At 37.4% G+C, this 64,465-nt stretch overlaps 1 long non-coding RNA gene across 3 annotated transcripts; it reads right to left on the reverse strand.

Moving 5' to 3' along the window:
- Nucleotides 1–29,573: 29,573 nt before the first annotated feature.
- On the reverse strand, nt 29,574–48,205 carry LOC111721647. Of its 3 annotated transcripts, XR_004230473.1 has the most exons (5): nt 48,050–48,205; nt 47,765–47,856; nt 31,134–31,357; nt 30,101–30,237; nt 29,574–29,779 (listed from the first exon to the last, which is right to left on the reverse strand). It is a non-coding gene; the product is annotated as an uncharacterized LOC111721647 (long non-coding RNA). The 3 variants fall into 3 exon arrangements; XR_002770742.2 differs by lacking the exon at nt 47,765–47,856 and having other exon boundaries at nt 48,050–48,192; XR_004230474.1 differs by lacking the exons at nt 47,765–47,856; nt 48,050–48,205 and adding an exon at nt 41,921–42,481.
- Between the last annotated feature and the right edge of the window lie 16,260 nt (nt 48,206–64,465).

The following is a 64,465-nucleotide window of genomic DNA, read 5'->3' on the forward strand; positions in this document are numbered from 1 at the left end:
AGGAGGGAGGGATGGAGAGAGGGAGAAAGGAAGACAGGCAGGAAGAAAGAGAAAGAAAGAAAGAAAGAAAGAAAGAAAGAAAGAAAGAAAGAAAGAAAGAAAGAAAGAAAGAAAGAAAGAAAGAAAGAAAGAAAGAAAGAAAGAAAGAAAGAAAGAAAGAAAGAAAAAAAGAAGAGAGGGAGGGAGGAGGAAGGAAGGAAGGAAGGAAGGAAGGAAGGAAGGAAGGAAGGAAGGAAGGAAGGAAGGAAGGAAGGAAGGAAAGAAAGAAAAAACAAAGAAAAAAGGAAAGAAGGAAAAAGAAAAAGTCTGGTAAAATACAGGACATAGAACATTATAAATCCAAATCCCATACTCTAACATTTAAAATAAAATTCCCAAACTCAAAATGTTAGCCTGCATTATTCATTTATTCGCAATAAATTTTGGATAGAAAACACCATCTACATTCAGAAAAAAAAATAATAAGGACATTGAATGTAAATCAACACATGCTATGTTCACTGTTTTTTTTTTTTCTAATTTTTTTTTACTCTCATGGTTTTTTCCCTTTTGTTTTGATTTTTCTCTCCCAACATGATTTGCAAATTAAAAAAAAGAAATAAAGGCCACTGGTTGTAAACACAAGCAACAATAGACAGAGATGAACACTATGGTGCCTGAATCCTACAGGATGCTACTTCCCAATTAGCGCACTATAATAGTTGAGTGTATCGTCAATTGAAATGCTCTACCTTGGAATAGAAGGGACAGGATATTGGCTGCCTGACTCTGTACATTAATATAAATTAGTTTATTTAACTATTAGTTATTAGTGAAAACTAAGCATTAGTTTTAAACTATTTATTAATTAACATTGATTAATATTGATTAATTTATCAGATCAGCAAATTGTTATCATGGAAAGTAGAATTGGGCTGAGGCAATGAAGTTCAGTACAGGAACATTTCAATGAAACCTGGGGCCATGGAGGTAATTAAAAGCAACATAGAAATGACAGTCCCGTGGAATTGAGGGAGGGCAGGTCCATATGAAGTGTGGATTGGCATGAGAGCCTCTGTCCAAGCAAGGTCCTGGACAATAGGATTTCTAGCTCAGACACCTAGGTGGTATTTGGGTTTAGGGAAGACAGATTTCATCTTCTTCACAGATTATCTGGGATTTTTCCAATGCCCCTGGATCAATTTGCTTTAAGTTAAATACTAATTTCTAAGAATATTTAAATGACTGAGTCACCTTGAAGTACTTTGCTTTAGTTTCCATGAATAAACATGACCTAATGCTTAGGACAATAGGATTAAAATTCAGTTCTTTGATGCTGCAGCTGAGCTCCACATAATCTTCTTACTGCATTGTGGTTATCCTGCTATGCTGTATATGTCTCTCCATGCATTCTAACTAAGTAATAAATTCCTTTTTTCCATTGTGGTCATCTTCCCATGCTGCACTGCTCCCTCTGGGCATGAATCAAATAACTCATTGCATTGTGATTATTTCCCATTGCTACACAACTTCCCCTGAATGCTACCTAACACACAGCGTATCACTTTGTGGTCATGTTCCCAGTGTGTATTACTCCTCCCATGGACATTGATAAATAGTTTATTTTATGGATAAAAATTTAATTCCATGTTTGGTAAAATTTATGTTTAGTTTTCCTATTTCCTTTCCTCCTTGGCAACCATGTGTATAATTTTAGATAGTGACACAGAAAACCAGCACAGCAGCCATAAGGATAATGGCCTCGAATCATTGGGGCAATGTTTATATTTCTACCTTTCTTTGAACTGCTTCCCTCCTTCTCTAAGCATCTGTTTTAGCCCCTCAGCCATCTTCCCTGCTGTATCCATTTCATCTCTATATTGTAAGTACAATAACTTAATAGATATTGTGTGCAGGTAATCGTTTTGAATCCGCTCAAGGCTGCTATTTTTCTTTTATGGTAGTTGTTATTCCACTTCACAGTAGCTTTTGTTAGGCAGCAATGATGTTCAAAGATTTCCAATTTAGTCATCTTCCTAAGAAAGTAGGTCTTAAAACTGAAGGTTCTAGGGTAATAATAATACTTTACAAATATTATAGCACTCCAAGGTTTCCAACACTCTTTTTTTTATTATTACTATAGCTTTTTATTGACAAAACATATGCATGTGTAATTTTTCAACATTGACCCTTGCAAAACTTTCTGTTCCAAATTTTCACCTCCTTCCCCCACCCCCTCCCCTAGATGACAGGTAGTCTAATATATGTTAAACATGTTAAAGTATATGTTAAGTCCAATATATGTATACATATTTATACACACAAGAAAAATCAGATTTAGAAAGACGGCAAAAATAACCTGGGAAGAAAAACAAAAATGTAAGCAAACAACAACAGAAAGAGTGTAAATGCTATGTTGTGGTTCACACTCATTTCCCAGTGTTCTTTGTCCGTGTGTAGCTGGTTCTGTTCATTACAGATCAATTGGAACTGATTTGGATCCTCTCATTGTTGAAGAGAGCCACTTCCATCAGAACTGATCCTCATATAGTATTGTTGTTCACTTAGCATAAAGTTCATATAAGGCACTCCAAGACTCTCTGTATTCATCCTGCTGGTCATTTCTTACAGAACAGTAATATTCCATAACATTCATATACCACAATTTAGCCAACTATTCTCCAATTGATGGGCATCCATTCAATTCCCAGTTTCTAGCCACTATAAAAAGGCTGCCACAAACATTTTTGCACATCTGGGTCCCTTTCCCTTCTTTAAGACCTCTTTGGGGTATAAGCCTAGTAGTAACACTGCTGGATCAAAGGGTATGCACAGTTTGATAACTTTTTGAGCATAATTCCACATCGCTCTCCAGAATGGTTGGAGTATTCACAATTCCACCAACAATGTATCAGTGTCCCATTTTCCCACATTCCCTCCAACATTCATCATTATTTTTTTCAGGTCATCTTAGCCAAGCTGAGAGGTGTGTAGTGTATCTCAGAGTTGTCTTAATTTGCATTTCTCTGATCAATAATGATTTGGAACATCTTTTCATATGAGTAGAAATGGTTTCCATTTTATCATCTGAAAATTATCTGTTCATATCCTTTGACCATTGATCAACTGGAGAATGGCTTGATTTCTTATAAATTAGAGTCAATTCTCTATATATTTTGGAAATGAGGCCTTTATCACAACCTTTGACTGTAAAAATCTTTTCCCAATTTATTGCTTCCCTTCTAATCTTGTCTGCTTTAGTTTTGTTTGTACAATTTTTTAAATTTGATATAAAAAAATTTTCTATTTTGTGATCATTAATGATCCCTAGTTCTTCTTTGGTCACAAATTCCTTCCTCCTCCACAGGTCTGAGAGGTAAACTATCCTATGTTCTTCTAATTTATTTATAATCTCATTCTTTATACCTAAATCATGAACCCATTTTGACCTTATCCTGGTGTACGGTGTTAAGTGTGGGTCCATGCCTAGTTTCTGCCATACTAATTTCTAATTTTCCCAGCAATTTTTGTCAAATAGTGAATTCTTATCCCAAAAGTTGGGGTCTTTGGGTCTGTCAAACACTAGATTATTAAAGTTATTGACTATTTTGTCCTGTCAGTGCAACCTATTCCATTGATCAACTAATCTACTTCTTAGCCGATACCAAATGGTTTTGATGACCGCTGCTTTATAATGTAGTTTTAGATCAGGTACAGCTAGGCCACCTTCATTTGCTTTTTTTTCATTAGCCCCCTTGAAATTCTTGACCTTTTGTTCTTCCAGATGAATTTTATTGTTATTTTTTCTAGGTCAATAAGTTTCTTGGGAGTCTGCTTGGTATAACACTAAATAGATGAGTTTAGGGAGTATTGTCATCTTTCTTATATTCGCTCGACCTCTCCAAGAGCACTTCCATCCACCTTTCTCAGAAAGACGCCTGAAGAGAGCAATATCCTTAAAAGTCTTTGGGAAGAAAAGAGTCCCAGAATCTCCAAATTGGAGGGGGTCTCAAAGAGCACGCAATTAACTCTCTGGAAGCAGCTGCCCCTCAGAGGAACGTTGGCCCCACGAACTCTCTGCAAAAGAGCCTCGGGCACGGACCTGAGGCAAAGCAGCAGCCGGCCTGGGCCTGGCATGGAAGGGGGAGGGGACTTGAGTCGGAGAGGTGGAGGGAGGAAGAGTCTCCTAACTAGCCCACGCTCTGCAGTTCGATAGCCTTTTCGTTAGAGGTTTTGGGGAAAAGAACTGCCAAGAAGAGCTGTTGTCTTGAGCACTGCGAGTCCCCCGCGCCCCTCCCGGGGCTCAGCTCCCCCTCCGCACCCACTTCCCTAATTTCTCCTTCTCGTCTCCAGACGCAGCGCCTGGCGGAGCCTCGGGGGCCGCCTCCCCACGGTCCCGGGAAGATTCGGAGCCTCGAGCCCTGGTAGCCGGGCGCACGGGCCACCGCAGGCTCCCGAACCGGAGGAGCCGCGAGAACTCCGAGCTCGTGGGATCCGAAGGGGCTCCTACGCCTGCCAAGGGGCATCCCCTCAGGCTTGAAGCCCAGAGCCGAACGCCTTTAAAAAAAAAAAAAAATCCCGCCCCGCTCACGATTGGTGCCCTGCTGCCAAGTCGCGGCTTCTCTCGGAGGACGCTAAGACCTGGACCGGATTCTGGGCTCCGTTTGCCTTGGGTGCCCGACGTGCTCCCTGCAGTTTGCCTTTCCTGCTTTCCCCAGTCCACAGTTTAGTGCAGCCCTAACATCTAACCGTGTCCCCGCTATCCACCAGCACCCGTACTCTCCTCCTCCTCCTTCTGCCCCTCCTCCTCCTCTACACTAGCAGGCTAGCCGATCCTCCCAAGGCTGAGCCCCTTCCCCCTCCCTCCCCTTTCTGGGGACCCCTGAAGTTTACCCCGCTCTTGGAGCTCAAGGTAGCTCAATCTTTTCAGTCTCCAGCAGCCAGAAGGCCCAGAGAAAGCCACAGTTTCTCTTCAAGGGAGCCCATACCCCCTCGCAGGCTCGCCAGAGACTTTGCTCGGGATCGGGAGGTGCAAACACTCCCCGCATCCCTGAGAGAGGGCCGCCATAGCCTGCCGCCGGTGCCGAGAAGTCTGCAGCGCGAATCCCCACAACTTCCAGAGACGGACCAAACTGCCGGAGCGTCCGACAAGGTCAGGGGCCCCCCGGGGAAAGGCCCCGAAGTACAACAAGCAAACACATCTGGAAGGAAAGTGGGGGGGGGAGAGAAAAGGGGTTTGGGGCGTGGGATGCACTAGGAAAGTTTTCTGCCTGGCCCCGAGGGAGCAGGAACTCAACGTGTGCATGCGCGTGCGTGTTTGGGGGGGGGGGCATCTCGTGCCATCTGTGGGACCTGAGAGGCCTTACAGGGAAAAGGGAGGGTTCTTGGTTAGGCAAAAAAAGTACTTTTTCCCCCTGGAAGAAATCTTGTTGGGAGCTGACACAAAGAGCGGCATTTTAGCCCGAGGCAGGGCCTTCTGCTTTGGGGGGACTTAAAAAGTCATCTTATTTGCTTCTCACCACAGTTCTGTAGAAAGCTATTGTGATCTCCACTTTGTTGATAAGAAAACGAAATTGCAGAGCGTTTGAATGACTTCATATACCTGGGAAGCGTCTGAGGCAGAATTGGAATCCAGCGTTTCCACTTCAACCAGACTATTGTATCCACTAGACCATGATGATGGGTTTTTCATTTTAATGAATTGTATGAAAGGAGTTCTAACATTTATGTTTAAAATATGATTGCCCAACATTTCCTTTCCTTGATCTATTTAGATGAAATATTTGGATTACTAAATCATCTCCGTTGTCTGTTGCTCGATGCCAGATTCTGTCAGGAGAATGTATAACCCCCTCAGTTCTAAACTTGCTCTGCAAATATGTTTACTTAAATTAACTGGCGCAGGGGAGCGCTGCCAAGAAACTATGACAGTAAACTTTTTCTTGGTTCTTTCAACCACACAGTCTTACTTTGAAATACTTCCACTCTGCTTTCCTAAAGACACAGATTATACCATATGGAAAGCTGGGAGTTAAAGTGATCCTGCATATTGTGCAGTAAATGGATGAACAAACAGGTAGCAAAGTGATTTAGATTTCTGAATCCATTGTAAAATACTCTAGAGTTATTCAATTTAGGGGTCCTCAAACTACGGCCCGCGGGCCAGATGCGGCAGCTGAGGACGATTATCCCCCTCCCCCAGGGCTAGGAAGTTTCTTTATTTAAAGGCCCACAAAACAAAGTTGTTGTTTTTACTCTAGTCCGGCCCTCCTACAGTCTGAGGGACAGTGAACTGGCCCCCTAGTTAAAAAGTTTGAGGACCCCTGAATTCTTCATGCAATTCAGTTATCGTGCTGTTGTTGTTTTTACTTCTCATGTACAAACAAGAAGAGTCTCTGAACTTATTAGGAGCATGCACCCTCCTTGTAACACTGGCCTCGAGACCTATGCTTTTAAGTACCATATAAAGCATTTCATAATGAAATGTCTTTCAAATAAACATTTATGGAATAGCTTCTATGTGAAAAATATAGTAGTTGGCACTGAGAATGGATACAAAACAAATACATCATTTTTATCTCCGTGGAGTACTTACAATTAAGTGAATAACCTAAAGGGGTTTAAATAAACACTGAGGCTTTTTTTTTTTTTTTTTGCTGAGCCCTTTTCCATGAGGAATATTGTAATGTTAAGTTTTATACATTACATATGAAATTGATAATTAGCTGGTTTACAATTATTTTTGGCATATATATCTAAACTATATATGTAACACACACATATATATATATATATATATATATATATATACTATAATTTGTATTTGTAATTTCATCATGTATACAGAAATATTGTATCTATTAGATAATCTATTAGTCTTCATAATATTTTCCAAGACCAATTCATCTATTTCAAGTACAGTTCAATGGAAATGGTAAAACCTTTGGTTTCAGTTATTCTATCTGGAATACATTTTTACCCTGAATGCACATGTTCTGCAATGTTGCTTCAGTTTGCTCTTTGATGGAACATCAATATGGAAAGCGCTGTACCCATCGGCTTTCTCAATCTCATCATTTTCAAAGACTTAAAATCACTGTTCTTTCAGGCTTTCCAATTGTATTTCCAAGTCTTAGACAAGGCCTTGTTACGTGACGTCAAAAATGTCCAAATGTCATTTCTCTCAACAGAAACCACAACATTCCAGATCTGTTTCTTGAAAGCTTGAGCAAAAAATAATCAAGCACAGTAGATTTTTAAACAATCAATGCATCTTCTAGGAAATCTTCATTCTTTGACCTTTCTGGACATAGTTTCTTACTCTTCCCTTTTTCTTTTCTTAATTTAACCAGGTTCTAATATTCCTTGCTCTTTCCCATCTAGTTTTCTTTGGCCTGAAATAAGGCACACAGGGCAGTACATTCTTAATGGCAAGGGTGGAAAGAATCCTTTGGGACAAGATGCATGAAAGGCAAATCCACTTAGCTGTTTATACCAATGAATCCAATCCAATGAATGGTTCCAATTTTTGTAAGAATCTTATAGTCTTCATACTCTTCTTGGGCACATATCATCTAAGTTCTTTCTAATAACATGTAGGAATTGACTTTTAATTAGTAGCCCCAAAATATCCAGATGGCACCAATTTTCTTTATAAACCATTGTTTCCTTGATATTTTCTTCCACTCAATTTGTCTTTTGGACATAGACTTCAATAGAACTGGTAAAATTCTGTCCTTCTGTTATTCTACCTAGATTACACTTTTACCTCGAATGCACGTGTTCTGCAATGATGTATCATCTTGCTCTTTCTTGAGACGTCAATACAGAAAGCACTGTTCCAATTGGTTTTCTCATTGTCTTCATTTCCAAAGACTCAAAATACCTATTCTTTCAGGCTTTCCCAGAGTATTTCCAAGGCCTTGTTATGTTACATCGAAAAGGGCCAAATTTCATTATTCAGATTGGAATTCACTCCATTCTGGAACTTCTGTTTGAGGCAGATTTGTTCAAAAATAATCAACCAGAGTAGGTTTCCAAAGAAATCAATGCATCTACTAGGAAATCTTCATTCTTTGGCCTTTCTGGACATAGCTTCTTGCTCTTCCCTTTTCATTCCTTTATTTTAGCTAGGTTCCAGTATTCCTTGCTTCTTCCCAACAACTTTTCTTTGGCCTGAAATAAGGCACACAAGGCAATTTATTCTTAATGGTCAGAATGGAAAGAAGCCTTTTTGGACAAGAGCTGACCAAGGCAAATCCGCTTTAGCTGTTTATTACAATGACTAAAATCTAATGAATGGTTCTCACTTCTGCAAAAATCCCATATTCTCTTGTGTACAAATCTGTTGTGATACAGGACCCACCTGCCTGTTGGAGGTCTGACTCAGACCTGTACAATGGATCTCCTCATGTGAGAGGATGATGATGATACAAGGAGAAGCAGTTGTGTTCTCTGACCTCTCTCCTCTTCCCTTTTGCCTCCAACTTATTTCATTCACAATCCACAAGGAATATCTGCATCAATAAAGGCTGCTTTGCAACTCCTTCAAGTGTTAGGATTTGCAGCTGTGGAGGCTCTCAGAGAATAGACCTGCCCCTTCACTTAGGCATGGTTCTTACCAACTTCCCATTTTTTGTTTTATGGAAATGTGATTATTTCCCCCCCACAACATGGTCAGTAAGTTTGTGCATTAGCTGTTATCTGAGTCCACACACTGGGGAATACAAACAGCACTATCACCTCTGGATGGTTATAAGGTGAGATACTATAGCAGGTGTTGAATCCTGTGAGATGTCTTGGAGGCAAATAAAACAGAGAAGAGGACTGTAGTCAGAACAGGCATTTTTCATAAGTCTCTCATCAGTCTCCTGGCTTGGTCCTTTGATGTGTTGGCCCATTTAATTACCCTGACTAAAAAGTCTTACTAGGTCTCTTCATTTCTTTCCCTGCGGGTTACCAAAGGAACTCTGGGAGGATCCTACTCATGAACAGCTCTCAAATGCTGCTGCTTCTTTGTTTCTTGTGTTTCTTATGCCCCACATTGGGCACTATAATGTAGTGTGCTTTCTAGAGCCCCCAAATTGGGGTGCCAAAATATACCAATCGGACTAGCTCTCTGGAGGATCTCAGGACCAGCCTTGGTCTTAGTGGAGGAGTGAAGAAGGCAGGGGACTCACGAGGATGGTCAAAGATGGAGTGTCTCTATTTCCAATCCTCTCAGCCCTTAAATACTTCAGTATGATTATATCATTACAGCACACTAAGCATATGCCAACTAGAGAACCATTATCTCATCAATCACATTGAGCAAGTGCTAACTATAAGCACCCTGCTAGGTAAATGCCTCTTGCTGTAATTATTCCTTGCTTCAAGTAGAACACAGGTGGTCATGCTCTCCTCGACTTCTCATGAAAGGTGAGAATACCAAAGGGAGGTGGGGAGCCAAACTAAATATTGTCAGCAGGTTCCCTCTGGACTGAAGGGTTCAGAGTTCCCCCACTATCTGAGGCCCTCTACACAAATCAACTAACTTATTTTTCTTATGTGTAGAAAGTGACATTAAAGGAGTAACCAGAATATATCCAGATTGTACCAATTTTCCTTGTCAACACTTGGCCTCGTGCTATTTTCCAAGACCCAATTCATCCTTTTCAAGTACACTTCAATAGAACTAGCAAACCTTTGTCCTTCTGTTATTCTACCTGGAATACACTATTACGCTGAGTGTGTACGTTATGCAGTGATGCTGTTTTCTTTCTCATGAAAATCACAACATTGCAGATTTCCTGTTTCTTGCAAGCATAAACAAAAATCATCAAGCAGGGTAGATTTTGAAAAGATTCAATGCATCTAATAGGAAATCTTCAATCTTTGGCCTTTCTGAGCATAGCTTCTTGCTCTTCCCTTTTTCTTTCCATTGCCTCTATAAGCTTTAGTTTTTCCAGGTTCCAATATTTCTTGTTACTTCCCAACTAGTATTCTTTAGCATGATGTAAGCAACACAGTACAATGCATTGTTCATGCCAGGAAGGAAAAAAGCCTTTTGGACCAGAGTCAAGAAAGGCAAATGCACTTTAGCTGTTTATTGCAATGACTAAAATCTAACGAATGGTCCCCACTTCTGCAAGAAAACCATACTCTTCAAAGTCTTATTGTGCATAAATCAACTAATTTCTTTCCATTACATATAGAAAGTGACATTGAATGATTAGCCAGAAAATAGTGAATTTGTACCGGTTTTCCTTGTTAACACTTGTCCTCATGCTATTTTCCAAGATCCAATTCGTCTTTTTCAAGTACACTTCAATAGAACTAGCAAAAAGTTGTCCTTCTATTATTCTACCTGGAATACACTATTAGTCTGAATACATATGTTCTGCAATACTTCATTTTGCTCTTTAATGGAATCTTAGTTCAAAGATCACCATTCCAATTGACTTTCTCAATGTCTTCATTTTCAAAGATTCAAAAAATGACTGTTCTTTCAGGCTTTCCAAGTATATTTCCAAGGCTTACTCAAGGCCTTGTTATCTTAGATCGAAATCACTGCATTCCAGATTTTCTGTTTCTTTCAAACTTGTTCAAAAATAATCAAGCTTGCATCCACTAGGAAATCTTCATTCTTTGGCCTGCCTTGACATAGTTTCTTGCTCTTCTTTTTCTTTCCATTGCCTCAGTAAGGTTTAGTTGAGCCAGGTTCTAATATTCCTTGGTCCTTCCCAGTTAGTTGTCTTTCTCAGGAGATAAACAACTCAGGGCAATGCATTCTTACTGCCAGAAAGGAAAAGAATCCTTTTGAACAAGATGCGCGAAAGGGAAATATTTAGCTATTTATATCAATGACTTCAATCCAATGAATGGTTAACCTGCAAGAATCCCAGTCTTCATTCTCTTATTGTTCATATATCATCTAAGTTCTTTCCATTACATGTAGAAATTGATTTTGAATGAATAGCCCAGAAATATCCAGATTGTACCAATTTCCCTTTTAAACCATTATTTTAAAAATATTTTTAAGGACTCATTTCATCTTTTGGGCATATACTTCAATAGAAGTGGTGAAGTTCTTCTGCCTGCACTGTACTTTTCCCCTGAATGCATATGTTCTGCAGTATTGCTTCAATTTGCTGTTTCATGGAGTGTCAGTATGGAAAGCACCATTCCAATTGGCTTGTCATCATCCTCATATTTTTCTTGTTCTTGTTTTTCTTTGTCTTCTAATTCTTCTACTTCTACGTATTCTTGCCCTCCTTCTCCCCCTCCCTCTCCTCCTCTTTCTTTTTCTCCTTCTACCTCTTCTTCTTCTTCTTTCTCTTTCTCTCCCTGCTTTTCTTTCTCTCGCTGCTTCTGTCTCTCTTATTTGGTTTCTTTGTGTGTAGATCTCTCTCCCTTGTCTCTCTCTCTCCTTCTCTATCTCGTCTTTTTCACTCCTTCTTATCTCATCTTCTATGGCTTTTTCTTCTGCTGCTTTTTTCTTTGTCATCTTTTTCATCTTTTACGTCTTCTTTTTTGTATTTTTCTTCTTTGTCTTTTGCTCCTCCTACCCCCCTTCCTCCTCCTTCTCCTTTTCACTCTCTGTCTTTGATCTCTTGTCAAGATCTCTTTTTCAATGGCTCAGTCTGCTATGGAAACTGGCATGGCTTGTGAGATAGACCAGTTTTCAAAGCTTGGCATCCTAGTTAGCTTGGGTTTTGTGGCATAGCTTTCTAGATAGTCCAGTTTTTAGAGCTTGGTGTGCTAGTTACCTTCTTTTCTATGGCAGAGGTTGCTAAATAAACCAGTTTTGTGGCTTGATGTGCTAGTTAGCTTGGGGGCTTGGTGTCATAATTTGTCTAGTTTTTGAGGCATGACTTTCTAAATATCCCAGTTTATGTGGCTTGGTGTGCTAGTGCGCTCAGCTTCCATGCTGTAGCTTTCTAGATAGCGTGCTAGTTAACTTGGTTTCCATGGCTTGGCATTCAATCTGTGGTATGGCTTTCTAGATATCTTGAATTCAGGCACTTGGTGTGATAGTTAGCTTGGTTCCTATGACGTGGCATCCAAGTTAGGTCAGATTCTGTGGCATAGTTTGCTAGATCACCCAGTTTCCATGATTTGGTGTGCTTGTTAGCCCGGTTTCCCTGGCATGGCTTTCTAGATGGTTTCTGTGGCGTGACTTTCTAGATAGCCTGGGTTCAAGGACTTGGTTTCTATGGCTTGGCATCCAAGTTACCCCGTGGTCTGTGGCATGGCTTTCTAGATAGCCCAGTTTCTGTGGCATGGCATCCAAGCTTCCAAGGTTTGGAGTGCTTGTTATATCACCCAGTTTCCAAGGTTTAGAATGCTTATTAGCCTGCTTTCCCTGGCGTGGCTTTCTAGATAGCCCGGGTTCCAAGGCTTGGTGTGATATTTAGTCCAGTTTCCATGGCATGGCTTGGTAGATAGCCCAGTTTTTGTAGTATAGTGTGGTAGTTAGCTTGTTTCCTGTGGTGTGGCTTCCTAGATAGTTTATTTTTTTGTGGCATGGCTTTCTAGTTAACACAGTTTCCATGACATGCTTTCTGGATAACACAGTTTCCATGACATGCTTTCTGGATAGCCCAGTTTCCATGGCATGGCATCCTAGCTAGCTTGAGTTCCATGGCTTTCTAGATAGCCTGGGTTTTGTGCCTTGGTGTGCTAGTTAGCCTGGGTTCCATGTTTTGGTGTTATTTAGCCCAGTTTCTGTGGTGTGGCTTTGTAGATAGCCTGGCTTCTGGGCTTTGGTGTGCTAGTTACCTTGGTTTCCATGATGTGGCTTTCTAGATAGCCCAGATTCAAGGGCTTGTTGTGATAGTTAACTCAGTTTCTATTGTGTCATTTCTAGATAGCCCAGTTTCCATGGCTTGGTTTGCTAGTTAGCCTGGTTTCTGTGGCAAGTTTTTCTAGATATCCTGTGTTTCGTGCCTTGGTGTGCTAGTTAGCCCAGCTTCCGTGATTTGGTGTGCTATTTAGCCAAGTTTTGTGCCAGGGTTTACTATATATCCTGGGTTGTAGGGCTTGGTTTGTTAGTTGGGTTTTTTTTTTTTGGCTTGGCATACCCCAGTTTCCATGGCTTTCTAGATAGCCCAATTCCAGGGCTTGGCATGCTTGTTCACTTGGTTTCCATGGCATGGCTTTCTCAAGAGCCCAGTTTTGTGGCTTGGTGTGCTAGTTAGCTTGGGTTTTGTGGCATAGCTTTCTCAATAGCCCAGTTTTCATGGCTTGGTATGCTAGTTAGTCCAATTTCCGTGTCATGGCTTTCTAATTAGCCTGGTTTTCATGGCATGGCTTTTTAGATAACCCAGGTTCAGGGGCTTGGTGTTCCAGTTAGATTGGTTTCTGAGGCTTGGAATCCAAATTACCTCATGGTCTTGGCATGGCTGTCTATCTAGACTTGGTTTCTGTGGCATGGCTTTCTGGATAGCCCAGTTTCCATGGTGTGGCTTGCTAGATAGTTTAGGTTCAGGGAATTGCTGTGCCAATCAGTTTGGTTTCCGTGGGTTGGCATACAAGTTACCTTGTGGTCTGTTGTGACTTTCTAGCTAACCTGGCTTCTGGGACTTGGTGTGCTAGCTAGCCTGGTTTCTGTGGTGTGGCTTTCTAGATATCCCAGTTTTTGTAACTTGGTGTGCTAGTCCAGTTTATGTGGCTTAACTTTCTAGATAGACTGGGTTCTTGGCCTTGGTGTGCTAGTTTGCCTGGTTTCTGTTTTGTGCTTTGCTAGATAGCTCTGGTCCCAGGGTTTGATTTGCTAGTTAGGTTGGTTTTCGTGGCTTGGCATCCAAGTTACCCTGTGGTCTGTGGCCACAGAAACTGAGCTATCTAGAAAGATTTGCCACGGAAACCAGGCTAACTAGCACACCAAGCCACAAAACTGGCCTATCTAGAAAGATTTGCCACGGAAACTAGGCTAGCTAGCATACCAAGCCATGGAAACTGAGCTATCAAAAAGTTACAACCCAGAAACCAAGCTAATAGGATGCCAGTTCATGAAAATGGACTATATAGAAAGCTACACCCCAGAACCCAAGCTAACTAGGATGGCAAGCCACAGATATGTGCCTCTTGTTTTTGTATCCCATTTTTCTTCCTTTTAGCCTCTGATTACGTTAGAATTCTTCTCTGCCTTTTCATTATCATTTTTCTTGGTTTATGCCTTACAAGTCTGTGCTTTCAGAGAAAGCTGTGCTCACCATATTGCCTTAAAATCAGAGGTGATTTCTTCTAGCTTTTCCAATCTCCTAAGGAAAAGACCAACTTGAAATGGTGGTATATAGAACAGCAACATGTAGAATATGGTTTGAAACAGAAGTGGGATCAAACTCATGAACAAATGTGGGCCAATAGACAGTATATCGGGATCCCTGCTAGCCACATATTAACTTAGAAAACCACATATTAACATTCTCTTTGTTTTATAATATTTTTTTCACTTTGTTAAATATTTCCTGACATTTTAATTCAGTTGGGCTATACAGAAATGTTGCCCAAGGGTCTACATTTAACACATTTAGAACCCTGGACTAACCATTCTCATTCTCCAGATTTAGCCCTTTTACCTCAGCTGCTTCTTTATACTTTGCCTCTTTTCCCATTGGCGAGTTCTTCTTGTACCCTTCATTTTGTATAAGGGTCCTAATCCAGCCATCTCTCGTTTTCCAGACTTTGGTCCCATGATTTTGCCTAGCTATGTACCTTCTTTCCCACTCCTTTGTCAGCTTCCTTGAGGGTAAGTCCAATTATTTCTTTTTGCTTGTACTTGTATCCCCAGTACTTAGCAGTGGTTCTTAGCATGTAGTGAGCATTTAATGACTGCTTATTGACTGCAGCTATGGCAAGCATTGTGTCATCAAAAAAGGAGAGCAACAACTATATATATATATAAGAATAATAAGAAGAAAAAATGAAGAACAAGAAAAAGAACATAAAGTAGAACAAGAAGTACAAGAAAAAGAACAAGAAGTGATGGAAGAAGAAGAAGAAGAAGAAAAAGAAGTACAAGAACAAGAAAAAAAAGAAAAGAAGTATAAGAACAACAAGAAAAAACAACAGCAAGAAAAAGAAGACCAACAAGAAGACCAAAAAGAGAACAAGAACAAGAAGAAAAAAGAGAACAAGATGAACAAGAAAAAGTTCAAGAAGAAGAAAACAAAAAAAAACAAGAACAAGTAGAACAAGAGCAAGCTCAAGAACAAGAATAAGTTCAAGAACAAGGTCAAGAACAAAAGAACAAAAAGAAAATAAGGAAAAGAAAAAGAATATGATGTGCAAGAACAAGAAAAAGTGGAAGAAGAAAAGAAAGAGGAAAAGGAGAGGAAGGAAAAGAAGAGAAGAGGAAGAAGGAGGAGGAGAGGAGAAAGAAGAAACAGAGGAAGAGGAAGAAGAGAAAGAAGAACAGAAAGAGGAAGAAGAGAAAGAAGAACAGAAAGAGGAAGAATAGAAAGAACATCAAGAAGAAGATGATCAAGAAGAAGATGAAGATGATCAAGAAGAAGAAGAAGGAAAAAAAAAAAGATCAAGGAAACCAAGAACAAAAAGATCAAAAACATGAAAACAACAAGAAGAAGGAGAAGAAGGAGAAGTTGAAGAACAAGAAAAGAACAAGAAGGACAAGAATGAGAAATTTTCATGTGAGCCTGGGCATTTAAAAGACAAATCAAAGATTTACTGACATTAAGTCACAGAGAAATTGATTTTAAAACAATTATTTGGTATATATTTCAACATTCATTAAAGATGAAAGCAAATTTGCAAAGTAGTTAAACAAATGTGCTTATTGATTTTTACAGAAAAGATTAAATCTTGGCCTAATACTTGATATCTTTTCCTGTTGCCAATTTTTCATTATCTCCACATTTTTTGCTCTAACATCCATTGCATTCCCAGATCTAGCCACAATCCTACAAAGCCTAATACTGAATAAAGTTTGGTTCCAGAAATGTCAATTAATTGTATGTTCATATTAAACAAGGACTCTTCTAGTAATGTTTAATGCCACATAAACCTTCTAGATCCCAGGACAATACTTTTTCTTTCTTTTTCTAAATCTATATCAAACAGTTTCAGTCTTCACACACACACAGAGCACAGGACCCAGTGATCCAACACTATCAAACCAGTATTCACTGGTAACTAAAACTAATTCACTGTAACTAAAAATCTATCTGCATGTTATTTAATTATCACTAAAAATATAGAATTATATCAGAAGAATTATAAAGGGTCAATATAACCTAAATTGACACTACTTTTACCATCACAATGCATTCAGTCTAAATATAGACAAAAGTGCTTTAGTATTTTTGGTATCATGGACATACCTTATTCCTTTCACCTCCTGGGCTTAGCAAGGGTTTTGTTGTTGCTGTTGCTGTTGTTTTGTTTACATGACAATGTTTGTAAGTTTCTCCTTTTTCCCTTACTATTATTCTCATGGTTTTAACAAAGTAAACAAACCAGGCCCAACTTTAATTTTCAAAATTTAGTATTTTTTCTTAGAACAGTTTATATTGGAAAAATTAAGATGAACCTGAAAGGTGTGCTGTTGCACATATTTTCTTATTTCCTCAAGTCCCCAATTCCTCCTTTCATTTTTTATTGTCCTCAAGTGGCAATGGGTCAATTTAGGAGTATACGCTGAGAATGGAATAAAGATCTTTTTAGAGATAGCCTTGATTTCATTTCGGATATCTCTAGTGTGCCCCTATAATCTTATGAGCATATTTTTAATATATATTTAATAAGTAAGTAGACAATGACTATTTCATCCAAAGAGATAAGCATAATTTATCTTGATAAATAGAATAAACAGGATTTTTCTTTAGTTGGGATTAGATAGGTGTTACCGACATACTCAAAGCGCTTATAATGTAGAGATATTGAAATTTTCTTTTTATTTTTCAAGGATACTTGAAAAGACTCAGGCAAGTCTGGCATTAGTGGAAGTTTGTTTTTGGCTGACCAATTATTCAACCAAAATGTATTATCAAGAGGTAAGCCCACTGTATGTAATGCATTGTGCTAGATGCCAAGAAAGCATTCAAGAAGCTTAGATTCTTTTGGGGAAGACATATATGCCCATCTGTTACATTTAAAAAAACAGATATAAGGTCATTTGAAGACAAAATGAAGTATTAGCTAGAAAGGAATATCAGAAAAAAACATTCCCAATAAGACAGCACATGAGCTGTCTTTTTTTCCTAATTAAAAAAAAATTATTTACATATTTGATTATTTTTATTAGCTGAGTTTTGAAGGAAAATAGCAATTATAAGAAATAGAGGTGAGGAGGGATGCATTCCAAGAATGTGGGATTGCCTGAAAGTTAGGAAAGAAGACCATTTTAGTTGGACTGAAATACATCCAAAAGGATTCATGGATAATATATAGTTATAGAAGGAATTCAGGCTAAATTAGAGTTTTAAATGACAAATATAGGAATTTATATTTGATCGAGGTTATGATAAGGAGGCCATGGAGTTTAGTGAGTATGGGAATGACAGGTTCAGAGTTACACTTTAGAAAACTTTCAAAACTGTGTGAAGATTTTTTGGGAGAATACAGAGACTTGAGTCAAAAAAGAATAATTAGAAAGCTGTTACAGTAGTCCAGTCAAGAGAAGATGAGGGTCAGAACTAAGTTACTGGGTTTGTGAGTGGAGGGCAGACAGATATGAGAGCTGTTGTAAAGGTGCAAATGACAATATTTGACCATTAACTAACTATCTATATAATGTGAAAGAGTAAGTTGTTGACAATGGCACTGAGACTGATAATTTAATCACATCTGTTATTAAAGGATGATAGTGCCTTTGAAAGAATTTTCAAAGAAATTATGGAATTTGTACTTAAATAATGAACTAAAATTTCAATATGCTGAGTTTGAGATGCCTATGTGACATTGATTTGGAAGTGTGCAAAACACAGTTGCTGATGTGAGATGCAAGTTTAAAGACTGCGGCTAGCAGGTATTGAGTGCTGGGACTGCTGGATATATAGTGCTCTACAGAGATGATAAATTTAAAAATGGGTCAAAACTACATTTGTGTACATGTAATTACATAGGAAGTTGTTTTTGCTTTTAAGTAGAAGACAATTGGGGGTTTGGAGGCCAGCAAAAGAGATCAAGTCAACACTAGTGTCATAGCTGATTAATGATGTTTCATTTCTCCCTTCCATAAAATATAATTCTGTTTTTACTTTTTAAAATGCAATTATATATTTTTGGTGCTTTGTTTTATTTTTATTCTTTTTTTCCAACAAGAACAAAATAAAACAAACAAAAATTATGCCAACGAGCCTCAAAAGCTCAGTGAAAAAGGCTTTTTTATGCACGCTCACCTGTCACCTTCTACTTAGGCCTGATCTTTTAGACCTTAGCCATAAAATATAATTCTTTAGATGTTGTCCCCTTTTTTTTATCTAGATGCTAGAAAGTTTCCTAAAACGACTTTATCTATCAATTTTCATTATAAAAAAGTGATTGCAAGTTACCCCCGTTTGCCTCAGTTGCTTCCTCTTTAAAATAGCCTGCAGAAGGAAATAGCACACCTAGTATCTTTGCCAAGAAACTCCCAATGGGGTCATAGAATCATACACAACATTTCATCTCTTCTTTTTCTAATTTCCTCCAAACAAATGATTCTGGGGTCAGGAGGACCTAAGTTCAAATCATTGTTTCTTTAAATTGTTAAGTAGCCAAGTTAGATTAATAACAATTTATTTATTTTATGATTTATTGCATTATTGATTTAGATTTCAAAGCAATTGGAGACTTGCCCAGGGTGAAGTTTCCAAGGTCTTTTGAACTCAGGACTTTAAACTGTTTTTAGATTTCTAGTTTTTAGCTTTCCAGTACATTTAGGATTTTTTTTTTCATTAGTGTGGTATGCCATATTAATATTTGGAAGGACAAAACTTTTTTTTTAATCATTCTAAAAATAAAATGGATCCACTCAAGATAGTAGTTGCAAATTAGTAATGAGGAAAATAAAAATCATGCTATATCATCCAATAATCTGTAATTGTCCTACTGACCCTTTTGTCAAATGCCATTTCTCAGTTTAGCTCAAAAAATGCCTTCTATCTCAGTCTGAACTAATGGCTTGATTGAATAATGTGAACACTCCTAAGTTGAAAGGCATTTTTTGCTGATCAGTTTTAACCTGGGATGGATGCCTGTTTTATTTACCTGTAAATGGAAACTAGTTTAAGCAGAACTGTTCCCCAAGGGACTGCAGTCTTCTCTCCTGGTCAAAAATAAGGGTGCTTTGGTCTCTGTCTCCTAGGGAATAGCTACTGGGAAATCCTGATGTGAGTGGTTCCAATGTGCCTAAGGCAATTGAGGCCCCTAAACCAATTAACATTCCTGAATTGATAAAGAGCTGTTATGGGAGCTACCTGCTAATGGCTGCTAGGGATCTCATTCTGACCAGCAGAATAGATCAGGCCCCGTGAAAGGATGATGAAAGCAGGATACTGAGAGACAGATGAATTCTCTGACTTCTTTACTCTTTCCCCCTGATTTATTTCATTCCCAGTTAACAAGCAACATCTGTGTCAGTTACATGTGTGTTGTGATTCACAGATGTGGGGGCTTCAAAGACCCGTTCCTCACAGTTCCCTTTAACCCTTTACAGGCTTTCTGGGTTCCACACTTAGCCGTGGTCATCAAGCCAGTCTACTTTCCACAGCTTCAACTAATCACAAAGCTTCCCAATTACTCCTGTCTCCACTCTCTGGGGGGCTCAATAAAATAGTCTTTATCATTCCATTGGGGTGATGGATCTAATTGAGGGGGGGGCAGTTAAACCCACTTTATTAACCAATACACCCATTACTGTTAACAGATGGTTACCTTTCCCTGGAGAAAATGTGTCTCAGTGTGCCTGTATTATATTTTGTTCAGCACAATTATTTATCTAGAATATGCATCATATAAAATATGAAATTCCTGATGCCATTAGATAAGTACAACCCATTTGTGATTCTTGCTTCCTTTATGATCTTGAACAAGATATATGACCTTGGGCTTCCCATCTGTAAGATAAAGAGGTTGGGCTACACAGTCTGGGAGTGCCTTTGAACTCTAAATTCATGAGTCTGTGATTCTATGAACTTTGTGGCTAAGAGTAGGGTTCTATGGGACAGAATTTGGGAATCTGTTCCAGGGATTCGTCCTCTTGAACAGAGGTAATAGGTTAATTATTCTATGTAGAATTATTAGATTGTGTTGTTTATTGTTTAATTTTTAATATTGTTACATTTAATATTTGTAGACTGGTCAAAAACCAAGAAACCAAAAGTGTTGACATGGAACATAAAAACTCTCTTAATAATTAATATTACAGAATTTTGTAGAAGTTTCTGTTGAGATCTAACTAAGCATTAGCTAATTCAAATACAGGAGAGAAAGCCGATTTGAAACAACTTATGATTTATGCTTACATCAAGAGGTCTGAGGCTGAGGGAGTTGTTTACAGAGTCTGGCTCTGCTCTACCATAGGCCTTAACTAGTGGCCCCAACTCCCATACCACTCATGCTGTTACTATCTGAAGTGTTTATTTGAGAAGCAGGGGAAAAGTTAGCTCTCTTACCCCAATTGTCTAATTGCAAAAGGATCTTGGGTTCTATTTCTCATGTATGCCTCTGTTCAGATGCATTTTACTTTGTGAAGGATGCTATTTTTAAAAAAAAAGTATGATTGCTCTCTTGAGTGAATTGGCTTTGAATTGGAGTTTCTTATTTGTTAATGACTCCCCCCCAAAAAAGTTTCATATATTAATATGGTAATTATATATTCCTATGCCCAAAGGGCTATAAAACTGCATACGCTTTGATCCAGCAGTATCATTACTGACTCTGTACACCAAGGAAACCACACAGGAGGAAAAAGAATCCACATGTGCAAAAATGTTTGTAGCACTTCTTTTTCTGATAACAAAGAAGTGGAAAATGAGTAGTAACCTGGTTCCAATACTCCTGGCTTCTTCCAAGCTATTCTTCTTTGGTCTGAAATAAGGCACTCAGGGCAGTGCATTCTTAATGAGCAATAACTTTTTGGACCAGAGTTGAGAAAGACCAATTCTGTTATTCTACCTGCACTACTTTTGCCCTGAATGCACTTGTTTTGCAATGCTAGAGTTAGTGCTGCATCCCAGGAGGAGATCTAGCAAGAGGAGACGCCGCTCGCCATCTCAAGAAACCTATAGCAGTTCCTTAACTCCTGCCAGACATAACCTCCTTCCTTAGAGGCCAAGCCCTTTTTTACCTCCTGGGCCCGCCCTACCAGCTGACCTGGCATCCATGCTCCATGGCACATCTCAAAGAGAGAGCAGTGCCTCATTGCCCCTAATAAGACCAAATCTTCTCATGTTGATGAATGAGAAGCTCTTCCGTAAGCACCTCTCTGGAATTTTTTAAGAATATGTATAAAGCATCCTAGCAAAGTAGGCAAGAGCAAAAGAAACAATACAAAAATGGCTACATAGAGCTCATGGGATACAATAGAAGGGAATGGGAAAGGAAGTATGTTGGATCCAATCACTAAGCCAGTCTGGCAAGGGTAGGTATCTCTGCTGTGACACGGTTTCAGGTGTTTCTTGGGTCATCTCCTCCTCCTCTTCTTTGGCCCCTGTTTATTTTAATAGGGGAAACTTTCCTTGTCCTTCTTTCTGGACTCCAGCAGCCTTCCCCATAAGGACCTGCAAGACATAAATATCCTGGCCCTCTCCAAAGTACTAAGGATCGCCTTGCCAATGTCCTTCCTCGTCTTTCCAAAGGATCTTTTGAATGTTCTCTGGCCCTTGAAGCACCGTTTTTGTGGGGCCTAGTTTTCTGTCCTATCTATAAGATTGTGCCAAATGTATCATTTCTGGAGAGAGCCCAGTATCCCTGTCCAAGCACAAAAACTTGTAAGTATGTAAGGCCTTATCCACATCTGCCTGTGTGGGCCATCAGAGGTTCTGTCTACTTCCTCCCCCTTTCTGTTTAACAAGGGTGGCTTTCAGAGTATGATAGGCCTGTTCCACTAGGGCCTGACCCTGTGGATTATAGGGAATCCCTGTACACGTTTAATGGCGAACATGGCGAAGAAGATGGCCATCTGCTTAGAGGTATAAGCTGGCCCATTGTCGGTCTTTATGGTAAACTCCATGAGAGGAGAGGCAACTGTACAAATGTTTAATAACCAAAGGAGTGTTCTCACGGGAGGCCACTGTGGCCCAAAGGCATTTAGAAAAGGTGTCAATACAGACGTGGATGGCCACACAGCCCACATGTGTCACATTCATTTGCCACAAATCACTGGGAAATAAACCCCGGAGATTAACTCCTTTACTAGGTGGGGGACGGAGAAATGGAACACACTGACCATACCGCTTCCCTGTCTGTTGGGCTTGTCCCCGGGTGAAGCCATAAAGGCGATGTAGAGAATTAGTGGGCAAGTGGAGAAAGTCATGGCATATTCAGGGGGTGTGGTGACCGTGAGAAGGGAGCATTGTAAAGCATGGTCCACCACCTCATTGCCCACAAATATGCCTCCTGCACAGCACTGGTGAGAGTATACATGCAGGACGTAAAATGATGATGTTTCCTAGTCTGTAAAATCAGCTTCAATTCAGCAAGAAGGTTAGCAATTGAAGAGTTCTGAGGTTGTGAGACAGCATCTTCAATGCCTCTGAGCACTAGGTCAGCATATAAGCTGTCTGATATGATATTAATGGATTCAGGGTATATTTTACAGGCCTGGAGAATAACAAAAAGCTCATTTTTCTCGGTGGAATCAAAAGGCATCTCTAACACCAAAATCTCTTTTGAGTGCTCATGATAAATTGAGATCTTGCAGTTCTTACTGGTGTCAGTAAAGACATTTGCGCCATGCACAGGCTCATCAACTATTGTCTTACAAGGGGGCTGTACCAGAATATGGGACAGCAAGGGAAGGAGAAAGCATGTAGAATGGGGGCTTAGTGTAGCCCATTGAGCAATGTGCCCATGGCCAATATGCATCATGACTTCTCTGGCTTCCAGTTTAAAGGTTAAATACAGTAAGGGTCTTTTCCCTGTTAGATGAAAAGCTCTTTTTACTGCTTCAAGGGCAAGTTTTCCCAGCATTTCAATATGGTTTGGTAATAGCATTCCTGGATAGAGGCCAGTATCCCTTCCAAGTACAAAAAATTGGGTCTCATCATGTACACATATTCCAAAATTTTACTACCTTGATATAGTACTGCAATAGGACATTTTGGTCTACTAAAGAGACCTCTATAGGACACATGGGGTCCCATCTCGCTGTTTCAGATTTAGAAGCAAGAGCAATGATCTTATAAATGGCATCCTTCACAGAGGAGGTCCATTTACAAGGGGAGTTTAGATCAGACTCTCCTTTCAAGATGTCATTATAAAGGCTGCAATTAAAGAAATAGGAATAGGGGCATGAGTCCTTAGCCATTGAATTTGTCCAACTAGTTTCTGAAATAGGTTCAGAGTATTCACCTTGTCTAATTGTAAGTTAAGTATCTGATTAGTTACTGTAGAAGTCCCCATGCAGAGCCCCAGGTAAATGATGGGATAGTTATGTTAGATCTTTTCTGGGGCTACCACCAGTCCATGTAACACTTATGGTCTCTTTAAGCAGGGCAGAGAGATCTTTCCCACTGCTCATTGATAACAGTATATCATCCATATAATGCAGTATCATGGCATGAAGGCACACCTTCCTAATTGGTTCTAGCACTTGTATTACATACGCACAAGGTAGGGCTACAACACATCCCTTGGGGGAGAACTTTCCATTGGTAGCACAGATCAGGCCCTGCATTGCTTATAGAGAGAATGGTAAAACCAAATCTTTTCTTCTCTGGGGCCAGAGGATGGAGAAGAAACAATCTTGTATGTCTATTACTGTAGCTGGCCAAACGGTGGGTACTAGATTAGGAGATGCCATGCCAGGCTGTGGGGCTGATCAAAAAAAGAGCCTAGATATCATCTTTCAAGAAATTATCAAGAAAAATTGTCATGATATTCTAGAACCCAGAAGGTAAAATAGAAATTGAAAGAATCCACCAATCACCTCCTGAAAGAGATCCCAAAATGAAAACTTCCAGAAATATTATCTCCAAATTCCAGAACTTCCAGATCAAGAAGAAAGTATTGCAAGTATCCAGAAAGAAATAATTGAAGTAGAGTGCAGCCACAATCAGGATAAAACGAGATCAATTTTTACATTAAAAGATTGGAGGGCTTAGAACATAATATTCCAAAAAAGAGCATTGGAACTAGAATTAAAATCAAGAATCACCTACCCAGCAAAACTGAGTATAACCCTTCAGGTGAAAAGGATATTCAGTGAAAGAGAGGATTTTCAAGTGTTTCTAATGAAAAGATCAGAGTTGAATAGAAAATTTGATTTTTCAAATACAGGCCTCAGAAGAAGCATAAGGGAGGTCATCAGAAATGTCAGAAAGGTCTTAACAAGGTTTATCTGTTTACATTCTGACATGGGACGATGATACTTGTAACTCAATAGAACTTTCTCATTACTATAACGGTTAGAATATATAGACAGGAGGCACAATGTGAGTTGAATATGAAGGGATATCTAAAAAAAATTAAGGGGTGAGAAAAGAATGTCCTGGGAGAAAGGGAAAGGGAGAGATGGAACAGTGTAAGCTATCTGCCATAAAAGAGGCAAGAAAAAGCTTTCAAAGTACAGGAGAAGTGAGGGAGAGGAAGGGAATGTACTTTATTCTCATCAGAATTGGTTCAAAGAGGAAATAACACACACTCAATATGAGTATAGAAATCTATCTTACACTGCAGGAAAATAGGAAATGAATGAGATATAGAAAGGGGGAAGGTAATAGAAGAGAGGGCATATTGGCAGAGGAGTGGCGAGTAGCAAAAACACTTTTGAGGAGGGTCAGAATGAAAAGAGGGAATAAACGGGGGAAATGTACTGCCCCTTTCTCAGGACAAAGAATTGAAAAGTTAGGGGATGCTCTTCAGTTGGGGAATGGCTGAATAAATTGTGATATGTGGCAAAGATAGAATATTATTGTTCTCCAAGAAATGATGAGCAGGATACTCTTAGAAAAACTTGCCAAGCCCTCCATAAACTCAAGCAAAGTGAAATGTATTGTGTTTGTTGTGGGATGAGCTATAGAAGACTTTGCTATTCTCATCAACACAATGATCTATCACTACTCTGAAAGACTCATGATGAAAAATGCATCCATACCCAGAGAAAGAACTGCTTGTGTCTGACTATAGATTGAAGTGTACTTTTTTTTAAAAAGAAAAACTTTTCCTTTTTGGGGGGGGGAGAGAGGGAGATCTGTTTTCTTACATGACTTTTTTTCTTTTTTTTTTGGGGGGGGGGTTGAGGCAGTTGGGGTTAAATGACTTGTCCAGAGTCATAGCTAGTATTAAGTGTCTAGGGTTGAACTTGAACTCAGGTCCTCCTGACTTCAGGGCCAGTGCTCTACACACTGCACCATTTAGTTGTCTCATGTAACATGACTTTTATGAAAACATTTTGCATAACTTCATGTGTGCCTTCTTGATGAGGATGGAGAGGAAGGGAGAGAATCTGGAACTCAAGTTTTGAAAAAAAATGTAAAAAAAAATTGTTTTATATTTAACTAGAGGGAAAATATTAAATAAAAAAAATTATTGAGCTGTAAGACCCCCCTCCCCCTCCAAAAAAAAGCACCTTTACCCAAGTGTTGAGCTACATTCAGACCCTCGATTTGTTAGTGGCATTGTAGGGTGTATATAAACATACAATTGTATCAAAAATTCCTATAATTGACAGCTCTAGTAGAAGCCAAAGTATTGGGGGGAGAAACATTTTGTGTGTGTGTATGTGTGTGTGTATATATATATATATATTTTTTTTTCCCTCTAACAAAAAATATAACTTATTTGTTGACTGTTACCAGATAATATAAATTGTACTTTCTGGTAATGACATTATTTATTTTGACAGAATCACTAGAATCTCTTTAGACTATAACAACATGGATCAGTAAAATTAAATAGAAAAAGTTATGTAAGTTATATGTAGGTATTTGCATTTAAATGGATAATATGCGATAATTTAAGCTCATTAAGGAAAAAAAGATGATGATTAAAGATTTATAAATAATTTGTCATCCAATAAAAAAGTGTTGAGGTTTGTTTTTTTACATAAAAGCACTATCTGGATTGTGGTTTATGCTAAAGAATAAAAGCAGTGACAATTTTAATCACAGTGAATTTATTTTATTCAATCTAAATTTATAATAACAACATAATATACAGGCATAATAAAATTAGATATATGCAAAATAATTAACTGGTTAGTACCTTACAAACAAACTCAATTTTTATCACCTTTTTGATGAAAAAAAAAAAAAAAAAGACACATCTGGAGAAAATACAGCATAACTGGTAAAGAACTCCAGATGGTCCCTTCTGCCTCTGAATTTAACGTTTTATTCAATATATTAAGTTATTTAAATGCATTTCTTCACCCAAAGGGAATAGGCTCAAGAAAAAGTAATTCTGTTTGTAATTTTACTTTTTCTATTGACACGTAAGCTAAGAAGTAGGCTGATTTTGCTACTTTTATAACATTTACTTTGAACTATTAAACCAACATGCATAGTAACCCATATTTCAAGTTAAATCAACTTCTTCTAAGACTGGGAAGTCTCAAGTGGAATATGTTACATACTAACACAGCTGCTGAACACAGGCTATTATACTGAAACAGTTTATCTATGAACTAAGGCAGCACTGCAAGATTTACTTTCTTTCAAAAGAAAGTTTTAATAGTTTCAGGTAAGTTAGAACCTGGTCTTTTCCTTGATATGTGGAAGTGTCTTTTTGAGGTGGGCTTAATGGTTTGAGGAAAAGAGCAACAAAATTGAGAATCAGGACAGGAAATTGTTCTTGGAAATATGTTCATAGTTTGTCTATCAAGTTACTAAAGATTTTAGGGAAGACCTTAAGCAGAATTAGAAAAAAAAATCAGTACAGAAGTTAAGGAAAATTTGTTCCAGTCATTTGTCCATTGTCTTACACTTAATTGCCCATAAAATTCTCTTATTTAGAATTTTTAGCAATTCACTTGTAGTTTGACAATGAAAAATTTTGCTCAGTCATAAAAGTCTCCAACTATGTCACTCAGAGAATTGTTTCTTTTTTTAGAATAATGAGTATCTTTGCTAAATATTCCTTTCAGGAATATTTGTTCTTTCATGTATATTCCACTAACCAGATGGTATGAAAAGTGAAAAATAATCACTGTGCTCTGCACCAAATAGAGAAAATAAAAGATCATATTTCGTGTTAGTGCCTTAATTGAAAGAAAACATGCCATGATTTTTTGGGGGAGAGAGGGAAGGAGGGCAATACAGTTTGCAATAGTAATTGGGAAAAAAATTTTGAAACAAGTTTCTCCAAAGAAGGCCTCATTTCTCTCATGTATAGGGAACTGAGTCAAATTTATTTCAAAAAGCCATTCTCCAATTAATAAATGATCAAAAATATGAACTATGCCCACAGGACTATAAAATCATGCATATCCATTGATCTAACAATACCACTACTAGGCATGCATGTCAAAAGAAATTTTTAAAAAGAAAAAGGATCCATGCTTGGGTTGGAACATGATACTTTGTAAAGAGGACTTGATCTCCAGATACACTCATAGTTATTTGCTTGATTTTCATACTGAATAAAGTTCTAACTCCTAAACCTATTTATTCAAGATCCTCCATAATTTGGCTTCATTACATTTTTCAATGCATTCTTCATCCAGTTGCCTGCTGAATTCCTACCCTTCCTTTAAACCACTTTCTAATGCTTTTATCAAGTATTATGGCTGTTTTATGGCGCATTCATTACCACCACCACTAGGTTATAAACTTAGGAGGATACATTCTGGCTAGTATCTAGTACAATTCTCTGCATACAGTAAGTATGTAAATTTTTGTACAGTATGTTATATACAGTAGGTTAGTAAATTTTTAAACTGAATATAGAAAAATTATAGCTCTAATTAGCACCTTTGACGTCAATCAGCTGCCTCACAAAAGGTTACACTTGATTATGGGACGAGAAAGGCAATTCAAAGGAACGAGGACATGGACACAACACAAACCCACCATCAGCAATGAAGAATCTCCAATATAAAGATGCTAAAAAAAATTATGTTTTCATGACACCAAGCATATTTTCTGAAGAGACTCTTCAATTCTGAGTCAGTCTTTTTTACTTTGATGGGACAAATATTTGATAATAGATTTCATATGGATAAATGCCAGTTATCAGATGCTTTTTGTTAAATCTAATTTGAATAGACATTTCACTACAGAAGAGGCCTTAAAAGTCTGAAATCTGTGGCATTTAATACTCAGTTGAGAAATTGGTTAGCAAAATATGAGAGGGCAAAGAAAACTGATTTTTGAACTAGATTCATCCCCTATGGAAATTTCCCCACAGGAATTTTCAAATTTATATATGTGCATGATTTATTGTCAGTCTATACAGATACAAACATGCACATAAAAAGTACATACACGAGCATTAAGACTTCATAGGTATACTATGTATTCCAAACTGAGAGAAACAAAAGAATAGCTCTGGAAAACAGAAAACTAGAAATGTATCTTTCTTTTCCCTAGCCCCGACATCTGTTTATTCCTGTTTTCCTTCCCATATTATGCTCTGTCTCTCAGAGGAAAATAAAGAAAGTGCTCTGATAGCAGGGCAATAATTTGGTTCCTCTTTATTGAAGGCAAAAGGGATAAAAATTATGATCTTATTGTAATAGGATACTCCCTTCAATTACAGGACATCACCTTCTCTAAAACTAACCACCTTAGAGTTTCACCGGGATATTAAGTGACTTTTCCAAATAATAGTCAGTATATGTCAGACAACACTTGAACCTGGGTCTTAGAGACAAGCCTTCTATCCACTGCATCACATTGTCTCTTTTTTTTTCAGGAAACACATAAAATAAATGTATAATTATATAAAAGAAATGCTACGTAATTCAGTCACCTCCCACAGATCTCCTACAATGGGATACGCTTTGATATCCAACAATTTCCTCTGACTAAATCATTTTCTCCTTTTTTTTCTATAATTACTTTAGTAAATGCATTTTTTTAGCTCATGATGCAATAAAAGGCCAGATGAAAATAAATAAAAAATTAATTGGAAACTAAATAATGTAGTCCTAAAAAAATGAGTGGCTGAAACCACAAATCATAGACACAATTGATAATTTCATCCAAGAGAATGACAATAATGAGGCAACAAACAAAAATTTGTGGGATGCAGTCAAAGCAGTTATTAGGGGAAATTTTATATTGCTAGATGCTTACTTGCATAAAATAGAGAAAGAGAAGATCAATGAATTGGGCCTGCAACTAAAAAAGCTAGAAAAAGAACAAATTAAAAACCTCAAATTTAATACCAAATTTGAAATTCTGAAAATAAAAAGAACTTTCCACCAATGAAGAGGAAATTAGAGCAATAATTAGGAGTTATTTACCCAACTATATGTCAATAAATTTGATAATCTAAGCGATATGGAGGATTACCTATAAAAATATAGATTGCCCAGATTAATAGAAGAAGAAATAAATTATATATTATGTATATCAGAGGCAGTGACATTCAGTTACCTAGAAAGAAGGAACACCACCATTTATAGGATCATATACACTTGTGTCCTCTGTTGGTTCTTCATTCATGATGTTTTCATAATGAACTCCAGAGCAGCTTTCTCTTCCTCTAAGTCCTAAAAAAGAAAGATGGACTCAACTCAATCAGCATTTATGAAGTGACCATTCTTCATATATATACAGAAAGAGAGAGAGAGACACCGTAAATACACTTTAGTTTTATGTGCAATGAGATGCAAGAGCCTCTAATATCTAAGAAGGTACAGGAAAATTGAAGAGCCAGGTCTACAAAATAGGAAGAGGCTGAGAGGCCGAGGATGAAGAAAGGAAGGGAAAACTCATATGGTCTCACAAAGGAGTCATTTATATCTCACAATTAAAAAGGACCCTGGTGAAGGAGGAGCCAGAAACCCTGAGATCCCAACACTTCATTTTACCTGACTGAGGTCTTCTGCTTTAACAATTACTGTTAAGAGGTTGGGCTCTCTCTCTCAGCTGGTTGAGGAGTTGCTCCCAAGGTTCAGTTCTCAGCAGTGTAGATGGGTACGAGTTCTTCTGTGGAGTTGAACCTTCCCTAGATATTGTAAACAAACAAATTAAAGCACCATTCTATAGTACAAAGAAGGGATCTTGCTTCTGGTCACACTTTTGCTACTTGTTACTTGTGCGAGTCCCTCAACTCCTCACATTTAAAGTAAGAGACGGAATGAAATCCTAACTGCCCTCTGGTAGCTCTTATTACACAGTGCCAGTGTGACCATCACCTCAACAGCTGACAGTGAGGACCACATGGACTACATTGCTGGAAACTTCTAATTCTAATTAGTTGTAATGAGAAAGATTTTTACACAAATAGATCAGAATTTATAGACTCAAGATTTTCAATGTCCTCCAAATAGTCCTTCCTAGGTTTGTCTCCAAGCAGTTTTGCACATAGGATTCCTCTTATTTAGTTTTATCTTTCCACTATAAGTCACACTTCCTAGAATATATTATGTAAAGTGGAAGGAAATCTGAGTTTGGAGCCAGCGGTTGTGCTCCAACACTTGCTGTGTTGCCTGGGGTCTGTGTGGTCATAATGAAGTCACTGGACCTCTCTGAGGCTGCTTCTACTTCTGTAGAATGAAAGGATGCACCTGGATGTTTTCCATACTCCTTCCATTTCTCGCCGTCAGTGGCTTTATGAAATTTTTACTGATTACTCCAATCCATAATGATATTTTACTTCTCAGATGTTCCATGGCCTTTATGCACACACCCCCCATCCCAGTCTAATTGTACATTAAATACAGTCATTTCATTCTCCTTGTGTCCCTAACTGGGCTAAGCTGCTCAAGGTAGCAGCATCTTATACTATGTTTTCATCACCTCTAGCACGATGCTAGTTATTCAGTAGACAACCAAAATCAGAAAATAGTTAACAAAAGTAGAAATCTGTAATAATATAATTTGGCTTCCCTTCTAAACTACCTTTGGAATATCCAGTTTCATGTCCTACTGCAAGAAGCAATTAAGTTTATTCCAGCCATGTTTCATGATATCGTGAAGTTCTTCACTCTGTTCCACCAGCCTCCCCTTGTCATTAGTTATTTCATCATGAAAGGAGGTCAGCTGGTTGTCTTATACTGCCTTTGGTCCATCGACTTTTTTCCATGATCTCCAATTTGAATAGAACACAACCTTTGCTTTACAACCTAAGGAAGATATAAATGAAAATTTGTCAAAAAAAATTAGACTTACTAGTTCTTTAAAATGGCATTTCTTTTTCTAACAAGTTGAAATGATGTGAATTTTTTTATTCTCCTTTATGGGAATACTGAAGAATTATCTCTCTTTTGCAAAAGGAGAAATCAGGCCATAAACAACGTAAGGGAAGGTGTACTGTTCGGGCTAGCTTTCTGGAGGACCTCAGGCAGGAGAGCCACCATAAGGATGGTCAAATATAGAATGTCTATCTTCCAGTCCTTCTCAGCCCTTAAATACCCTATTACAATTACATCATTACAGCATACCGATTATGTGTGAACTTAGAGAACCATTACATCACCATACTCAGTACTAAGTATATATGGGAACTAGAGAACCATTATCTCATCAATTATACTGAGTTAACATCTTGTTTCAAGTATACTTCTCCAAAGCTCTGGCCCTCTACAGGAAAGTTTATGTTCAAACAAGTAAGTCAGACCACAAGCTGGTCACCAATTTTCTTTTAAGTGGTCACTAAGTATGTGTTTGCAGAGGCAACAATCTTGAAATCTTATTAGAAAAGTAAAATGCACATAAAAGACACAAGGGTGGGGTCATTCTCTCTTACATCTGAAGTAATAAAAAAAAAATCCAAAGGTAGCTATAGAACCTAAATGATTGTCTAAATTTTTTTTGTTTTTTGCTGAGGCAGTTGGGGTTAAGTGACTTGCCCAGGGTCACACAGTTGGGAAGTATTGAGTGTCTGAAGCCCAGATTTGAACTCAGGTCCTCCTGACTTCAGGGCTGGTGTTCTATCCATTACACCACCTAGCTACCCCTGATTGTCTAGGTTTCTTAATCACTAGACTTCAGACAATAAAGTAATTTATCAAAGCATGAAATCAGGATCACTTATTGGCATGATTATACATTAAGAGTGAGCACAAAAAGAAATGGTTAAGGACATTCCATCTTTGATCAGGCTCCTGGTGGCTCTCCTCCTTCTTGCACTTTCATCTGGAAGAACAAAAGGTCAAGACTTTCAAGGGAACTAATGAAAAAAATCAAATGAAGGTGGCCTAGCTGTACCAGATCTAAAACTATATTATTAAGCAGCGGTCACCAAAACCATTTTGTATTGGCTAAGAAACAAGAGTAGTTGATCAATGGAATAGGTTAGATTCACAGTCAGTAACTTTGATAATCTAGTGTTTGACAAACCCAAAGACCCCAGCTTTTGGGATAAGAATTCACTGTTTGACAAAAACTGCTGGGAAAATTGGAAATTAGTATGGCAGAAACTAGGCATAGACCCACACTTAACACCGTCCACCAAGATAAGGTCAAAATGGGTTCATGATCTAGACATAAAGAATGAGATTATAAATAAATTAGAAGAACATAGGATAGTTTACCTCTCAGACCTGTGGAAGAGGAAGGAATTTGTGACCAAAGAAGAACTAGAGATCATTATTGATCACAAAATAGAAAATTTTGATTATATCAAATTGAAAAGTTTTTGTACAAACAAAATGAATGCAGACAAGATCAGAAGGGGAGCAATAAACTGGGAAAACATTTTTACAGTCAAAGATTCTGATAAAGGTCTCATTTCCAAAATATACAGAGAATTGACTGTAACAATAGCTTTGTAAAGTTAAACAACTTTGAACAGTCTGATGACTCCAAAGAACCTATGATAACGAATGTTACTCATATCTCCTGACAAACAGTAATTATTAGACTGAAGGCAGAAAAAAAGACATTCATATTGGGCCATGGACACTTGTGTGGATTTGTTTTGCTTGATTAATACTTCTCACAAGATTTTGTTTTGACTTAGATGAGGGAGAATTTAAAGTGGAAGAGGGAGTAACAACAGTGAAGAAAAAAAATTTTAAAAAGAGGGCCAGTGAAACTTAAAAACTCAAGAAAGGAACAGAAGGAAGTACAAAAAAACAAACAAACAAACAAACAAACAGGACACCTTTGGAAGATAAATCTTTTGGATGATTGCTTCTTAGATTTTGTTTTTATATAGAAATGCTATTGATTTTGTGGGTATGATTAAATTTCAATTATATCAATTGTTTCTTTTTAACTTGTATCAATTAGTTCCTTTTTTTATTCCTCAGGATTTACTAAGAAAAGCATCCTGTCATCAGCATATAGGAATAGTTTAATCTCTACTTTGCCCAAATTTAAATCACTTTCCCTTATCTTACTTATTAACATTTCTAGAACTATATCAAATAATGGTAGAAAACGTGGTAACCTTGCTTTATTCCTCTTTATTAGGAAAGTGTGATGATAATCTTGCTTTACTTCTCTTTATTGGGAAAGTTCCAAGTACAGTATATTCCCAGTGTTTGTGATTTTTACTTTTGATCTTGAGACACATTTTCACATTTTTATTATATTTTTAAAAATCTTCTATGTTTATACTTTTTATTGTTTTTAATGATTATATTTGTTGGTAGAATGCTTTTTTCTTGATTTTTGAGAATAATTTTAATAGTATAGGTATTTACTGTTCTTTAAAAGTTTCAAAGAATCTTCTTTTTGAAAAAAATTCTTTTGTCTTATAAGAAAGATGGCTCTCTTGGAGGAGGTAATAAGAAAAACAAAGGGGGAAATGCTTCAAAGAAAGCAACATGTTAATTTGGCATATGTTTTTTAAAACAAGATATGGAATAGAGATTCATGGTTTATCATATACAATATTCTTCTTAAATTCTCTTTTTATATAGACTTACTCATTTTTGGTGTTAAATTCCACCTGTAGGATACAATATAAAGACATCTATTTGGATTTTAAGACCTTTACAACCTAGCCCTTACGTAAATCTGACTTCATTGGGCATCACCCCATTCCACTCACCCCTTAAGTAATCCAGCTGTACTAACCTTCTCTCTGCCCCACATTATGACCACGATAGTCGACAGTTATGTTAGCTATCCTCCATAATTGAAACAAAACTGCTTCTTTCCCCTTGACACAGCTTAGGTATCATCTTCAGAGTTTTTCTTGAACACCCTGACTGCTAGTGTTCTCCTGTTGGAATACACAGGAGCCACCTGACAGTGGCTGCTGGAGATCCAACCCAGTATGGATCTCTTCTTGTGAGAGGAAGATACAAGGAGACTGAGAGGCCGTTGCCATTCTCTGACCTTTCTGAGAGGTGATTGCGTTGTCCGACCTCTCTCCTCATCCCTCTACTTCCAATTTATGTCATTTCCAGTCCACAACACCTGTGTCAGCAAAGGCAGCCCTGCAACTCCTTCAGATGTTATGATCCACAGCTGTGGAGGCTCTCGGAGAATTGACCTGGCCCTTAACATTCTTCCTTCCAAATGACTATATTGCATATGTTTGAATTTATTAATTCTGTTTATAGTGTACATATTTTTCTTTGTTGATTCCCCCATTAACATTTAAAACTAACACTCTCCTTGCAGATAGTGTCTCTTTTGTATTTGCATCCCCAATGTTGAGCACAGCCATTTAATAAATATGTGATTGATGAATGATACATATTAGTGACTTCATAATTTTTCCTCCAGCATTCTGTTCTTCAGAATCATGAATTTTAAGTGTTATAATTACAATAATTCTTAGTAGAAAACACCCTCTTTTAAAGAAATTTCATTTGTAACACTGTTAGTGGGGTAAAAAAAAAAGTACATATTTTACGTTATACCTAAAAAGAACTGTAAAACAAAAAGAATAAAACCTAATTTTTATAGATTTAAGTATCTGGAAAGGTTATTCCAATCATATGACAGTAAACATAAGAGCTCTTAATCACTATGAGGTAACAGAAAGAACACTGGGGCTTACTTAAAATACTGTACTAGATCTATTACCCCTGCTTGGACTCTTGCTTTTATTGTATTCACTGACACCAATCCCTCCTACTGCCCCCACTAATATGATCATAAATGAAAGTTAAGTCCCTGGTCCTCTGTTCTCTTTTCTCCATAAATTCATTTAGACTTTCTTAGCTGCAATTATCACTTCCATCCAGCTCTATTTTTCTCCAAGTATAACTCTACATATCTGAAGACATCACCACTTGGATGTCCTGGTGTTACTCTAAATTAAAAATGTATAAAGTCAAATTCTTCCTCAAACCAGAACTCTTCTAGATTTTCCCTTTTCTAAGACAATGTTTTTCTAGCATCAAAATCTCAAAATGATTCATTTAGTTCTTTCTCCTCTCCCCATATCTATTTCAATTTACCATTATAATATCTTTGAAATTTCCATGATCTATTTCTACTGCATATAGATTAACAATACTCTATTTCTATGAGACTTGATTTTAGGTTTCTAGCTCAGAACAACAAATATATAAGACTCACTTTTTCCTAAGGGGGGGGAAAAATCCTGGAACCTCATAATATCTTTGAACATTCCACAAAATATTTCAAGGGAAAAAATTCTGATTTTAATTTTTTAATTTTTTTTTTAAATATATTATCGGGGCAGCTAGATGGCAAAATGGATAGAGTACTGGCTCTAAATTGGGAGGATCTGAGTTTAAATCTGGCCTCAGATACTTAACACTTCCTAGCTGTATACCTTGGACAAGTCACTTAATCTCAACTGCTTTGAAAAAGAAATGGTGTGTGTGTGTGTGTGTGTGTGTGTGTGTATACACAAAATACATATACATATATATATAAAATCTTAGTTAAAAAAAAGATTAGCATGGTTTTCAAAGATCAATTTACAAATGCTTCCCAAGGATAGAATATAATGGAGAAACATCTCTGGGAACAAAATGGATATAAGTGTGAAGAAATAAGTAAAATTTATTCTATTTTAATTCAGATCCTATATGATTTACAAGGTTAAAAGAGAATGTACTCAGAATTTTTAACTCAGTCAGTAAAATATCATTAGCTCCTCTTATATCACAGCACTGATACAGATGGTATTAGAACCCAAATGATCATAAAAATGCTGTTACCAGCATTAATAGTTGCATAATTATACCTCTTTATAAATTAAATGACCTTCATATTAAGAAGTTAGTTTCTGAACCCTGAACATTTCCTCATTAAGCTCTATTATAAAATTGATCATGTCCACCTATTAAAAAAGTTTAACTCAGACATAATAAAACCATACTTACCACAGAAAATTAATACTCAAAATAAACAAAATATCATAGCAAAGCTTAAAGCAATATGCTAAGAAGTAACTTCCCTGGGAATAAGAGCTATGTAAGAGACATACTGAAAAAAGATATTGCTTATGTTGTCTGGCACTTTAAACTTAATTTAGTTTTTGATATTTTCTATTCCAAATTTATAACCTCTAGTGTAAGAGCTATTTTTAAGGGAGTATATTCTGTTTATTCAAAAGACCTCTGTACCAATAATTAGACAAATTTAGAACTAGAAGGGAATCTTAAAAGATCACCTGATACAATCCTTTATTTTACGGATAAGGAAACTAATTCTGTTGGTGAGTTCTTTATATCACTTGGGAATTATTTATGTTAAGAATCAGATGAGAATCCTTTCCACAACTGGCACTTTTTGTCAGTGCAGAAATTTATACTAACTGGTTTGAACAACAGTTTCCATTTTAAACATCTTAAAAAAAAACAAAACATTCAACCTAGCCACAAAAAAAAATCTGTTAAGAGCCCACGTTCATTTAATTTACTTTTTTATGGAACATTTTCAATAAATATAAAACTGGCTATTTGAGAGTAGCTCTTCAATTCTGACTTTGGGATGTAAAATAGCATTTTCTAGGCTTCCCTCCTCATAAGATTTCAAAAAGCTCTCAAACAAATCTTGGATTTTCATTGTTTCAGGAATTCCTTCCAGCTAAGCATGCTGAAACTTATCCACGCCTGCCAATTTTGTTTAAGATTAATCCAAACTTTCTCACCTAAGTTTGCCACAGAGGATACAATGCAACATACTGTAGGTCTCCTTTCTGTCATTACAAAGTTATCAGAGAGATACTCTGGCTATCAACCTCTAGTTCATAAAACAATAATGTTATAGAGAAAATCCTGGATCTAAAGTGGTTAATTTTGATCACAAAAACTATTAGGAAAACTGGAAAGAAGTTTGGCAGAAACTGGGCATAGACCAACAACGTATAATGTATACCAAGATATGAACAAAATGGGTATAAGAAGTAGACATAAAGGGTGATATCATAAGCAAATTTGTGTGGCACATGGAATGAAATTACTGGTCAGATTTATGGAAAGGAGAAGAATCCATGACCAAAAGAAAGAGAAATGATCATAAAAGGTAACATGGTTAATTTAAACTACATTAATTTTTAGGAAAACTAGCTTATCAACCTTCTATCTCCTGCCCTCATCATTTTCCCAGTTCACCTTTTCTTTTTATCAGATAATTTTTTGATGACATCTATTACTCCTATTGTTTTTCATAGTTTCTCACTAGTTATATGTTATGCTCCTACCCACCAGGTACCTCACCACTGCCCTCTGTGTGATATTAATTTTTATTCTTCAGAGAAAACTATATTTTAAATTTCAATACTATATAGTAATACTGATAGAAAATTAATAAGACAAGTTTTTCCTTATGTCAAAGATATAAAAGAAGAAAGATTCATGTGCAAATATTATTTATCAGTGGTTCTTTATATGGTGGCAAAGAATTAGAAACCAAGGCATATATATGCCCAGCAACTGTGGAATGGTTAAATTATGGTTTATGAATATAATGGAATATATAAAAGAAACAATTGCAAGAGTTTTAAAGAAACCTGGGAAGGTTTGTATAAAATGATACAAGACTGAAGTAAGCACAGCCAGAAGATTTCTGTTATGTTGATTTATATAATTATAACATAGGTAAGAATAATGTGCTTAAATTGCAAAAGGTTTGAAGGATGACCTCACTACAGTACATGAATGTAAAATGAATGTAAAAGTTTATATATTTACAACTAAGAAGGATTTCAGATCATACATTTATTTTGCTAAACTTCTTTGAAGGTAATTTTGAAAACTTTGTTGGTCTGGTTTTTTTCCCTTGAATTCTACTTTTTTGAGATTGTATGCTTTCTTGGTTGAATAATGTAACAATGAACAACAGAGTTGTAGATAACGTTTTTTCCTCTTGATCTTTATAGTAATTCATTCTATGCATTTTGAAAAATTTGAAAAATTTTGAACATAAAATAGATAATAAATTGATGCATAAAAATCATTTTTATTACAGGAGTATACAAACAAAAAATAGAGAGGTTGAAACGAGTCATATTTAAGGTGACTTAAATATTAGATAATTTATTAATTCATTTTATATTCTAAGTGAAAGCAAATGTGTAGTTATCTTCAAATCTTTAAAATTCATGTATATGAAACATGTGTAATAAGAGATCCAAACCTAAACCCTTACAAGATAGATTAGAAAACAAGAGGCCATGGCTTCAACTCCCCGCCATACCCCCCAATCAATATTCTAGACCAGGGGTCCTCAAACTTTTTAAATAGGGGACCAGTTCACTGTCCCTCAGACTGTCGGAGGGCCGGACTATAGTAAAAACAAAACCTTTGTTTTGTGGGCCTTTAAATAAAGAAACTTCATAGCCCTGGGTGAGGTGGATAAATGTCCTCAGATGCCGCATCTGGCCGTAGTTTGAGGACCCCTATTCTAGACAATTTTAGAGCTGTTACAAAGACCCTAATTATTTTGCATATTCTGGTCTCCCATGATGCTCGTGAGGGCTCAATAAATCCTAGATGAGTTGAAAAACAAATCTTTAATGACTGATTGAATAAGATAAAGAACCTTTATGTCCCAAGTACACACTTAATTTGGAACAGGAATATTAAAAGGTACAGAGGAAGATGCTGATAAGAGATATTGGGTCCTGTGAAGACCGTGTATTTTTAAATCAGCAGGAGTCAGGAATTCAGGTTAGGAGAAAATCGTCTATCTTTATTCTCAGTGAAGAAGGATCGGAGGTGGAAGAGAATTGGCGATAGCAATGTGTGCAGCTGAGTTAAGAAGCTAGCTAGACCTGCAGCCACATGACCAGCAGCTAGGAGTATGGAACCCAGGCCCAATCTCTTCCAGCTTCTCTTCCTGTCTCTCTCTGCCTCCACCCACCAAAATCGTCATTTCCTATACAACACATCAGGACTTGCAAGGAGAGTGGGCAGGGACCATTCTTTATCCAATCGTGTATATTAATAGAGTATAGCCCAATTACTATTTAGCCTCACCTACTTGGGACCTCAGTGCATGAATTCAAACTTCAGCCCATTACAGGGTCCGTTTAACACTACCCAAAGAAATAAAGGAAGGTCAGAGAGTCATAAGGCTGAAAGCTTTCTTCTAAGCCTAATTGCTATTTCTGGATGAAATGTCTATTGGCAGATGCACTAAAAAGAAAAGATTTTTTTACCTCACCAGAATAACCACATAATTACATAGCTTGATCAACTAAAGAACTTCAGCTGGGTTCAGTCTAAAATGAGGACTAATCTGGGAAGAGGTTCTTAATTTAGGTACAAGAAAAGAATTGAGAAAAAGAGCCTCCATCTCTTCATGGCAGAGGGGAGAATCGTAAAGATGGATGATGATGCATACTGAAAGCCATGTTGTATGTGGATCTGTTGGTCTTTTACTCAAATTTTTATCCCTTCCCCCCTTTTTAAAAAAATCTTCATTACAAGAGATGACTTGCTGGATAAAGAAGAGGGAGGGATATAAGTGAAGATGAACGTGACATAAAAACAAAAACTATCAATAAAAATAAGATAGATTTTTAAAGGAGTGTCATAGAAGGGAACTTTTCAACTATGAGTTGGGGTTAAATATATTTGCAAAGTTCTTCTAATATGTATAAAAGAATTGCATATATTTAACATATATTGGATTACTTGCAGTCTAGGGGTAGAGGAAGAGAGGGAAAAATTAGAACACAAGGTTTTGTAAGAGTGAATGTTGGAAATTGTCCATGTATGTTATGAAAATAAACTTTAATTTAAAAAAAGATTTCTTCTAAACTCAAATTTCTATGATTCTATCAAAGTGAGTAAATGCTGAGGATACTGAGGATATATGAGAATAAGTAAGATGGCAAATGTATAGGTTCTTTGCTAACTCTAAGGTACTATATAAGTAATATACTGTATTAAGGTACTATATAAGTAGTATATAGTACATTGACTGTTAAAACAGTCTGTCAAATCAACTAAGCACTCCTAATATAACCTTAGGGAAATAAGTTGATTATCCCGAGTTAGACACTGTATTGGCACTCAGTAAAAGGATTTTATATAATTTACATTAAGATATTATTAGGTTATTATGTCTTAAATAATGATGCTCCTTTTGTGATAGTATTAGAAACTTAAGATATGTATCAACAAAATTATGGTATTTGAATGGAATGGAATACTATTGCACCATAAGAAATAATGTAAGGGACAGTTTCAGAGAAACAACTGATATGAACTAATTGCAGATGAAGTAAGTAGGAAAAGGAAAAGAAATTTTTTTTCATTTTAAACATATTTCCATTTTAGTCATGGAGTAAAAGAAAAACAAAACAAAAGGGAAAAACTACAAGAAACAAAAATCAAAATACTATACTTCAATCTGCATTCAGTCTCCATAGTTCTTTTTCTGGATACAGATGGCATTTTCTAATCCAAATCTATTGGAATTGTTTTGAATCACTATTGATGAGAAGAGCTAAATCTGTCATAGTTTATCATCACACAATCTTGCTGTTACTATATACAATGTTCTCCTGGTTCTGTTCATTTCACTCAGTATTAGTGGATGTAATTCTTTCCAGGCTTTTCTAAAATCAACATACTTATCATTTATTATAGAACAATAATATTCCATTACATTCATATACCACAACTTATTAATCATTCCCCAATTGATGAGCATCCACTCAATTTCTAATTCTTTGTCATCACAAAAAGAGCTACTATAAACATTTTTGCACATGTGGATCCTTTTCCTTCTTATGATCTCTTGGGGATACAGACCCAGTAGTAACATGGCTAGATCAAAGGATATGCATAGTTTTAGAGTCATTCGGGAATAATAAGGACAACAATTTATACAATACCATTATAAAGTATAAAGACAAACTAGACAAACTATTTCAAAGACTTAGGAACTCTAGTCAATGTAATGGCAAACTGTGATTTCTAAAGGACTTAATGATAAAACATTATACCCATCTCCTGAGAGAGATAATCAGCTCAGGGTGTGAAATGAGACATATTGGACATTAATAATGAAGTTTGTTTTTTCTGACAATGCACATTTGTTACAGGAATTTTCTATTTTCTTTTTCAATGGAATTGTAGAAAAAAGAGAAAAAAAGCTTAAAAAACAAGAAACAATGATGACATATACAAATGAAAGCTGTTTATTAAGAAAAACTTGTATAAGTTATTTAATGATGTCAACTTGGGTTAAAAACATTATAGTCAAAAACTTAAGGAAGGACTAAGTATTTTCAAATACCTTCTTCTGAGAACTGTCAACTAAAGACCATTATTTAACTGAGAAATCACAAATACCTTACTAAGAGCCCTTTTGGTGAGCTTCTGGTTAACTTCATGCTTATTCATTATATTTTTTGCTTTATGAGCATATTCCAAAGTACTCGGATGTTTCCTGTTGTGCAAAGAACAAATGAATTATTATTATTATTATTTGTACAGTATCTTACTAGTAATTATTACATGATACACAACATAGCTTAAAGTCACATACAAATTATAAGGAAATCCAATTAGCTAAGGCCAAAAGCAGAAAGGGAACAAAAAAGACAGCACATGCTTCAGTGTGTGCTCTAAATATGTGTTTACTTTCCTCTACTTTCAATCTTCAAGAGTCCTGGATCTTCTAATTCAATCCACAATGATATAATCTTTAATTCAAATAGTTTTGGAGAACAAAGAACTCTATTTATTTGAAACTTTTATGTAGTACCCATAAATCTTTTGGTAAGAAGCGTAAACAGGATCAAACAATACAAGGAAATCTGTTGGGAAAAAATCCTATTATACCCAACAAGAACAAATTGCATGCTGGGCCTAGAGTCAGGAAAATTCATCTTCCAGAGTTCAAAGGCCTCAAACATTGTGTGACCCTGGGCAAGTCCCTTAATCTTTTTGCCTCAGTTTGCTCATCTGTTAAATGAACCAAAGAAGCAAATGGCAAACCACTCTAGTGCATCCACCAAGAAAACCCAAAATAGGATCATGAGTAGTCAGACACAACTGAAAAATGACTGAACGACAACAGAACCTACAGAACGGACTTATTCCATTTTTTCCAAGAGGAAGAGATGTCTTAGAAATATTCTAGACCTTGTTTTGTTCACTAAAAACAAAACAATGGTGACAATAAAAGGGCAAACCACTCCTCTTTTCCTTCTCTTTTTTTCTAGCACCAGATGTTTTCCTTTGGGGCTCAGCAACACCCAAAGCCAAAAGCTAACATACTTGCATATACTTTGAAAACAAAAACAAAACATGACACTATGCCACTTAACTCATTGTTAATTATGAGCAAAACAATTTCCAACAATTTTCCACACAAATATATTAAGTGAAAAGAACAGAAAAGTGGCAGGTAGTTTTCAGCTAAGAAAACTGCCATAAGTTTGAGGCATCAAAGTGTACAGTAAAAGCAGTGGCTGGAAGTATGAGGACCTGCCACGTTCTGATTCAGCAACTGCCACTGTCTGTCCTTGAGTGAGACACAAACTCTGGAGCTCAGTTTCCTCAGGAGTCATAAGATATTAAATTAAGCTCAAACAACAATCATCAGTACCACTAGGGACCAGGTGCTGGACATAAAAATACAAAAAAAATGAAACAATTCCTACTCAATAGGTTACATTCTATCAGATCATTTATAAAGTCTTTATATTTTTCTATTTGAACAAATTATGCAAATACCCATCATCCAAGAAGTAGCAGGCCTAGATAATTTTCCCATAGATAGTTTGAAAACAATTGGGGTAATTACTTGAAGAGCAATTATTTTCTCATAATCTGGAAAAAAAATTTATAGATACAGTATTTTCAAAAGTTTTTCAAAGTGGTTTTTTTTTTTTTTGTTTTTACCTCTAGATTGACTGATGCAGGGGAAACTATGGCAATTATAGATGTTTTTGTACAATCCCCAAGAGCATCTTGAAGGATCCTAGTTAGTTTGGATTCTCAATAAGGAATGTGTGGCACTCTTTCAACAAGGGTAGTAATAACCCTTCCAAGGGTTAAAAGAGATTGGTTAATATCTCCAGCTTCCTAAGATCTTCTGTCAACTGCCCCAGAACCACCAATATTTTCATTTCCGCAAGATCAACCTGAAAAGGATAAAAAAAACCCCAAAAACATAATTCAATCAGTCTATGACATTTGAACTTGGAGCTTTCAGACTTAATATTAAAATTGTTAGTGAGGTATTTAATACTTAACAGTTAAAAGCTCATTACCAATATGAGGCAAATAACAAAATGATGATTCAGAAATCCGAAACGTTAAGGTGTAAGATCTACAAAGTTAACATCCAAGTTCACAAGGAGATACTCATTAAATTCAACTTTCCAATTTTAACAAGTTCTTCTCCATCAACTGTAGTTTATTTCATATATAATATATATTGTAATAGAAAATAGAGTGGGATCAGCTAAAAACAAAACAAGCATTATGACACTATTAACATGGTTACAAAATAGGAAAGTAATTATGATTTGAATTATGAAGACATGAACCTAGATCGTATGAACTACATTAATCTCAGTCTAGAGGTTGTGTCAAAGAAATAAGAAAGCGTTATTCAATGACAATTTTCCCCCTGCTCTTAATTGCTAAAGTATATTTTTAATCTTGCTTTTGAGCACCCAACTAGTCTACTAGTTCCTTCAGAATTCTTGCTAATTAGAATTTCAAATGACAATGATAATTATTTCAATTTAACAGAACTGTACCTGAAAGATAAAAAGTTTGGGAATTATTCAAGCTCAGGGATCAGAAATAGAAAGGACATCTAGATTTAACTTTCTTTCCCCCAGAACAATACATCCGTTAAGTACACCAAATTTTATTTAGAGACCAGTGATTTTCTTGCTAGCAGGAAAGCAGAATCAAGATTAACTAGCCAACTCTGCCCCTTCTTTCCTTCCTTAGGCTATTCTACCCAGACAATCCAAATTAGCATACTGAGTACATAAATCAGAAGACTGAAGGACAAAGGAGTTGAAGATTTGTTTTAAATCTCAGGACATTTGCTGAGTTATGGTGTAGGTTTGACTCATTAAAATAACTGAAACCTTTCCCTAATGACAGTTACAATTCAAAGGAAAGCCACAAGATGGCAGCACAGCTAGAGTAATGGGCACACTTAATGACCTGCCTATTTGAAATTATAATATTGGATTAATCAGGACACAAACAATGACCAAATGGGGCTTTAGCTTAGGACCTATCCGTGGCCAATTAGAATCACATTGGTTTTGGTTTAAGGCATGGTCCTTAAGAAATAAATCGAGTCTGATCAATTCTTTTGGATGTGGCTCTCTTCAACAATGAGATGAACCAAATCAGTTCCAAATGTTCAATAATGAAGAGAACCAGCTACACCCAGCAAAAGAACTATGGGAAATGAGTGTGGACCACTACATGGCATTTCCACTCCTTCTGTTATTGTCCGCTTACATTTTTGTTTTTCTTCCCAGGTTATTTTTCCCTTCTTTTCTAAATCTGATTTTTCTTGTGCAGCAAAATAACTGTATAAATATGTTTACATATATTGTATTTAACATAAACTTTAACATATATTGGCCTACCTGCCATCTAGGGGAAGGGGTGGGGGGAAGGAGGGGAAAAGTTGGAACAGAAGGTTTTGCAAGGGTCAATGCTGAAAAATTACCCATGCATATGTCTTGTAAATAAAAAGCTATAATAAATAATAATAATAAAAAAAATTTTTTAAAGAAAGAAATTGAGTCAATAAACCCTAAGATATCTTGGGAGGGCTCAGAGGTACAAGAGAGGGATAAAATGCTTTTAAGAGCATATATAGGTAAGAGTATGATACCCTATGTGGACAGAGGGAAGGAAGGAAACAAGAAGAGAGGAAGAAGAGAGAGGGAGACAAAAAGGGAGGGAAAGAAAGCAAACAGAAAGGGAGGGAAGGAAGAAAGGAGGTCTTCCAACTGACCAATTCCAGGCCACCTTTACTCACAGAGGTTATTTGTCCTTTGTTCTGAAAGAGGACCATGACATCAGAGAGGGAATGCCATGACACGCAAGTGAATTGGATTTAAGTGAGGGAAGGCTATGCAAGGTCACCTCATTTTCCCCTCCAGAGTCATCTGGTCTGGTGGCAAGATATAAAGTGAATAAATAAAATCTGCATTCATTTCTGCTTTGGCCAGAAACTCTGAGGGATTCCCCTCCCAGATCCATCTATCCATCCATTTATTTAAATTTTTTTTTGACTAGGTGAAAAAGGAAATTCTTTGACTCAGTTCTTACCTAACCCTAATTGCTGAATGGGTGCAGCCTCAGTCAGACTGAAAACTGTGGAAGACCTTATCTTAAAAAGCCCCAGGTCTCCCACTGCACTCGGCCATCTCCAATCGTCCTGATCTCTATCTGATCACTGGATCCAGAATATAAAGGATAAACAACAGAAACAACATTGGGTGACAGCCTAATGATCAATGCTGAAGGTGAAGTAGCCATTGTGGGGAAAAAATAAGGTGAAGAACTTACAGGAATGTATGAATTCTTTTTCTGTATTTTATTATTTCTGTGTTTCCCCTCTGACCTGTATAATATGTGCAGGCTCATATCTACTTGAGCCTTGGCCAGCTAGAAACATATTTACTTAACCTGAGCTGATGACATTTATTGGTATTTGACATTTATCGATATTTAGTGTATTAGCTGGACCACTATCTGCTTGATTAAGCCTGAAGGTCTGACTTTCTGTTTCCTTGAAATCAGGAGATTTCAGGGAAACAGAAACCTTCCATTCCAATCTCCCCAAATAGCAACAACCGATTAAATGCCTCCCCCTCCCCTTCTCAATGCTCTCTCACTTGTGATGTAATTTCTTGTATAAAAGCTATGTATCTTTACTACTTCTTTAGCCCTCCTACTGGAGCTTTCTCTTTCTTATCTTGCGATGGGACGGCTCATCCTCCGGAGGTTTTCAATAAACAACTTTTCTGCCTTCTACTGAGTGATCTCTGAGTCATTTTGGGTAAGGGTCTTCTACATCCCTCACAATAATGAAAGTTGTTGACATTAGTGTGTTCAGATTTGCAAAGCACTTAAAATTTTCACATACTTCTCACAACTGAAATAAAGATAAGATTTGTGTTGGGGTGGGGAAGTGGCAAAGTAAGAGGTGGGGGTTTCAGTACAAGAGGAGTGAGGAAGACACCGAGGACATACTGGAGTCAGGCGACTATGGTTCAAATCTCAACTGATGTTTACTCCCGTGTGTGAGTCCAGAGTCACTTAACATGTCAAAGCTGAAGTTTTCTTATCTATAACAATAGTTGTTGTTTTTCAGTCAAATAAGAGGAAGCTATACTCAAGTGACTTACCCACAGACATAAAGCTTTGGTCATAGTTCCAGCATCTGACTCTTCCTGACCCCATTTGGAGCTTTCTTGGCAAAGAATCCAGCCCATTTTAGATGAGGATACTGAGGCAAACGGGAAAGTGATTTGCCCAGGGGCACGGAGCTAGTAAGTGTTTAAGGCCAGATTTGAAGTTTAGAAGAAGAGGAAGAAGAGTCCCTACACTTTATCCACTTTACCACCTAGCTGCCCTTAAAATAATTAAGCACATATACAAATGCTAATAGAAATGCAAAGGGGTCATCAGATTTATTAAGTGCCTACGAAGTCCCAGACTAAGTGCAGGGTCACAAACTTCACTTTAGTCTCAAAAACGAAATTTAAAAAAAAATAAAAACTAACAAAAATACCCAGTAGAACACTGTTAATAGCGCAATAAAAGCGGATTCTCGGATAAATCTAGCCTACAGAGCTGGAGCGGGAAGCAGGTTTTGCGCACCCAAATCCCAATATCACAAGAATGACAGCCAGGAAGGCAATCCGACACAACAAAGGCTTTAGTTGGGAGCGTCCGGGATCTCTAAAGCCCCATCAGTTTCATATGGCACCACAGACAGACATGCAGAGGCACCTGAGCAAATGCAGACTAACCCTGGGGGTTTGCCGGGGTCCGATAACAAAACGCGCCAAGTCTAATGAGAATGTCATCCCTCACCTGTCCCCCAAACCCCGCCGGGCTCCAGCACAAAAGGGGGGCCTCCGACCCCACCTAAAGACACGAAGCCGCGGGGGCCAAATCTCGCGCGGCTCCCACCTGCTTCTCCCCACCCGGATGGTCTTTCCTTTCTCATCCTCCTTCTTGCCAACGGAACTCGGTTGGAGTCATAACGGGCCTCCCTGAGAAACCTAAAACCAGACCGAGAAATAGCAAGGGCCGGTCAGGGAAGAGTGCTCGAGGCGTGTCCGGCTCTTCCGCTGGGCCCGGGCCAGTCCAGGAAGCGGAGCGACCGGGAGCGCCCAACACCCCCTACACCACCACCTCACGACCGGGGAGGCCGAGAAGAGCCCCACCCGCCCAAGACCCTAACGGAGCTGTCACCTCACTCAGGTCCCCCAACTCAGTGCAGCTGCTGCTTCTCAGGAGCAGAATAAACGTTCCCGCGCCACGATTTGAAGGCAGAACGGATGTAGAATGTCTCCGGACTAATCACAAGGACCCAGGGCTCAATGCATCATGGGAATCTGATGTAAATGAAAGGGACCGACATGGGTTACAGATGGTGGTGAAGACAAACGAGAGTAGGAGGGGAAGTTTTTTGCTTGTTTTTTTTAGGCCACTCTACTTTGCGATGTTTATTGTGAGAGACTCCCGAAAGCAAAGAGAAACACGAGAAGCTAGGCCCCCCCGCCAAGGAGACAACTATTTTTCTCTTTTTACCACAAGCCCCAGGGATTGCGGCAACTAACCGGAAGTTGAACAATTCCCGGGTCTTTCTTCACCTGCCTACAGATACCGGCCTGCACTGCGAGCCACCGGATTTCCGCTTTCTTTTGTCTAGTCTTCCGGATCCTGGGGCGGCCCCAAAGCCGAAAATGAGGTAGATTCATTCGTAGCTGCGGGCCGGCGCTTCCGGAAGCCACGCTTGAGCCTCCCAATGGGAAGGCGTACTTTTGTGCCGCGGAACTTGGATTTCCGTACTTTTCTCTCCCGAAGGTCCCAAAGGACTGCTGGGCTTCCTGAAGACGTCTCCTACCCACTCGGCGGGCTTTTTCTCAGCCTCATTAATGTAAAATTCCTGTGTATCCGGCCGGTGCCTTCCTCCACCTGAGTGTAATTGCGGAGGAGCACTATGGTCATCTATAGGTTTGTGATCGATATCCAGCCTCCGAGCTCCAGTCATGCATCGCCAACTGTCTAGTGCAGGGGTCCTCAAAGTACGGCCCGCGGGCCAGATGCGGCAGCTGAGTACTTTTATCCCCCTCCCCCAGGGCTAAGAAGTTTCTTTATTTAAAGGCCCACAAAAGAAAGTTTTTGTTTTTACTCTAGTCCGGCCCTGCAACGGTCTGAGAGCCAGTGAACTGGCCCCCTGTTTAAAAAGTTTGAGGACCCCTGGTCTCGTGGCTCTTTCCAACTGAATGCCCAAGAGACGCCTCCAATTCAGCATTTCCGAAACTGTTCATTAACATTTCCCCCAAACCCTTCCCCTCCACTTCCTTGTTTGTGACGGGCTTGATTATGACCACCCTCCCGTCTCCCAGGTTTGCAATTTAAGAGTCATTCTAGACTATTCCTCTCTTTAGTCACTCTAAATCTCTGCAACCATCACTCAGCAGCGTCTGTCCATTTGAGATTCACTTCACCGAAGTTTTTCACCGAGATTTTTGAAATTCTGGTAGCTGTTGGCTATCTGCTACATTTGCCCTTATTTCTCGGTGAGTTCATTGACTATGTCACAGTCTTTCTTTACGTCCCAACTTCTGCCTTTATTCCTGGGAGTTGTAACAAATATGTTGTGTTACTTCACAACCAAACCCCCAGCCTTTCAGTCTTCTCAACTCCATGACCTATTCCTCCTTTCCATCTCTAGTAAATGTAGATAAGGCCACACCCTTGATCTTGCTATCATCTGCATGTTTCACTCCCGTGATCAAGAATTCTGAAATCCCTCTCTCTGATAGTAACTTTTTTTTCCTCCTACACTTATCCCAATTATGGCATCTCTTCTAACCCAGAATATACTCATCTTCCTCCCCAATATTTATTCCTTATTTAACCCACTAAACTTTACATTATATTCTACTTTGGACTTCCCTGTCCTGGAGATAGATATTCCTGCCAAACTCCAACTTTTCAGTAATATCGCTTATCTTCCGCCTTTGTTCATATTCGGACTCTGAAATGAAGTTAAAAGAAGTAACGCAACTAGGATGATTGGATTCACCACAAATTTTGTTAACTCATCTCAACTAAATCCTCACTGCAGTAAGGCAGTCGTTTTACTCCTCTAATTCTCCACCCATTCACTCCAAGCCTCCTCTCTTCCAAAACACTTTCTCCCAACTCCTCAGCTGAGGAATTTACTATATATAGCTACAAAGAAAAAAGAAACCCAACAAGGCCATACCATGTGACTATTTTCTATCATTCTTATTTTATAATCCCTTGACATCTCCCATTCTTTCTTCACTTAGGTCCTATTGGAAAAGTCCTTGCCAAGTCTAATCTTTGGCTAATACATAGCTCTTGATCCCATTATCTCCCTATTTTCAATGGCACATTTCCCCCACTCTTATCTCTCTTTAATCTTCAATATCTCTTTATCAACTCTGGGCAGCTAGGTGGATAGAGCACCCCATTTGGAATCAGGAAGAACCTAATTCAAAAACCTGGGCAAATACTTGACTACCTAATTTCCCTCAAAATTTGTAAAATGAGCTGAAGAAGGAAATGTCGAACTACTCCAATATCTTTGCCAAGAAAAATCCAAATGGGTCACGAAAAATCAGACAACTGAATAAAAACAAATTAGCTTCTTCCTTGCTGCTCACCACAGATGTGCCCATAATCTTTTAAATTTTAAAAAAGAAAACCCTCACTATATTGTATTATCCCTGAGAGCTATGGTCCATCTTTTTATTTCTTAGCTAAAATATTTTAAAAATCCGTCTATGTTCATTACTTTCTTTTCTCATCTATTCTAACTTCCAGCCAACTTCATCACTCAATTAAAACCACTTTCTTCAAAGTGATCTCTTCATTACCAAGTCTGTGACTTTTTCTCAGTACTTATCCTTCCCTACCTCCCTATAGCATTTGAAACAATTAACCTTCTTCTCCTCCTGAATACTCCCTCTTCCATCTTCAGACTCCAGACATTTTGACTGGCTGCCCTTCGTGCCTGGAATGCTCTCCGTCTTCATCTCTGCATCTTGGCTTCTGTTGCTTCTTTCAAGTCCCAGCTAAAATTCAGTTTCCTAAAGGAAGCTTTTCCCAATTCCCTTTAATTCTAGTGCCTCCTGGCTGTTGATTATTTCCAATTTATACTGTAAATAGTGCATAATTGTTTACATGTTATCACCTCCATTAGACTGAGAATAGGGAATTTCTTTTGCCTTTCTCTGAAAAACCAAACACAGAGTAGCTGCTTAATAAATGCTTATTGACTGGCTGACTTCTCTTGGTTCTCTTCCTATTAGTTTAAGCATTCTTTCTTCATTTCTTTGACTGGATTTTAGCCCATGTTATGCTGGGTCTTTTCATTTCTTTCTGTATTCTTTCACTTGGTGACTTAGCAGTTCCTCTGGGTTCAGTTAAAATCTCTATGCAAATGATTCACACATCTCTATATTCAGCACAGCCTTTTCCCTGCGCTTTAGTCCTATTTCACCATTTGCTTTTTGGATGTTTTAAAAAAACATGTCAAACACAGCATTCCCCAAACTGAAATTATTAATTTTCCTCCCCAAACTATCTTTTTAAAATTTCCCTATTTCTGTTGAGAGCTTTCCAATCTGAAAAATTACCCAGAATCATAATATCAGTGTCATCTTTGACGCCACATTCTCACTCATTCCATATAATAAGTTTTGAAGTAATGCCATTTCTCTCTCCATGACTCAAGGATTTATTTCCTTCTCCCCATTCACATAGATGCCACCCTAGTTAGTTCCTCATTACTTCTTGATTGGACTATTGCAATGGCCTCCTACTTGATTTCCCTGAAACCAGCTTCTTGGATTTCTAATCCATACTCAACAGTTGATATATTTTCTTAAATGTATTTATTATAAACTTAAATAGAAAAAAAGCACCAAGTACACAGAAGACTATGAGAGGATTTAAGATATAAAGCAATAAATTTCCATTTCAAGAAAGCATATATAATAAATACTACACATTGTTCAGAGCTGTCCATCTTTGCTTCTTTGTAGGTTTTCTTTTTTTCTTTGCTGTGCACTTTTTACTTTATTCCTTTCCCCTTCCTCTCCCCCAAGAAGACTAAATTAAGCACGGATATATTTATATATCATATACATACACACATATATATTTATGTATATATGCATGCATACATGCGTATACATATTCATATGTACAAATCTATTGGTCGTTGTCCTTCATTCTTAAAGAGGACTAAAATGACCTCACTATGTTAGAGTAGAGTTACAATATGCCTGACTGTGGCTAATCAGCCGAAGATGTGCTCAAAATGCTCTGTCCCTATAAACATTTGTGGTGGCTTTTCTAACTTTGCACATCTTGCATGTCTTCTAAACTTATTCAATTCTGTTTTACTCAAAGAGCACAGCACCTCTGTTGAGGGCACGCTTTGCTGGCCAGTCCTATAATAGTGTCTCCTGTCATACAATCAATTCTAAAGTTCTTAAAAGAGACCTTGGAAAAAAAGAGACTTTTTCTGACCCACCTGGTGTGCTCTTGCTCTGTGTGAATTTTCCATAAAATAATCTTTTAGGCAAATATACATGTGGCATTTGAATAATGTAGCCAGCACAATGGAGTTGTGCTCTCTGCAGTAGAGTTGGATTGCTTGGAAATTCACTTCATAAAAGGACCTCATTGTCTAGTATCTTATCCTGCCAAGTGATTTTCAGAATCTTCCTAAAACAATGGTTATTGCATTGTCAGTCAGCAGACTTTTGAATAAAGCACGTGTTGTTCTTTAGTCACGTAGCAGTACATACTTTTTTTCCCCTTTTGGTAATGTATTCTATTGTTCTTTGTTCAGGCTAAAACTACATTGTATTTAAATTTAAATGTTACTATAAATGTTCAGATTATTCTGAACAATCAATCTAGCACGCTTTATCTGTTTTCTTACATGAAAAATGCAATTATAAAACATTTGGTATTATGATTCTTTAAGTTAAAATTGTCAGGTTTTCCTTTTTTTGTGATTGAGATGATGCGTTCTTTGGAAGGTTTTGGCGGTTCTGCAAAGGTTAAAGAGCTTGGTTACATCAGTGCATTTCACAGGGGTTAAGGGCAGTTAGGTGGAGTAGTGGATAGAGTGCCAGGTCTGAAGTCAAGAAGACTCATCTTCTTGAGTTCAGATCTGGTCCCAGATATTTACTAACTCAGTGACCCTGGGCAAGTCATGTATTCTGTTTGCCTTAGTTTCCTCATGTGTAGAATGAATGGGAAAAGGAAATGGCAAACCACTCAAGAGTACCCCAAATAGGGTCACGAAGAATTGTATACATTTAGTCATTTTAGTCAAAAATGACTAAGCAACAACAAATATGTTTAAATGTTTCAAATTTTGAAGTTTATTGTATCTTTTCTCTTTCTAGTAGAGTGGACAGGGTCCAGTCTGGAAGTCTGGTTTCCACCTCAGATACTTAGTAGCTGTGTCACTGCAAATCACTGAACCTGTCTGGAAGTTAGTTTCTTCATCTGTAAAATGAGGGTGTTAACTATTCCATAACTTCTAAGGTCTCTTCCAGCTTTAAATTTATAATTCTTTGATGCCCATTTTCATGGGTTGAACGAGTGGATTGCTAGAAATGGCTTGCACTTGGGAGGGAAAAATAGTTGCCTTTTACTTTCTATTAAGAGTGCCATACTTGGAGTTCCGGGGCCACAAGGGTCCCCCCAAATTCCCTAATGTTACAGAAATGTCTTTAGAAAATGTTTAACAAAATGAATAAAAATATAATACAATCTAGTTAATGCAAATTTGTGATATTCTAAGCCAATAAGTCCCTTCAGGGATATTTGTGTTGGAGTCTGAAAACACTGCTCCACAAAGCATAACTGGAAGAAATGGAGTTCAGAACTTAGAGTTCTTTATCCAGGGTTCAGTCCCAAAATAGAGTGCCTAACATAGGAGTGAAAGAGGCCTTGTCTTCCAGATGGTTTTTGTTGCTAGCTGATGGGGGATTTTAAAACAGACTTTGTCTAGGACTTTCCATCCATCCGTGTTTTATTCAAGGTGACAGCAATTCTATTAGTCATTGTGGAACATTAAGGAATATGAGCTTTAGATTGCATCCTTAGAGTGAGAAAAGAACATCATTAGAATAAACCGAATTGTGATCATAAAGCATAGTCTAGCCAGATGTTTCAATGAAAAATGTTAGTGGTCATTTGACAAACACCTTCTCGTGACATATAAATTAAGGTTTGTAAAATACCTTAAATCTTTGAAATATAGCTATATTTCAGTCCCTCAGGAAACATTTATTGAATACCTACTATGTGCCAGGCACTGAACACTGTTGAGAATATTAAGAAAAGCTCTTAAGGAGCTCACGTTTTAATAAGAGGAGAAGACAATATATAAACAACTATTTTAGAATAAGATTCATGCAGGATAAAAAGAGAGGGAAGACACTAAAATTAAGGGGGATCCAGAAAGGCTTCTTGTAGAAGGTTATATTTTAGCTGGGAATTGAAGGAAACCAGGAGTCAGTCATAAAGGAAGAGCATTATAGGCTTGTGGGACAACCAATGAAAATGCCAGCAAGTTTCAAAATTAAAAATTTGGGTGCATCTTAAAATAATCTAATGCTTAATTCTTCTAGGTTTAGATTTATTTGAGGAGGAAAAAAATCAGATTACATGATTTCAGGATGTACTAAATTTATGAAAGTTACTTGGTCACATTACATGACCTCGCCCACATTCCCTTTTTCAAATTTCTTGTAACACATTTTAAAGCAATTTAAGATTTAGATAGCTCCTCCCAGCAGTTCTGTGAGGTTGGTAAGTTAAAAGTTTTTTTTTTTTCCCCCACTTGATAGCTGAGGAGAAGGAGGATTAGAGAGGTCACATGCCCTGCTCCAGCATGTTGGCAGTTCAGATTCTAATGATCAGCTGAACTTAGTAATTTTTTAATAACGTTGATTTGTTTGCTTAGTACTGTGCTTGATGTATAATAGACAAATACTAGATGACTAACTGGATTATTTAGAACTTAATCATAGTGTGTTATTATCTCCTTGCAGGCAGGACTAATATATGCTTTTTTTGTTTTTCCTCTAGCACCTTCAACTGGGGTTATCAGCTACACAGGCTAGCTCTTGTCTGGGAAGACCTGACATTGACTTACACTCAGTCCTCCAGGCAAGTCCAAGACTCTCTAATTAAGTTGTAGAGCCAGTCCTCACCGGCTTCGGTGTAGAAAGTCCTCATTTGAATGAAATTTAGGTCTGGTTTCTTCCTTTCCCATTCCCATCCACCTCATTCCCCAAATGAGCAATTACACTGATGTGCCTAAAATGTTAAAAGGAGATAACCGGGTATGGTGAAAAAGACACTAGATTTTGAATCATAGAACCCATGTGACCTTGGGCAAATTGACCTTTCTGAGCTTCAGTTTTTTAATCTGCAAAATGAAGAAATTGAAATGAATGATTCCTGTCATTCCTTCTAGCGCCAAATCTATGATCTTGTGACCCAAGGAAAGACCTGTAGGTTGATTCTATATGGGATATTAGAGAACATGAACAAGAATTGATGAGGGTGAATAGGTTCTGGTTTGCATAGTGGTGGGAGCACCTACATTGAGGAAATCATAAATCATTTGAAATGATTTTATCCAAAGATATTAAAGCACAGTTCTTCATTTCCCCAGTTCCCAAGTCTGCCTTATACAATATTGATTCTTAAAATTGATATTGTTTTTCCTTAGTGTGTATGTTTTTTTTCCTTTAAAAAAGGCAGCTAGATGGTACAGCGTATAGAGCTCTGGACCTGTAGTCAGGAGGACCTGAGTTCAAATCCAGCCTCAGATACTTAACTAGCTGTGTGATTCTAGGTGAGCAGCAAGTCACTTAACCTCTGTTTGCTTCACACTAAAACAGGGATGATGATAATAACATTTACTCCACAGGTTTGTGAGGATCAAATGAAATAATATTTGTAAAGTTCCTAGCACATAGTAGGTGCTATATAAATGCTAGTTATTATTGTTAGTTACTATCTTCTTATTTGGGGGTAGGGGTTTAACTACTCTGGTCTATAATAGAAAGATCCTTAAAGAGTATTTTAAAATTTATTGTATTGATATTTATAAACATTATCATCACAGGTAGTTTTGTGGTTATTGTACCAAAAGACTAAAAAATGTTAGCAGGGCCTCAGTTGTGTTCCTAGTTTGGGGAAGAAGTGGGGAGAAGAAAAGAGGAGATGTTAGAATCTTTACAAAGTGTTAAGACATTGGAGTTGATTTGATCTTAGAAAGAGATATTTTGGGCCAGAACTTGAAACAAGGTACTAAGTGGAAGTGATAGAAAACAATGCTTGTGTTCACACCTTTAGAGAGCTCATAAGTGTCTAAGTACTCAATGGAGTTCACACGTTTGGGAGAGTTCAGGGTTAGGGTTTTGCACTCTGGGAGATAACCCAGAATCCCTCTCCCTCCAGAAGATGGAGTTACCCTTTGGGAGATCACATATATAGGGAGCTCTTGGAGCTTGAGTTAGTTCTTCATTATTAAATGAGGATTATATATGTAGAAGATTGGAAGGATGTGGTTAAAAAAAAAAGCACGTCATTAGTGTCTTTTTGTCACTTTTTAAATAACATTTGTAATTATTCTTGAGGCCCAGCATCCACACTGAATGATCTGTTCAGTTTCTTTCATCTGGTCAGTACTGTTGAGTGTCAGAATTAAAGGGAGTGACCACCCTGCCATAACTTAAGTTGTTGAAATCAATGTGCTTCTGATAGAAAGGAATCCAGTGGGCGCTATTTTGACTCAGGAAAGGGAACTCAGTAATTTATGGCTTTGAACAAGTTCAGGATTTTCAAGCCATAATAACTAGTTATTAGTTAGGAATTATAGGTAAAATTAGTAGGTCAGTCACTCATATTTTTTGAATTTCTTGTATTCCAGAAAAGTATTGTGAAATAAAAATGTTGAGGGTTGGGTACTGTAAGATATCTAAGGTTCTTAAAAGCTTTCAGATTCCTTTTGTTTTGACTTTCCAGGCAATCCCAGAGTCACATGAAGTAAAACTTCAGTTTACCGTACCCCTAAGTAGTTCATTAGTTGTTAAAAGAATACATACTTTTTTAAAATTAAATTTGAACAGTGACTTGTATTTGAACATAGTTGTATCGTCTTTCAATATTCAGTTTATTTATATTGTCTTGGCTCTTTATTTTGCATTTATACAAGTTTCCCTGAATTCTTCAGTTACCCTTTATGATGTGATAACATTATATTACACACAGGCTACCACTGTTTGTTCAGTCATTCTCTATAGAATAGTAGAAAGAATACTGATTTACAAGTTAGGAGATCTGAATTCCTATTCTGATTTGGCCTTTAGGTAGTTTGTGTAATCCATGGATCCTTTTTGACCCAGGACTTTAGTTGCTCAGTTTTCTTTTGCAGTTTTTTTGAGCTGAAAGCTTAGAGCTTAGCATCAGACTTTTAAGTGCTAGCTTTGGAATCAGACTAAGCTAGCTGGGAGTCTTTTTACATTTCAGATTTTTTTGTGATTTTTGGTGAGTCATTTTTACTCTCCAATCCTGAAGTGCTTAGAGTAAATTATCTCTGGGGCATCTGTGATACCGTGGTTGTAATTGATTTCATGTGTTGATCTATCTGGAAAATGATTGTTATTTGGATCCTAGTTTCTATGATCAATTTTGCTTTGATTTAAATCTGTATTATATGTAGCTCTGAGAATAGAAATCCTTTTAACATTTATTATAGGATGAACTTGCCAATATGACTTTATGGAAGGGCCGGTTATAATTTTTATATATTTGAGTAATATATGCTAAATTTTTTGTGTGAGGCAATTGAGGTTAAGTAACTTGCCCAGGGTCACACAGCTAGGAAGTGTTAAGTGTTTGAGGTCACATTTGAACTCGGGTCCTCCTGACTCGGAGCTGATGCTCTATCCACTGCACCATCTAGCTGCCCCTAAACCTTCCTTTCTGACAGTTCACATAACAAGTATTCAGTATTCATAATAATTAACCTAGGTGCTTATACCAACTTATCTTTTTTAGACAGAATTTCATTTTTGGTATTTAACTACATGTTTTTTCCTGAGGCAATTGGGGTTAAGTGACTCACCCAGGGTCACACAGCTAGGATGTGTTAAGTGTCTGAGGTCAGATTTGAACTCGGTCCTCTTGACTTCAGGCTGGTGTTCTATCCACTGCCCCACCTAGCTGCCCCTTAGCCATATAATCTTAGCATAACTTATTTTGTAAGAAAATGTTTATATGAAACTTTAAAAAAGATCCATTTTTCTTAAAAGAGTAGTTACAGATTGAAAGTCAGAGAGGGTGACTTGTGAAGCTATCGGGCAAATTGTGCATGAGAGAACCTCAGAGCTTTCCCTATACCTTGAATATTACTTGTGATCTCTGCAGCTCATTTTCCTCTCATCCTAACTTTAGTCACTTAAAATATGGTTAATTTTTGTAAAAGAGCAATGTTTATTTCACTTTCTAAAGAAATAAATTCTTCTGAGAGTAGTGGCACATGTCTGGAATAAATTGTAGCTACTGTAGGGGAGACCGAGGCTGGGGATCTCTTGGACTCAGGAATCCTGAAGTATGGTGAAATAAAGATATACACATTAAATTTGACATTAATACAGTGAGTCCTGGGGGATGGAATAGACTAGATTGCCTAAGGAGGGACAAGCCAGAAACAGAGACAGAGACAGAGAGAGAAAGGAGGAAGGAAGAGAAGGAGAGAGACTGATTCTGAATTCACTTGAAGAGTTAAATTAAAAATTAATAATATATGTCAAGTGTTTTGCAAACCTTAAAGAGTTATATAAATGTCACCTATTTTATATCAAATATTCTACATCCAAAGGAAATTTCTGTTAAATTAAGATACTTAGCTTACGACTAATCATTTGTAAAATGAATAGTTGAACAAGATTGTTGCCTGAATTCCTAAAATACTGTTTCCCAGTGTTTGTGAAGCAAAAGACCTATAAGAGAAGCTGTTTTAGAATTCACTTATCTTAGAAATCATTAACTGGGAAAACAGGAGAGAAAGCCCATTAATCTGTTAGCTTTCTCCTTTATTAGTGCAAAAATTATTGGCTGTTTTATTGACTTAACTACATCATCTGCGAGATGAGCTGTACTGGATGTTATTTAGGGTTTCTTCCAATTCTGGTGAACCTGGGCAAATCATTTAACTTCTCAGACCTCATTTTCTTTATCTTTAAAAGGTGGGATTTGGATTGATCTCAGGCTTAGTTTTTTTCTCTGTAAAATGAGGATGATAATAGTACTTATTGATGAGGTTTGAATCCCCTCAATTCTCAGTGATGATGAAATTATTGGGGAAATGGACTTTGGCGCTGAGAGAATGCCTTCTCATCCGGCAGAGAGAGTCCTCACAGCTGAGCAAGCTACTTTAGGCCTTCTGCAAAGAATGAGGCCAGATACTGTACTTGTTAAGGCGTCTTTAGACTTCAGGAGCCAAGGTTCAAAGGCTCAGATGCTTAGCAGTTTTCATCCGGGATCTTCTATTAGAATTAACAACACTTCAAAGTGGGGTTTTTTTGACCAGGATTTCTAATTGAATCAAAAGCTCTGGTATCCTCAAAAGATAACTTATGTGGGGGGATATCCAGGGGATTTGAACCCCAAATCACAGATCAAATTTGGATACAAATCCCCTGCTCTACAGAGTTCCTAGCAAATCCAGACTTTCCTTTAACATACTCATTAATCAGGAAGTTCCCAGACAACTTTAGTAAAAGAAACAGTTTCCCTTCCCCTTCACTTATTTCACTGGGTTGTTGCGAGATTTAAATGAGGAAACATATATAAAGCACTTAGTGAGCCTTAAAATACTACATAAATGCTAATTATTATTATTTGATGACCATTAAGGACACTTCTAGCTTGAAGTGTATGATCTACATCATACACTTGAAGTGATTCTGTGATAAGGCTGTTTACCTAATCCTTGAAATTTAATTCAACAACAACAAGAAAATTCCAATTTGCTTGATAGACTTTTCCTCCCCTCTGCCTTTTTTTCCCTTCCAGTTTCTGTCTTGGGATGGAAAAGGTTTTTACAAGTTTATAAAGTTTTCTTTATCTGCGTCCTTATATCAGACTGACTACTTTTTCTGTTTTGGTCTGCAATGATCAGTGACCAATATAGGCTCAGCCTAGCATCCAGAGGGGTTGGGGGTTTGTCAAGCAGCATTCTAGCTGAATATGTTTTTGAGCCAGAGTTCCGGAAGACGGGATCCTCCCTAAAAAATGGCTTAGGATTTGTAGCATAGTTCCTAGTTTTTCTACAAAACACAACTAATGTGAAAATTACTTGAATTGTGTTAGTTTCTTCCCTAGTAGTGTCCCTTTGTAAATTTTGTCTCTGGTTTTAAAAAAAAGAGCTCCCTTTGTCCTGTAAAATGAAAGGAAATCTAACTCATCTTTTGTGACTACACCTGTATGTCAAAGATTATTACAAAAAACCAGTAACCGAGTACTTCCAGAAATTGCTCTGAAATTGCAGAAGATGTTATTGTGGAACAAGAAGGTACTAGATTGGAGCTGTAAAACGTTAAACAAACCGGGAGGTCCATGTCACCCATCCAGATCCAGCAGTTATTCTGAAGTCAACAGGAAATAGAATAATAAAGGTAAATTAGGGTAGACTGGCTCTGAAAACAGATGGATGTGTCAGGGTAGGAAAACAAGAGAACCAGTCTGATCAGAGTCATAATAACCAATCTTTGGTCAGATCAAAGAAGAAAAGCAGACATGGATGCTAACCTGAGGAAAGAAGTCTGCCTGTATCCAGAACTGAGAATGAGATGAGGTTAAAAGGAGTATCATTGTATAAAGGTTATCAATCTATATTTTGAACCTGGAACATTCCTTTCTTTCCTGTCTCTTCAAATGCTGGTAAAGAGATCTGAACGCAAAGCTGTGTTTCATATGTTGTTCTATAAAATTGAGGAATGAGCTGAGCAAGTTGCATAATTTCTTCAGACCTCGATTTACTAATTTTTAAAATAAAGGGAGTTGGACTAGAAAGATTCTAAAGCCCTTTCCAGCTCTAAAACCTTTGATCCTGTGTATTCATAAATGAAGTAGTAAATGAAAACAAGTTAGCTCTTCCCCCAACAAATAGGCAGTGTTTTGGGCAGTAGTAGGGAACAGCAGCGTCACTTAGACAGCGGTTTGAGATGTAGTACAAGATCAGGATAAGGAGAATCTGTATCTGCCTGAGACCCATTCCTTTACCTTCTCTTTCATGGGAAAGCTCCTGATTTATAAGCTTTGGAGTTTCTGTTTCTAGCTATTTAGTATCTGAGCACATAAAAGTTAGAAGAAACCTAGAAGATATCATACCTCGAAGTGCAGACATTTTTCCTGCTATAGCAGAGCCCAGGGGTCCTTAACCTTTTTTCTGTGTCCATGGGACCCCTTTGGCAGGCTAGTGAAACCTGTAGACCTCTCCTCGGAATCATGCTTTTTTAAAGCAGGACATAAAATATATAGGATTACAAAGAAACTAAAGGTTAGTGAAAATAAAGATGTAATTTTTTCCCCATCCAAATTCAGGAACCCAAAGATACAAATCCCCTGCTCTACGGAGTTCCTAGCAAATCCAGACTTTCCTTTAACATACTCATTAATCAGGAAGTTCCCAGAGCAGTCCAATTCATAATTATATTTCTTTCATCATGTAGGTAGCACAGTAGATAGTGTGCTGGACATGAAGTCAGGAAAGTCCAAGTTCAAATTTGGCCCGAAGTACTAGTTGTTTGTCCCTGAATAGATAACCTCTATTTGCCTCAGTTTCCTCAACTGTTAAGTGGGGATTATAGCACCTAACTCTCAGAGATGATTTGGTGAGAAAATGAAATATTTGTGAAAGTGAAAAGTATTTCATTTTTGTGCTTTACAAACTTTAACATGATCTATGCTAGACGTTCTTATTTGTAATTTTTCAAAAACCATATCTGTCCAGCCAGAATATGCTTTTTTTGATTTCTACTCCTTGACATTAATTTTTCATATTGTACTTATGTGTCCAACAGTTTCCTGATCTGCCTTATAGCCCTTCAAATATTTGGAGAGTTCTCTTATGAATTGGGAGTAGAATTGGATGAAGGAGTCCATTCTGGGTCAAACACAGGTACTGCTGAAAAAATCCCCTACACAGGTATTTTTATAATCTTGTTGTAAAGGTGCAAAGTCAAATCCACAAACATTAAGTGACCCTATGCTCATTAGTGTCCCTAAACACTGTGAATACAAAGAAAGAAAAAAAAATTCTATTCTCAAGAAGCTCACGTTCTAACTTGGAAGAAACTTAAGCAAACAACTTTGTACCAAAACTGATATAGATAAGAAATTGAAATAATTGTAGAATGAAGGCACTACTATAAAGGGAAGCAGGAATGGTTTCTCATAGAAATGGGATTTTATCTGAAGAGTCGTGGTTGAGAAGAGAAAGTGTAGAGGGCCGAACTCTGGAGAAGCATACTTGAAACAAGGATACTTACAACGAGGTGTTAACTCAGTGGAATTGATAAGGTGATGGTTCTCTAGTATACATATAATTAGTACTTAGTGTGGTGATGTCATGGTTCTCTAGTTCATACATAATCAGTATGCTGTAATGATGTAATTGTAATAGGGTATTTAAGAGAGAAGGACTGGAAATGAGACATTCCATCTTTGATCATCCTCCTGGTAGCTCTCCTGCCTCCTGTACTCCTCCACTAAGATCAAGACTGGGCCAGAATAAAGATTGTAGACTCTATTCCTGACCATCCTTGTGGTGTCTGTCCTGCTGAGACCATGGCCTGTTCGAAGGACCTCCAAAAAGCTAGCCCAGATGTTACAAGAAAGCATTGCAGGCATGGGGGGATAGCCAGGGGAAAATAGATGCTCTTGTTTGGGAATCTGCAAAGAAACCAGTGTCAGTGGATTGTAAAGGACATGGGTTAGAAGTTGAGGTATAAGAAGACTAAGGTAAGAAAAGAAGTCAGATTATAATGGACTTTAAAAACCAGACAGAGGGTTTGATAGTTGATCTTGGGGGTAATGGAGAGCTGCTGCCCGTTTACTGACGAGGGATGCATGATTAGACCTCACTTTAGGAAAATCAATATGACAGCTGGAGGATGGAATGAATTGTATTTCTCAAGCAAACCACAGTAACGGTTCAAAGTTGTAAATAGTTGGATACATCCAGGTAGTTTTCATTAAAATCATTTTTCATCTAAACAAAGAAAGAGAATGAAAGATGTATCTGCAGCTTTCTAAGCCTCATAAGGAATTGTTTTTTCCTCTGAAATTAGAAACAAATTGGAGCATAAGAGGCTATTTCCAATCTTGAGCCAGACTATACGATGTCACAAGGCCTTCAAAAAAAGGAAGTTTGACTGTAGTTTCATTGTACAATGCAACTACCCTGTACCAGAAACAATTATTTAAAAATTTCATTTGGAAATTGCCCCAGCTGTGACAGGTTGGTTTCTTAATGGAGCAAACGAAACTTCACAAAGATTAAACTGGTTTATGTCAATATTTTTAATATTCATTTTTGTTTTAGGATGGAAATGAATTCACCTAGTTGTGGTGGTGGGTCTTTAAATGACCTTTAGCTAATTTGGGAGGGAGGTCATGAAAAGTACCCCTTTTTAAAAGCGTACAAACTTTATGGGAACAGAAGCTATTTGACTAAGTTGAAACATCCTGAAGAAAAGTCATCCGCCTTGCCTTCTCTGACTGCAATCAGAATCAACACTGAAAGTTGTATTTTTAGGATTCAGGGGCAACTGGGACAAATTAGTACCCTGGCTATATCTTTTTGTCTTTACTGCCTGTACAAAATTGGGTCTCAATAGATGTTTGTAATAATAAGGAAAAGATAGAAGCTTTGTTTTTCCATTATAAAGATAGTATTAAAGTATTAAAGACCATATTTGTATTTAGAGAGAGCTGGATGCAGTGCGCAATTAAAAAAAAAAAACTCTGTGTGTGTGTGTGTGTGTGTGTGTGTGTGTGTGTAATACATATGTATGTATAAGACAAGATCCTTGTCCCCAACCAAGCAGTGTACAGTCTATTTGAGGAGACATGGCATGAGCCAAACTGCTATTGAAAATCTACAAAAATAGAGAACAAATTTAGCATATCCTAGCATATACTAATTGTACTGAAACGTGGTCTTACAGAACAGGTTTCACGAGTAATAAATAGTCTCAGAATGGAATCAGGGAGAAGAGGACAAAGAAGCAACAGAAGATGCAGTTGTGCTGGCAGTAATGGGCTAGTATGAAAAACTTAGTGCGAACTGCTGTCTCTGCACATCTTTTCCCTCTGCCTTCTCTGAGCTCTTCGTGTTCCTCCTAAGAGTTCTCATTCCTTGGTGATCCTTTCCCCCTCCCCACCTCACCCCCATTGACTTCCCAGCACCCACACAGTTTGTACTCATTCTAAGAATGCAGATCTGATTGGGTTGAGTTCAGCCCTATCAATCATTCAAATATATATTCATTGCCAAGTGCCAGATATTGTGTGTGA

Source organism: Sarcophilus harrisii, chromosome X (genome assembly GCF_902635505.1).
Source record: "Sarcophilus harrisii chromosome X, mSarHar1.11, whole genome shotgun sequence".
In the NCBI taxonomy this organism is placed as follows: Eukaryota; Metazoa; Chordata; class Mammalia; order Dasyuromorphia; family Dasyuridae; genus Sarcophilus; species Sarcophilus harrisii.